The sequence below is a fragment of the Panthera leo genome, chromosome A3, assembly GCF_018350215.1.
Source record: "Panthera leo isolate Ple1 chromosome A3, P.leo_Ple1_pat1.1, whole genome shotgun sequence".
Classification (NCBI taxonomy): Eukaryota; Metazoa; Chordata; class Mammalia; order Carnivora; family Felidae; genus Panthera; species Panthera leo.
Window position 1 is genome coordinate 136,213,629 of NC_056681.1, and position 72,089 is coordinate 136,285,717.

The 72,089-nt window shown below is 49.3% G+C and overlaps 1 long non-coding RNA gene across 1 annotated transcript; it reads right to left on the reverse strand.

Annotated features, from left to right (window-relative positions):
* Window positions 1-29,053: 29,053 nt before the first annotated feature.
* Window positions 29,054-32,081, reverse strand: LOC122215178. Its single transcript, XR_006200290.1, has 2 exons — window positions 31,776-32,081; window positions 29,054-31,369 (listed from the first exon to the last, which is right to left on the reverse strand). It is a non-coding gene; the product is annotated as an uncharacterized LOC122215178 (long non-coding RNA).
* Window positions 32,082-72,089: the final 40,008 nt, after the last annotated feature.

The window sequence follows — 72,089 nt, forward strand, 5'->3', positions numbered from 1 at the left end:
AAGCAGGAACACTCTTGGACCCAATTCTCTGGGTTTATGGGACTGTTGACCCCAAATATTTTGAGGGGCAAGTACTCGTGAAATAAGTCGATCCATGAATCATGAGTGATATTCTATGAGTGTTTTGTTTTCAATACGGTTGGGATCTTCTGAGCAGACAAGATAAGATTTCATGAATGTATTTGGACAGAAAACTGGATGGCAGGGTCTCTAACAAATAAGCAAATAAATAAGAGGTAGAAAAGAAGAAGGATAAATTGAACACAAGATGATAACGGGGCTCCTGGGTGGCTTGGTCGGTTAAGCATCCGACCTCGGCTAGGTCACGATCTCACGGTCCGTGAGTTCGAGCCCCGCGTCGGGCTCTGTGCTGACAGCTCAGAGCCCGGAGCCTGTTTCGGATTCTGTGTCTCCCTCTCTCTCTGCCCCTCCCCCGTTCATGCTCTGTCTCTCTCTGTCTCAAAAATAAACGTTAAAAAAATTAAAAAAAAAAAGATGATATCTCCTTTCTGCACACCACAGAGATGCCATTTAAAAAGTATATATGCACCCCCCTCACGCCGAGAGCTTGAGGAATATTGTTATAAAATATTATTAGAAACTTTCCCTACATTATTGTTTTTGGTCAACGTTCAGCTTTGCTCCAAAGAAATTAACCCCTAGATGCCAGTATTAGAATAATCCTATACTTGCAAAACCATAAGTAATACACCTAAAAAAATAGAGTCTGCAGCTAAGGTCTTTTACTCACTGTGAATATATGCACTGTGTATTCACTAAAATCTCAATTAATTGAAGGCTTCGGTAACACATTTTTTTCTTAAATTCAAAACATTTTTAATGAATTCAGATTTAAGTAAAAAGTCTGTTTTGATATTTACTGAAAACACATTAAAAGCAGAGACCATCTTTTCGTCTTATGAGCAGATAGACTCTTGTTACAGAATTTTGCAGGAGGGGTGCCTGGCCGGCTCAGCCAAAATTGTCCTGAGAAACTGATCACCGTGGGGCATTTGAACTCACATCTTTCCAGTGGTGGGATCCCCGGACAGATACCAGGGTGCAATTCACATAACATCGTAACTGTTGTTTTAAAATTTAACGGAAGTAGGGGCGCCCGGGTGGCCTAGTCAGTTAAGCATCTGACTTCAACTCAGGTCATGATCTCACAGATTGTGGGTTCGAGCCCCGCGTCGGGCCCTGCGCTGACAGCTCGGAGCCTGGAGCCTGCTTCGGATTCTGGGTCTCCCTCTCTCTCTCTCTGTCCCTCCCCCGCTCGCGCTCTGTCTCTCTCTCTCAAAAATACATAAACATTAAAATAAAATTTAACTGAAGTACAGCATACATTCTAGAAAAGTACACAAACCTAACCACGCGCCGCTGAATCTTTTCAAAGGCCGCACACCATACAGGCCAAGAAATAGAAGACTGTGGGCCCCACTGGTGTGCACTCCCCACAGTGACTCCTGTCATTACCAGGAAGCTTGACAGGCCATGGCTAGATGTATTTTCCGCAAGAAATCTGATATAACTTATAGCAGAAGCAGTTTTATGCACATGGTAGGTAGCAAGTTCTAACACTGTAGGAACAATTAATGCAGAGAAAAAATTAAAGATTTTCCTGAGACTTAAGAAAAGCCTGCTATTATATGATGTCATTGGGGATCCACCTGGGCCCGGCTAACGGACGGAAGGACTCCCGCGAGGGTCTTGAATGCCACTGAGCAGGTAGCCCCCGACAGCCCAGGGCACCAGGACACAAAGGCTGATTTCCTTGCACAACCTCCTACATGTCTACACCTCACCTTAAACTCTCCGCCATCCACTCAGGGGCTGAGCGCCTGTCCCCCAGCCCCTACTGCCCATTTGGATGGGTGCCCCGATCCCTGTTGCCGTCCCCAGCATTCTTCCCTTGCACTCGGGAGGGAATTTGAACTCCTTTCCGAGACATTTCCCACCAAGGTTTGGCAAAAGCATGTCTGTCTTTCCCCGAGAAGCACGTTTGTCTAGAAGGGTCTTGTGCTCGGTTGTGTTCGTGCTGTCTCCAGATGCGCACATAAGCATCACACTCTCACGCACATACCGTATTCGGGTTGCTTGAGAAGCTCTGGGCGTGGCTGGCTGGGAAGAATTAGGGGCTCTGGAAGACAGTGCTCCACGGTGGAGAAGCAGGAGAGTTACAGAAGCAGAATGTCATCTCACCGTGTCGATGGCTTGATGGGGCCCTTCACTGATTCCTGCCTGGCCGCCCGTTCCTTCCCGCCACGCTTTGTGTAAATTTGCCTCTGACTTGCCTCACTTTTTCCTTCCAGCTCAGCTTCTCGTTTCTTCCTTGGAAACAGACTTTGTGGCCCAAGGGATACCGCCTTAATCCCTCGTCGGCCCCCGTGCCCCACCCCCACCCCCTGCCATACTCTCTGGTTCCAGATGCAGACAGTCTCTGCGTGACCACATGCTAGGGTCGGGGACAAGTGCTGGGAAAGAGGGGGGCTCTGCAGGACCATCTTGGATGCTGATCCCGGGGAGTCAGGCCTGCCCAGTGGACCTGTTTTCCAAGGTTGTGATTGCTTTCCACCAAGGGGATGATTGCGTTGACTTGAAATCTCATGTAGACGATCCTCTGAGATCCCTAAAATCTCAGTAACAAGAAGATTATTCCAAGTACCACAATGGAATTTACCCCTAAACCTGGTTTTCAATTGGTGGAGTTAGAGAAGCCATCACAGTTACCCCAGTTTTCCTGTAAAAGGTTATTTTCATGGCGAATGACACAAGACAGTTCTCACATTTCCTTTTTCTTTAAATGCTTATTTACTTATTTTTGAGAGAGAGAGAGAGAGAGAGATAGACCATGGGCAGGGGGAGGGAGGCACAGAATCCGAAGCAGGCTGCAGGCTCCAGGCTCCGAGCTGTCAGCACAGAGCCCGACGCGGGGCTCGATCTCACAGACCGCGAGATCATGACCTGACCCGAAGTCGGACGCTTAACGGACTGAGCCACCCAGGTGCCCCGAGAGTTCTCATGTTTCGAAAGTCCATCGTTTTTGCAAAGAGATGTGTGGCTAACTTCGCAAGTGTACTCTGAAGTGCCATAAATAGTTAAAACGAAATTCCACTTGTCGAAGGGCAATAAAGAAATGGCGCTTGGTGATGAAATCTCTATGTGGTTTTGTCTTAATCTCCTCAGTTGACTGGGCAGCAAAATGTGCCAGATGGTTACTTCTTCCTGTTATTAATACAAAGAGTGAATTTCTGCTAGGTGAATATTAGCACCAAATACGATGCTGTCCTGAAAACCAAACACATACACACACACACACACACACACACACACACACACACACATATATATGTATATATCTGGGGCCCCTGGGTGTCTGTCGGTTGAGCATCCGACTCTTGATTTCGGCTCAGGTCATGATCTCATGGCCTTCAGATTGACCCCCTCATCGGGCTCTGCGCCAACAGCGTGGAGCCCGCTTAGGATTCTCTCTCTCTTCCTCTCTCTCTGCTACTGCCCCACTCACGCATCTCTCTCTCTCTCTCTCTCTCTCTCCTCTGCCTTTCTCCCCTGCTTGACTGAGTTCTCTCACTCTAAAATAAAAACATGGTTAATTTAGTGTATATATTCATACATATGCATATGTATGTATGCATATATATCCACGTATATTTACACACACACACACACACACACGAGGAAATGTTAGTTGCCCCACTGCTGAGCCTCCTAGAACAGTGCCGACAGCAAAGCAGGGTTGACGGAGGGATTTGTTCCAACATGCTGAGTATTTCCAGCTGGTGACACTGGCCGTCCTCCACTTCCCTGTGTAGACCCCCCCCTGCTGTTTGCCCTTCTTCTCTCCCCCACTTATTTATTTATTTATTTATTTACGTGCTCATGTATTCCCTTATTTATTACGTATCATTTATCTTACAGAAGGGACATGGGTGATGATTTTTAGGGCACATCCAGTGGGCTCCGTGTGCAGAGGACCGGTCATGTGCGCTGGGCTCCGTGCAGAACTTGTAGGTCCCCCGTCCCCCCGTGATAACACCTCACAGCCAGCACACACGTTCCCGAGCGAACCCTCTTAGAGACGCTGTCGCCCGGTTAGCAGAGGAGGGAGGGGTGGCACTCAAGCTGGAGCTGCAGATTGGTGAGGCTTCAGGGGCGCTGGTGGCTGGGAGCCTGGCGAAAGCTGCCGGTGAACCTGCCCCCCAGAAACCGCTTCCTCCCGTGACTGCCTGGACTGGGGCGCATGCTTCTGGCAGCTTCCCGGGGGGCAGTGCCGTCCTGGTGCTGTGCCGTAAGACGTCCGGGTGCGTTGGTGACTTTTCTAGCACCGCGTTGTGTGGTGACTGCAGTAACTTCCCGCAGATTGGGTCATCGTGCGTAATTCTCTTTGCGGAGGCGTAACCATCATAAGGAGCGAAAGTCACCCTGGAGAAATGGGGGTGTGCACGAGCCCATGTGTGGAAACAGCCCATCTGGTTGGAGCTCACGTAACCCAGGGGCTGCCCTGGCACGTGGGTCTATTTTCGTGCACCGAGGAGTTTCCATCCACGTGTATTAACGCTGGCGTGGGGATCCCCACGGTAAAGCTACAAATGTACGTTTATAAAACTTTGGTCATCGATGATGGAGAGCCAAGGCTTGGCACTGGACCAGCTTCACCGTGTGAGGTATCCAGAGATGAATCAGAGTGGTTTTTGAACGCAATTCATATATATCCGTAAGAGGCTCTGAGTTTGCCTTTTGAAGTTCAATTCAGTACAGGACGAAATGGTGCTTGTCTGAGAGAGGGCCTTATCAGTGTCTTTTTGGTGTTTTTCTCGGTTGTGCTGCTCTCCTATTTCTGTGTGAGCGAAGGTACATTATTTTGAAATTTGAGACAGTTCGAAGATCAACGAAAACCTGCTGATTTCCATAGCTTTCTTGAGGTGTCGTGACCACCGACCGAAAGGGCAAATTTTGTAACGTGGAAAGTAGACATTTAAACATTCTGCCCCTTTTCCAGAAATAGCATTTACTTTGAAAGACCCACCTCTCGTGAAACAAAGGTGGGGCGGTTGCTCACAGAAAACCAGGAAGACTTGCCAACTATTTTGACAGGGACTTAAAATCTGATTTATTGCATAAGGAAAGAGGATTTCGCTTATCTTCCAGGGGGATCATTCAACCCCTCATCTTCACTGATGGGGGCCATCTGACCATCGGCTTGTGGTTTCTTGGGTTCCGTACAGAGGTAAATTAAGGTAAATGATAACAGTTTTTTGCTACCGTGGTGTCAAACTTTTCTAAACGGGGCACATCTAGTTTATTTGCCGTTGAAATACGAGGTTTCGCGGTAAAATCTATCCAATATTGGACCCAATGAGATTTTTGTCATTATTGTTCTTTTTAACTTTTACTTTCTTTCTTGGAGAAAATAGTAGCAGGGTTTTGCCAAACGCCTTAAAAATATACACTATTTGTTGTTGAAATCACAAAGCCTTTAAATTTAATACATTTTCCCTTATTTAACTCAAGTGTATGCCTGTGGGACAAGACAGAAAAGAAGTTAAATTGGAATCAGACTCCTTACACACGCGCACGCGCACACACACACACACACACTTTTCAGTTTGGCAAATTCCATTATTTTATTTTTCATTGCAGACATTATATATTGCCCGGGTTCCAGAATTAAGACCTCACAGGAAAGTCTTTCTGTTTTATAGCCCAGTTTAATTAACTTATAGACAAAATGTGGATGTCAGTTGCCACAATGCCTTAAAGATCTTAAATCACTGAGCTCAATCCATTTTGGCCGGTGACCTCTGGCAGGGATTCAGGGCCATGGTTGAGCATATCGTCCGGATCCAACGTGTGCAGGGGAGACAGGGATTAGCCCCCATACAACAGAACATATATGCAAATGCCAGAAGCCCGCTCTGAATTTAGAAAGATTTTTTTTTCAGTCTCTCTACTTAAAAAAAAAATGTGTACATGTACACACACACACACACACACACACACACACACACACACAGAGCTACATCCCAGAGTGAATAGAAAACCATAGTGGGCCGGTCTGTTGGTCCAAGATAAGGAGTAAAGAGAATCGCACGTGCATTTCCACACTTGCAAATTAATGTTCCAATGTCTTTTCTTTGTTTCACTTTGATTTTAAGGACTGTGCTCCTGCAATATGCACCAGGGCGTGGGAGAGCTGTTTTCAACAATTGCAACAGAACAACGGCGCCATGTTTGAGAAGGCAGTGAGAACCCGCACCCCCGGGTCCCATAATTTGAATTGACCAGGAAGCCCAGGAAATGGAATGTTTCTAAAGCGAGGGTTTCTCGGAGGCTGAGGCCCTGAGGTCCAGAGCGCTGTAGGCTATGACCATCACTGACTTCGCCACTTGCCCTCAGACCAGCAGGTGCGTGGGGGGCATCGGTCTCTGGGTCGCTACCCGGATGGCGCTGCTGGGTCCTCTCCGTTCCAGGGCACCTCCCAGCCCCAGTGTCTTTGGGCCTTTCCCTGGACGAACCTGGAACAAGGACACTTATATATAACTTGCCTTCTCTGCATTTTACACTTTTCTGGAAGTGAAGGGCGTGTGGGGGCAGCATGAGCCCGTGAGGCCTGCAGACAGAGCCACAGCGGGTGTCCTTCCCGTGGTTCGGGCCCCACGTCACCAGGTCTTTCTGAGGTGGCCGCAGATACTCCAGCCCAGGCCCTGGGTGACCCTCGGCAGGCTCATCATCACCTCCCATCTCCTGAGGCTCCTTTCTGAGAAATTGCTTGATATCTGAGAACGGGCTTGCCGATGTCTCTTTCTCCTCCTCCTTCTCCTTTCTCAGAGGCACAGGTGCATTTTCATACTGGGTCGTAGCTGCCCCAGAGTGACTTCCCTTCTGTGAGGGTCTCAGTGCAGCAGAGTCATGGGGAGGAGGTGACCGTGGCCGGGATGTCCCTGTCCCCTCCTGCCGGGCACTGATGGAAAGGGCAGCGTGCACGTCACACAATAGCACAGTGTGATGGACGGGATGGTTTCCCCGAGATCCTGTCTATTTTTACTTTTAATAAGAGCCTGTCTCTGAGATGCTAAAAACTAATAATCTCGGTGAGGTTTTAGAAAAGGATAAACATTATTTGAAAGATAAGGAGTTAGCATATCTGATTGTGTGTGAAAATAAGTCCTACCCAGCAGAATCTCAGTAATTAACAGAGAGGTTTGTAGGGCTCTATCTTTCCATAAGATTCCGGTAGAATATTTTAGCAGCCAATGCCTGACCAGACGTTTGCCTGGACATTGAGCGACACGTTACGACGCGTGCCCTGCTCCCTTACCTCGTCCTTCATGGGGGCACCTGCATTAATCTGCTGAGCGAATGTGCTCTGACTTCACACAGCTGCTGGTGTAATGCTTTTGGTTTTGTTTTTTTTGTTGTTGTTGTTTTAATTTTTTAATGTTTATTTATTTTTTGACAGAGAGAGAGAGAGAGAGAGAGACAGAGCGTGAGCGGGGGAGGGGCAGAGAGAGAGGGAGACGCAGAATCTGAAGCAGGCTCCAGGCTCTGAGTTGTCAGCACAGAGCCCGACGGGGGCTCAAACTCACGGACTGTGAGATCGTGACCTGAGCTGAAGTCGGACGGTCAACTGACAGAGCCACCCAGGAGCCCTGTAACGCTTTTGTTTTGACAGTCTATTCGTTTTACTCTTAACTTTTTTTTCTGGTCACCCCACTTTGCTGGCAGAAACTCAAGTTTCAGCCCTAGCAACTGCCTGAAAAATGGCAATGTTTTATTGTAGAGCCATTCTGGCATAGGAAAAAAAAAAGGATCCATTAACTATAGGGTTGGAAACATACATTTGCAGTCCCCCTGCCCCCCCGGGTGCACATTCTGCCTCCACCAGTCCCGTGAGACATGGGGAAGTTGTGCGATTTTTGAGTCGTCGCCGTTACCATTCTCATCGGGTTCTCCGGGGAATTCTCAGATCCCTCTTCTTCCGCTGGATTTCCCCTTTGACTTTGTGGGATCTTCACACCCTTATTGCGTTGAAGGAGTGGTGTCCACACCAGCGATTCAGTTCAGCTCTCCAAACACCTAGCGGGCCACATTCCGGGCGGGGATCTGAGAACCTGAGATGTGGCCTCTGACAAGGCAAAGGTGGCAAATAGTCCACCTGCGTCTCTGTCTGTGTGTCACTTCTCACTTCCCTGCCCCGTGTGTGTGTGTGTGCGCCCGCACTCCCTGAAGCTCCAGCCAGATGCCACAGTTGTAAGTGAGTTACAGACAGAGTGCTGGGTGGTTCCGTCGGTTACGCGTCCGGCTCTTGGTTTTGGCCCAGGTCACAATCCCGGGATCGTGGGATCGAGTCTCAGGTTGGGCTCTGCCCTGAGTGTGGAGCCTGCTTGGGATTCTCCGCCCTTCTCCCCTACTCTTGCCTGCTCTGTCCCTCTCTTTAAGATAAAATGGAAACAAAATAGGTGAGTTAAAGGCAAATTCTGGGCCGTCTCAGTTTCTGCTTGAAAACCTGCCGTAGCCATGTTTTGCGGCCGGAGGGATTTATCTACCCTGGGCCTCCCGACCTGTCACGTGTATAGATGACTGATTTTGAGTCTCCCTTGTTGCCCCCTAATCTCGCTTATTTATTGAAGTGTCCGTGGTCAGGCAGACGGTCTGGCTAGGTTTGTTCCTGGGGGGTGCTCAGCTGCTGGGCCCAGGCACAAAGCCTTAGGTGAGTGGCCCAGAGCCCTCGGTCCTGACTCTTCGCTTGAGTCGCAAGCGTGAGTGGACAAATAAAAATTTAAAATGCTCTTCTCTTAGGAAAAAAATATTTTTTCTTTAGCACGGGAGCGACCAGAGACCACATGGTCCTTTGCGGAGAGGAAACAGGCAGAGGCACCCAGTGCAGACGGTGCAGGCGGTATTTACTTTGTGGGTTTTTTTTTTTTTTTTAGTTTATTTATTTATTTTAAGAGAGAGAGCGAGAGTGAGCATGCCAGCAGAGAAGAGCAAAAAGACATGGAAAGAGAACCCCCGGCAGGCTCCCCACTGTCAGCACAGAGCCGACGCAGGGTTCGAACACGAGAACTTCGAGATCATGACCTGAGCCAAAATCAAGAGTCGGACACTTACCGACTGAGCCACGCGGGCGCCCTGATAATGTTACTTTTCCATTGGTTGCCAGGAAATTCAGAATCCAATTTTGTAGGCTCCTATGGCCTGAATATATACATTTTCTTTTCCTGTTTATCTCATCATACTGTGTGTATGTATTCATATTTTCTAGTTGATTTTATACATTCTTGAAAGTCAGCTTGAATCTTTATAGAATGAGTTTGGATATTAATACATAACGTGCGAGACTCAAGATCACGTGTCTACTCGTTAAATAAACGTGTGTCGTACCATGAGCACAGCGTGACAGGTGCTCTATCCGATCTACAGAAGGGACAGCTCAGGGGAAAGTGGTTAGGCAGTTTCTCAGAGAGTGGAACACGAAATTATCATATGACCCCAAATTTTGCTCTTAGGCATCTACGTAAAAGAGTGAAAACAGGGACTCATTAGATACTTGTACACAAATGTTCGTAGCCTCTCTATTTACAAGCGCCAAAAGATGGAAAGAAACGAGCCAAGTGTCCATCAGCACACGAGTGAATAAACACTATGTGACATGTCCACACAACAGAATATCATTCAGCCACAAAAAGGAACGAAATTCTGATAGACGCTGCAACATAAGAAACGCATTATACTGAGTGAAATAATCCAGGCACGAAAGGACAAATCTTGTCTGCTTCCACTTGTCTGCAATATCCAGGAGAAACAAATTCATAGCGACAGAAAGTAGATGAGAGGTCACAGGGGCCAGAAGGAGGGGAGGGTGGGGAGATATTGTTCAATGAGTGCAGTTTCTAAACTTTTTTTTTTTAGTTTATTTATTTATTTTGAGGAGGGGAGGAGCAGAGAGAGAGAGAGAGAGAGAGAGAATCCCAAGCCGACTTTGCACTGTCAGTGCAGAGCCCAACATGGGGCTAGAACTCACAAACAGTGAGATCATGACTTGAGCCAAAATCAAGAGTCAGACACTTAACTGGCTGAGCCACCGAGGCACCCCTCGATGCGCGTGGTTTCTGTCTGTGATGATGGAAAGGCCCCGGACGGGGAGAGTAGTTATGGCTGCCCAACAACAGGAGTACGACCAATGCCAACAAATAGAACACTTAAAAATGGCTTGAGGCACCTGGGTGGCTCAGTCGGTTAAGCGTCCGACCTCGGCTCAGGTCATGCTCTCACGGTCCGTGAGTTCGAGCCCCGCGTCGGGCTCTGTGCTGACAGCTCCGAGACTGGAGCCTGCTTCGGATTCTGTCTTCCTCTCTCTCTGCTCCTCCCCCACTCATGCTCTGTCTCTCCAAAATAAATAAACATTGAAACAAATTTTTTAATGGCTAACATCAGGGCACTTGGGAGGCTCAGTCGGCCCAGACCAACTTCGGCTCAGGTCATGGTCTTTCGGTTTGTGAGTCCGACCCTCACATCTGGGCTCGTGGCTGTCAGTGAACAGTCCCTTTGGATCCTCTGTCTCCCTCTCTGTCCTTCCCTCCCCGTCTTGGACTTTCTCAAAAATAAATAAACACATTTAAAAAATGGCTAAAATGGCAAGTTTACAATCTATTGCTGTTTTTCCACCGTGAAGATTAAGTTTTGAAAAAGGGAATGCTTTGGCCATTCGTATTGTGTTCTGGGTTAATTATAATAAGGAGAAATTATTTGGGGGAAAATAGCTGTAACGAATTGAAAGGTAACGTGTGTTCAGAGACCATCTGAATTAGAAGCTGAGTCTGTCAAAATGCTGGTTCCTGGCCACATCTCAGCCTAGAGAGTAAGAGTCTCTACGATGGGATCCAGAGGTGGAAACTGAGGCAGAAGCCCTCCTGCCCCTGAAAGATTCAATACACACTGTAGGTTCTGCTGCCCGGGCAAGGGGGCCTGGGCAGGAATCCTGGAATCGACCTTTCTTCCCGGAATTCTGTGAACGGACACATTTGGAGTAGGTGACGTTTGAGGACTGTATCAGTTTGCAACCACCGTCTTGCAAAGGAACGACACCAATGATGACCTCTTTTCTCATACGCAATTGACTCAAGAGGTTTCTATTGACGCATACAACAGAGCAACTTAAAATAAATAGAAATCCATTGCCGCTTTAGTCACACAACGTGATCTATTCATCAGAGAAGGTCTAGGAAATCCAAGCGGTGTCTGGGTGTAAGGCACAGGATGACAGTCCTAGATCTTACCATGGAGTGAGTGCCAGAAGCCGGGTCTCGGCCTGATCCGACAGGCTTCCGAGGGCGGGCCTCGGCCCCCGGCCCCTGTGCTTGGCTCCCACCGGCGTTGGCGATGCCTTCGGCTGTATCACATTTATGGAGAGAGAAAAAAAAAAAATCCAGGTCAACGTGTGCTTTTCTCTCCTGACTGTAAAGGCTTTGCCTATAATCCCCTGCTTTCCGTGAGTAATGGGTTTCACCCATCACGGATCACATTCCTTTTGTCCAAATAGCTGTAAAGAACGTATTTTAAAGCAAACCAATTAAGAACGGGTTTTCAAAAGGTCTTCGTGGAAGAAGGGAAGAAATCGGGGATGGGAAGTGTTGTCCGGGTAAAGTAAACCCACCTGAGAGCGGGCAGAATGCTGACGGCCAGCCCCTCTCCGTGTCCCCCCCCAGCCTGAGCGCAGGGCTGAGCGCAGACCCTTCCGGACTGCCATCGGCTCTGGCCATTTGCATGTCGAATACGGATAATAACCGCGGTGATTTGCGCTCAAATATTTGGAAAATGCACTTCAGCAATCCTAACAGCAACGAAAAACATTGCACGCGCACGGCCCAAGCTCTGAGCAAGCACTTTTGTAAATGTCATTTGAGAGCCTCGAGCTTTCTTATCTGGCAAGAAATGCATGCCATTTTTGCTGGATATTTTCCATTTGCAATCCACTTTTCTTGGGAGCTTCTGGATTGATTGCTGGGGGGATGGGACTTTTCAAACGGCTGAGGTCATTTCTGGCTGTGACACAGAGTGTGGCCCAGGATTGTATGATTTACCAAGAGGCTGAAATCTGTGTTGCATTTGAGGATTGCCCGGTTTCTAATTAATCACTCAATGAAAAATGATGTCCACTCTGGTTTATTTACAATTTTTTTCCCCACCTTTTATTTCTTCCTCTTCTGGAAGAGTTCCATTAGAATCACAGAGCATTGCACTTACAGAAAAGATGTAATTTTTATTTTGTCATTTGTACTGTTCCTTACATTAAAAGAAAAAAAAAAAAAAAAAAAAAGGAGAAGTCATAAGGAATCTTCCTAATTTCCAGGGAAGCTCCCTGGGGGCCTCAGTGCTCTGTGTGGAGGTGAGGGGATCCAGAGCTCTGAATGATGCACCCACCACCAGACAGGTGACATGGGACAGGTCACGTAGCCCCCAACCTCAGTTTCCTCCACTTGAAAAGAAAATGTATGTTGTGCACGTTGACCAGGAGGCCCTGTGGCGGACGTCTCCACATACAGGCCTGATCTCTCGTACCGGCCTGACATCGGTGTTTCTGGATTCAGTCAGTGAGCGCTGCGGTTCTGAGGCTGATCTCAGCTCTTCGGCCACTTGGAGGAAGGTGTCACGCGTGCCTCCCGTCACCTGAAAACCAAACAGGACCTTCTAGACCTGCAGAAACTCACACGCCACCTTTTCCTTAAACTGGAGCCAATTCCTAAGAGGCGAGCAGGTGATACGATGCCGGTCTCCTGAGGAGAAGATTCTTACTCCTGGTCACATCTGATTTCTCCCATATGCCAAGTTCAGGTTCCCAGATGGTGCTCTGACGGGAGGCGAGGGGGAGGTGGGCTCGGGCCCATCCTGAAATTGGAAGCCTTATTACTCCGTAAAGTACTATGACGTTCCCTGTCCCTTTCAGCGACTGGCGGAAGATGTTCCAGTGTGGATGCCCCTTCCTACGACACGTGGCTGGGAAGCCGGTCTCATTCCCACACATCAGTTGTGGTGGGTCCGCCCCACCAGGCAAGTCCATGGTAGACGACACGATGGGTCTGCTCTGAGCACCTTACGGAGTCACAGGAAAGGTCAACAGAGCTCTATCTGCCATGTCCGTAGGTCTCGGGTGGGCTTCTCCCACTGACCGACTGCCTACGTCTCCCCAGTAAAGTCCATTCTTTAGGCCTTTTCCTCCCCAGGAACGAAGCAAAACCTATGGGAATTAATGATGGGCAAAGCTTATCCTCACTTCGGGGTGGACGTAAGCGGCTGTTTCAAGTGGGGGTTCTGAATGTTGGCGCACAGGGAAACCTCTGGGGAGCCCACGGAATATGTAGGTCCCGAGTCCCTTTCCAAGAAATTCGGACTCTCCCATTTCCGCCTTTTAAAGATCTTCACAAATGATCAAGAAACCGTGTTACAAACCATAAAACACTGGGTGAACGCAGGACGAGGGTATTAGGGGGACAACGTAGCTGGGGTGCCGAGCCGACTCCACAGGCAAGCGGGTGGGACACCTGTGCTTAGGCACAGATAGCTGGAGACACCGGGCAAGGGCTCCAGCACAAGGCAGGGAATGACTCCAGGGCCACAGCAGATGGCCGCAAAGGGTTCTTCCAACTAAGATTTGTCAACGTTCTCTAAGTGGACAGGTTTTATATAAATAAAAACCTTGCAGCCTTCTCTTCAAAATCAGATCAGGCAGCACAGAGCCCACATTCTGTCTGCCCCCTTCATGGAAACAATCCACAGAACGATAGAGCAGCAAGACTTTTGAGACCGAGGGCTGGCTGTCCGATGCACGTCCCTGGGGCTTACACTCGCAGGTGCCCCGGCCAGTTGGGTTGGCAGTTCTTCCTTTATGCTAGGATTTCGAGAACCTGGTTATGTGCTGAGAGAGAAACTTAACACACGATTGAACTTATTTATGTAAATTGGTCTGGGTACTTTAAGGATTTTAAATTGGGATCTAGAGACACAGACTGTTAAGTTCAAAATAACCTTCAAGACGATCTGATCCGGTAGTTTTTCAAGTTAACTTCCTTAAGATCTTCACAGATATTAATACACACAACGGTCCAAAGAAATGGACCAAAGAAACATGGTAAGAGAGTGACAGACCTCTTCACTACAGCTTTCTGGAGGCTTCAGCATGTGGCTTTCAGGAATCCCCAAGTATCAGCGGGGTATCTGTGGGGTATCTCCTTCCTCCCCACCCCACCCCTCCATGTTTTTAGAAGTATCCTTGGCAGGGGCCTCTGGGTGGCTCGATAGGTTAAACAGTCGACTCTTGGTTTCGGCTCAGGTCACGATCTCACGGTTTGTGAGTGCCCGCTTGGGATTCTCTCTCACTCTCTTTCTCTGCCCCTCCTCCACTCTCTCTCTCTCTTTCTCAAAATAGATAAATAAACTTAAAAGAAGTATCCTTTGCAAATGGAGATATATTTCATCCCCTTTCTCTTTTCAATCCTCAAGGACACTGAATCCCAGAGACTTGGTTAAGAATTGAAACTCCATTTTGCTTTTTGCATCCCAGTGCTTTCATCACTGTGTGAAACCAGTCACCTCACCGGCCAGCTTCAGATAAATCACTGGGACGAAATCAGAAGGAGTATTCTGGGATGCACATTTGTCTCTTGCCTACTCAGACGGTGCTAAGTGGGGAAGGAGAGGTGACTTTTCCGCAGGGTTTCATCAAGGTTTTGAGTCATGCCTATGAGCAAGTCTGTGACGAATCGCCATCCAATTTTTATGGTTTGCCTGATTATTAATTTTACTTAAGCATCCATAAATGTAGTTTTCCTTGGTGCATGAAGCCTGGTTACATTCATTTCTTTGATATGGATTTCTTTAATATAATTAGTTTCTCTTGGTGTATAAAGTAGGACAATTAAAACAAATACCCCTCATTATAAATTAAGGGACTGCAAAGTTGTATGGTCAAAATTAAAGCCAATTTTGATTTTTTTTTTTTGCAATCTCTAAACTTGTTCAAAATCTCTCAAATTTTGTAGTCACCTTTACATATCACTTTCAGATGTGCCCCCTTTCTCTCCCTCTACCTCTCCACCCACCCAGTCCATCCCACTCTGTTGAAAACCAAAACATCCCTCCTTCTAGGTTTTGTCCAAATATCGTTTTTTCCTCAAAACCTTCTGGGGTCACGCTGACCAGGAAGACCTCTCTCCTACCTCCGAGCCTTGGTGTTCTGAATTTGGCGGTTTTGTAAAACAGATTCCTTGTAGTTCTTGGAAACATACGTTTCTTGCCAGATTCTAACCTCTTGGAGATGAAGACAACTGTAGCTGACAGGGTGCTCCTCGGGGTCTGACTCAGTGCCAGGTACGTGGTTGTCCTGGTCTCCTCCGGCTTCGTGAAGAAACAGCACGAAGACTGGGCCATCTGGAGGCTGGAAGTTCAGGATCAACGTGCTGGCAGATTCAGTTCCTGGTGAGGACTCTCTTCCTGGTTTGTAGATGGCTGCCTTCTCTCGGTGTGTTCACATGGGGGAGGAGAGAGAAAGAGAGAGAGAGGAAGGGAGGGAGGGAGAGAGAGAGAGGGAGGGAGACAGAAAGATAGGGAGAGGGAGAGAGAGAGAGAGGGAGAGAGACGCAGGGAGGTATAGAGAGGAGGGAGGGAGAGCTCTCTGTGTCTCTTCTTGTAGTGCACTAACCCACATCATGAGGGCCCCACTCTCACGACCTCATCTAAGCCAAACCAGCTCACAAAGAGCTCATCACATTGACAGTTAAGGTGTCAGTGGGGCTTCAACATGTGAGTTTGGGGAGAGGTACGGATATTCAGTCCATCACGACGGCGGGATTCAAATATTTACTGAGCTGATGAGCAGTGAGCCCGTGTTCCACGTTGTATGGTATTAAGGAAAGACCCGGTAGAAGACCTGTAGGTTCCAAGGGCTGCAGAGTTTTGGAGGCTTTGACAACAGCAGCTTTGTCCATCATCTACCCCTGAGTGGGACGGACACATTATAGTGCCCTCCGTGCACCGCTGAGCTTGCTGACATCCGGACGGTTACGTGACTCTCGCAGGGTGACAGCACTGAGACCGGAGCCCAGATCTTGCGCATTCTTACCGTCCAGGGTCCGTCCCTCCGTGCCTTTCTTGCTCCTTGAGGAAAAACCTTCTGGCCGCCCAGCTGCCACAACGGTTCATTGGAAAAGCCACTTTGCCCCTAGATTTTGACACGTCCCGGAGACTTTGGACAAAGAAGTAGAGAACGTATCAGAATTGCTGGCTAGGTCTGTCGTGATCTTGACAAACCAACTGAGTTTGGCAGCAATGAGAGTGTCACGTCCTGATGTTTGGTTCCCAGATTCTCTAACACTGGAGAGAAGCCTGAGAGCCGCTGTATGTCACGGCCGTGTTCTGTGAATGTTCGAGGTCCTTCTCATCCCGACCACCATCCTGGGAGCTCTGGGCGTTTCCCTCGTTGTCTGGAAGGAACGCTTTCCCGAGATCACAGAGCTCATGAACGGGAGAGCCTAGACTGGAACTTGCAAGTTTCCCATGCCAAAGCCCTGCTCCTTTCACAGTTCCAGACCATGGGTGGCGGGTGTCAGGTATGGGGGGAGGGGGCCCCAGCGGGGTCCCCTCGGCCCCCCCTACTTTGGAGACTGAGAAAAACAGGCATGAAGCACGTGGGTGGCCTCCACTCTTTCTTTGGTTACCTGTCGTTTTCCTTCCCTCCCCCTACTTCTCGTCTTTTATTGCCTCTTTTCGCTTGACACCCAAGGATTTTTTTTTTCATTTTTTTTAAAAACACATAACCCTGGGGAAAATACATACACACTAATAGCCAGTTTCTGGTGAGATGGAGACACCACGCATCCCTTCTGTGGACAGAAAGGCAGATGTCCTAACCAGGTGCTCCTCGTCCGTCCTCTTCTGACCCTTGTGAACAATATATTGTGAATAATAAATATGATCATAACCGTCTGCTGGGTTCACATATCCACGCTCTTAGCTCTCGGAGGAAGCCGCCTCCAGACGTCAACCACCCTTTTTAATTTTTACAACGTCTTCATTTATTCTGGATCAGAGCTGGAAGGAGCTGTCACTTCCGGAAAATGAAAAATTAATCAATAAATAAAATCGTTGAGGCTGGGTTTTGTATGCCTGGTGTTTGGCCTTATGGGCTTGGTTTTTATTAGCTCGGGCCCACGGCCTCGGGTTAACTTTGCAGCCCCGGCAGGGTCTGCTGGCCTCTTTATCGCCGTGTGCAGGTAGGGAGCAGCCAGCTCCCCGATCGTGTAGCTGCGGGTGTGTAAAGTGAGACGTGGGTTCAGGGAACTGTCCCCTCGCCAGGCACGAGGACGGATGCTTTGGCTTTGCAGGCATTTCAGCTGACTGGACCACGTTTCATGTAGACGTTTCCGTTTCCTATTTTCTCGGAGTATTGCACACGTGTGTGTTTACAAGGATATGCTCGTGGGGCGCCTGGGTGGCTCGGTCGGTTAAGCGTCCGACTCTTGGCCTCAGCTCAGGTCACGATCTCACAGCTGGTGAGTTCCAGCCCCGCATCGGGCTCCGCACTGACAGCGGGGACCCTGCTTGAGTTTCTGTCTCCGGCTCTCTCTGCCCCTCCCCCACTTGTGCATTTTCTCTCTCTTCGGTTCAAATGAAAACATAAACTTAAAATAAATAAGTAAATAAATAAATAAAGGGATACGCTTGAGTAAACCGTTCTGAGACTTCTCTAAATCACCAGCCTCCCACCTCACCTCTTCTGCTAAAAATATAAACAAAACCCATTACTTTTTTTTTTTTAATTTAAAAATGACAGAGATGCTATAATCTTTTCTATCATGTTTAATTTCCCTGATTTTGACAATGATGCGTTTTCTGGTCTCTGTTTTCCGGAAGTCTGGGAAGCTCCCCGTTCTCTCTCCTTCAGACCCACAGAGCAAGCAGGTTGTGGGGCCCACCGTCCCCACCTCCCAGCCCCTGCCACTAGGAGCGTAAATGTCCTTGCTGTGGGCAGAACAGTAGCCTTTTGTTTTCTTCCTCTTCTTTTTTTAATGTTTATTTATTTTTGAGAGACAGAGAGACAGAGTGCAAGGGGCAGAGAGAGAGGCAGACACAGAATCCGAAGCAGGGTCCACGTTCCGAGCTGTCAGCACAGAGCCCGACGCGGGGCTCGAACTCACGGACTGAGGGATCATAACCTGAGCCAAAGTCGGACGCTTCACCGACTGAGCCCCAGGTGCTCCGAACCGTAGCCTTTCTTGCACATACCAAGGGGGCTGCTTCCCTAGCCAGGGGGCCCCAGCATCTCGTAGGCTGCCTGGCTGATCTTGGGGAACACCGTTCACTTGTCCAAGGGGCTCTGTGAAAACTGCTTTCATAAAGCCCGTCGCCAAAAGCAGAGGCAGCTCCCACCTGTCACCAGCTGAGCCCACGGAGCGTGCTTAACTGATGGCTCCGTCCTGGGCCGGCTGCTTGGTCCACACAGCCTCCTCTGTCTGCGCCCGGCATCAGCAGACGCCCCTGGTCTCTGGTGGAGGCGAACTGACTCCTCTGGAGATTGAAATCCTGACCCCACCTCCATGAGCCCTGGGCTTTAATCACTCGAACCGCCCGGCGCGGGACAAAACCGTGCTCTGCCGAGTTCGAAGGTTGCAGCGCATGAGCCCGGTATACCCGGCAATCACTCCGTCACCCTCTTCTGTTGCCATGTGAGTGACCTTGAGACTTGACCCGAATTTTCACTGTGAGGCCGAGGGTGGCAGAAGAAACGGGCGGGGCTCTGCCTGGACATGGAGAAAGGTGCTCAAAGCAGGAAGCCGGTCCCCTGCTCGCAGTACCGCATGTTGGGCCATAAACCGGCTTCACACGCACACGCAGCCTGTTCCTGGCTCTGAGACACCCGGTTCAGATTGCAGCCTGCAGCCAGTGCCAAGCCCTGAGCTCTGCAGGACGGTCACTGCCACCGACGTGGGGACCTCGTGTGAGTCTGGAAGGACTGTCTGCCGACCCCACTCACCCGTGTCTAATGGAAGGCTGACCACCCTGCGTTTTCTTATGGCAAATTATGTATCAGGAGGCAGGAGATTTAAAAATTAATTCAAGATTAATTGCAGGGTGACTGCACACGGAATTATTTGGCGAACCGATGAAAAATGAAATTTTCACCGCAGAGAGGGAAGACCGTAGAAGTGTCAGATTTGAATCCCATTTCCCATAAAGGATTATCACGTCTCAAGACCTTTCTGGGAACCCCAATCCATCACCCAGGCACCTGTCTTTCCCACACCCTTGGTGAGAGAGCACGCGAAAGCCAGGGTACCCCTGGGGTTTGGTAAAGGACTCGTGTTTAGGGGCAGAATAAACTAACTAGCTCTGTACCAAGCATGAAAGGGGGGGAAAAAAAGCTGGAGTGGATATTGTAACCAGATCTAGGAAAACGTGTCACTTTTTTAAGCAAATGAGAAATAAATAAGTAAGTAAATAAATAAATAAATAAATAACAGAGGGGGGGGAACATCTTTTGTATTTGAAGTTCTGTTAAAATTTTAACGACTATTGGAAACAGCTCAGGCCTCACTGTCCCCCTAAATCAAAAGGGAAGTAGCAAGTCAAGAAAATTCCATCTTGTCAATGTGAAGGCATTTTTGGCGATGGTGGGGTTGTGGATGACTATAAGTAAAACACACACACACACACACACACACACACACATTAATGGAATCTACAAGAATTAGGTCCTAACCTCAACTAATGTTTTGTCTTGAAGAAAAATATACATATTTAAGAAGATGTAATTACCCATCTGAGGCACGCGCTGCACAAATGAAACGCCATGCACGAAAATCATCCCGGAGTGGCCGTCCTCTCTGTTGAAATATTAAAAGCTGAACTTTCTCTGCACATCTCCTAGTTTTAAGAAGCAGAATGCATCTGGACAGCTTTTTTTGGCTTGTGTTTTCTTCCCCTCCAGGTTTCTACATGAATGCACATTTGAGAGAGGATATACGTTAAGCAGTAGACTAACCCTCAATAATGCATTTTGTTTAATGCCCTATTTGGTCCGATCATTTCCTGAAAACTACTCATGTGATACCTTATTTTCAAAGCAGTGGAATGAAAAATCAAGCGAATTACAATGGGGCTTTGGAAGAAATGGAATGGAATGGGATGGAATGGGATAGAATATGCTTTCTGAGCAGTACACTCTGTGTTCAAAGTTGTGTCAAGAAGGGAACCAGCAGTGAGCCCTCACACACGGGCTGTGGGCACCTGAGGTGAACCGTCTTCAGCTACGATGGAAATGTTGCCAGATCAGGAGTTTTCAGCCTGGTGGGAAAAGTCTTCTTCACGTAGACCTCCCCTCCTGGTCCATCTTGCACTTCTCTGTAGCTGATTACTTCATTAAAGAAAACCATTTGAAAGGGACTTCTGGGGTCGATGGTCATCTTCTCCTTCTTCCTCTTTTTTTTTCTGAATCAGCAAGTTAGATGTTAACTCTAGATGTAGATGTTTCTAGAGCTGTAGATGTTTCTAGAGCTGTAGAGACTCTAGACTCTAGATGTAAATGTTTTTACAGCTTCTCCTTTTTTTAGACTTTTTAATGTGTTTTTGTTTTATTTGAGAGAGAGAGAGCAGAAGATAGGGGGAAGAGTGGGAGAGAGGGGGTGGGGCAGAGAGAGAGAGAGAGAGAGAGAGAGAGAGAGAGAATCCCAAGCAGGCTCCACTCTCCTCACGGACCCTGATGTGGGACTGGATATCATGACCCTGGGATCACGGCCTGAGCCGAAAGCAAGAGTCGGACGCTCAACCAACGGAGCCGCCCAGGCGCCCCAACGGCTTCTGCTTTTTGGAGGCAACAAAAAGTAGTCAACAGAACAAGGTCCTTCATTTGCAGAAGATGCGAAGACAAAGGAAAAGCAATAATAGAAATCTTTTTGTGTGTAAGTGATGAGGGTTGAGCTTATATTTTCTAGTTTTATCATTGTTATAATTTTTCTCACGTTTGTATTTTCAAAATAGGGTAGGAGAGTGAAAATCACGTGGCCTAATGGTTTTTATCACTTTTAAAACCACTTTTACTCCCAAGGTAGAAAAGATAAGAGGCAGTGTTTGGGCTGTGATTCCTCCTGAGCATCTGGAATTGGGCAGGAGTGTTCCAAGGCCAGCTTCCTCAGTCGGTGAAGGGAACGTCTCGCCTTCACTGCTCTGCACCTCCAGAGCGGTGGCACGATTCTCCCATGATCAGGTGAGAACACGGCTGCTCGTGCTGTATCTCTTTCTTGAGATGGAAGCACAGAAAGAAGAATAAGGTTCATCATGGGGAAGACAGCATCCTGTTTGGAATGTATGGGATTTAAAGTGTCTTCAAGTTGTCAGTGTGGACCTGCATGGTCCCAGAGTCTGATGATATGAGAGACAAAGGCTGAGAAGAGATTGGGTGGGTGGCCCAAAGCTCATGGATGGTGATTGGAGTCATCGAGTGGACGGCCACCACCTTGGAGAAGGAAGAGTGAAGATGGGAGTCCCAGAATCTACTCCAGAATACAAGATTTTGGCAGAGGGTACAAGAAGAAGAAAGAGAAGGAGAAGGAGAAGGAGAAAGAAGAAGGAGAAAGAAGGAGAAGGAGGAGGAGGAGGAGGAAGCAGAGAAGGAGAAACATCAGCCAAAGGCAGTATTGGAACCAAGGGTGCATGGAATGAAAAAATCCAGGGCAGAACATGTTCAGGAACAAGCCAGTAAGGAGTGAAAAGGTCAGGATGCAAGGGGAGGGAATATCTGTGACAAGAGAAGGCAGACCAGCAGCAGCCAGCGTGCCACCATCATCCAAGTAACAAGGATGCTGTTCGGGAGCCCACCAGACGTGCGCATGGTCTGGTGTTTACCTGGTTCTGAGGAAGTTGGTGGCACACCACGAATCCTCACGCTTCGGAATCTCAGCTACTTCCACATTGAAACAACCCGGCAATCGAGGTCACCTTTATAAGATACAGGCAGTGATAATACGAGATGTTCAGTCACCGAGGGAGGGACCGCATGGAATTTGTGTCTGTTCCCAGCAACATCCTACCACTGAGAACATAGCAGGTATGCAGATCACGTCTGTGAAATGAAGGAATGCCTTCCTTCTTTCTTCTCCAGTAGATGTGCGTCGGCCCTATCGTTGCAAATACGTTGCGCGTTTTTAAAGGCAGAGAGTAACGAAAAGAGTTCTTTTAGGAAGCACATGGAACTGGTTTTCTGGACACAAAACAAAATCCCCCCCAAATCCCCTTTTAATTGGACGTGGGGTTTATTCAGAATTATTGATGATAATGCACCCACCAGGCTGAAACAACCAAGAGTCTCCGAGACAGGATCCGTGATTAGTATCTGATGAGGAAACCTCTCCAAGAGCTCCGACCGTTCCCGCAGCTGGCGGCGAGGGGCCTCCCAGCCAGCACGCATCAGGCATGAAGGGGCAATGGAGGCCAGTTGTCCGATGTTCTGCAACCTGCGACACCTTCACTTCCAGGATTCCACCGCCCCAGACCTGCCAGCCTGTGCAGGTTTCTGGAACACCGGAAGGACCTGAGGCTCCAGCACGATGCTTACTGCACTATTATCAGAACAGGTTAGAGGAGAGCACTCGACCGAGAGTCAGAAGACCCAGGTTTGAATCCCCTCTTTGCCAGGGATGTGAAATCTGGCCACTCCACTCATTTCTTTGAAGTGTCGTTTAGTTTTCTACTAAATGGTGATGATCATACCTATTTCTTGATGTCTTTGTGAAGATCCGCCAATGGCATGGAAATTCTTTGTAAGTGATAAATGTTAACGAGGTCTTCGAATATGGACGAAGAGTTAAAGACCTCACTTTCCCTACCTTTTTCTGTCAAAGGGGGCTCTGTGAGATGTATTTCAGTCCTGGGGACACAGGGTGTTCATGGTGCCAACGACGGAATCTGTAGTGTGAAAGATGTTTCACGTTCCAGATTGCTCTTCTCTCTTGTGAACTATGCTTTCTTTATTCTTGCTTTTCGGGGTTTCTCTTGTTTGGAAGAGGCTCACTACCCTAGAAAAGCAGAGAGGGGCCTGGGGCTGGGCTCAGGAGAGTGAAGGCTGGAAGCAAGACTGCGACACAGATGGCTTATACCCAACATCCACGATCCCTTTCCATCATGGATATGCAGCTAGGAACTACTTTTCCCAGCCTCCCTGACAGCTGGCCCGTGTGGCCAGTGTCCCCCAACAGGATGTAGGAGAAGTGAGAGGAAGCCCCAAGGCTTCCAGAACATCCTCTGGACTTTTTCTCCAGCTAGGTGCAGGTGACAAGGATATCATCAACCTGGAAGACGCCTGGGTCCTGGAGTCCCCGCAAGGGAAAGACCCACTCCACCCAGGAACCAGGAACGTCCACATTGCACAGCTACGTGGGAAGGACAGAAACTTTAATTTTAGCCCTCATATATATATTTGAGTCTCTATGTTAGCCACCCCTAGCTAATTTCTAGTCTTTGTCTTAAGCTAGAAGGAGAAAAATAATATATGTGGGCTCCCGTAGAGTCTAGACCAGATCAAGAGCACAGTGTTTTCCATAGAGGTTCTGGGCCAAAGCCTTTACAAAGTGTGGGGCATCCACTTTCGAGTGCCTTCTCTTTTATCTTTCAGGTATTGGACTCAGTGGCCGAAGCAGTGAACTGAACCAAGATGGCAGCTGGGCCTTGCACCACCCACGCGCTCTGCTCCAAGTTACAAAGAATCACTCAAGAGAGCCCAAGAATATCAAAACGATGGCCCAGGTACCCAAAGACGTAACCACAGTCCCTGGGCTTCTTGGGATTTAGAATTGAAACCTGAACTCTGGGAGGAGCGAGGACTCAACAGCATCTCAGATTCGTTCTGCACATCTGCTCCTTCAGTCTCTTCCCTTCCTCACTCGTGCTTTCTTCTCCATGACTCAAGCAAGCATATGGAAGCCATTTCCAGCCTCGACTTCCCGTGGCCTTTGGTCGCAACACCCAACCAATAACCGATAGCTTTGTTCTTTTCTTTACATCGCGCTCCTGAGAGCTGGTCCCCCTGGTTTTCTTTTTGTGTGTGACTATGGGGCATGGTCAGGTCTCAGGGTCTTTCCTTCCCCACCAGCCTAGTCAGTTGTGATCAGGGTTAAACAGAGATATCGCTTATTTAAAAAAATTACCTTTGGGGACAGCTGCAATTGTGGGCAAAGCAGATGTTACGTAAGGGGAGTGTGGGATGATGGGCTGTGATTAGTGTCTCAGACACGATGACAGCCAGTGTAGTGATAAATGAACGTTGGCTTTTGTTACCTAAGGCAAATACACAAATGCAAACACACAACGCGTTTCATACAAGCTGTGTCTTAGGCACTGTGTTGAAGCATTGAGAAAATAAGTTATAAAATAACCCCACATTTTAGCAGTTACCAGCTTATTCAGGGGAGGGAATACAACCATACAAATAAATGATAGTCAACCAGTAAATAGGCAGATCAATTATCATCGCTCATTAATATCTTTTGAGCACTTTTTTCACGATTATATCATTAATTTTTTGAATCAGTACTTTGAGGAAATTAACACTGTGGATTTACGGAGGAGGACATAATATTCCAGAGCTTGGTGATTGGCTCGAAGCCTAGAGTTCATCAGGGCTTCTTCTGACTCTCACTCAGCTCCTGCGGTTCTAAACCCAGCGATCTTTCCATAGGATCTTGTCACGGGGCGAATGCCGCATACTCCCGAATCTTTTCACTGATCACGTAGAGGGATCGAAGGAGGGCATTTGTCAGGGTTTGGGATCTGTTGATCTTCAGGAGCAGAGCAGACTGGGGGCAGCGGGCAGCCCCGGGATGGAACTGTCCGGCTTCCCAAAGTGCAGGATGTGGTTTGGGTTGACGGTTGCACTGAGCAGGTAGCCAAGAGCAGGGCCTCTACCCGGAATACACCTGGCTAAATCACACCCAGCTAAATCCACAGCACCCAACGCAGTGAACTACACAGAGCGGGCACACGATGTACGTTCGCCCTCTTGTTGTAAGCCCCTTGTCTTTGTCCAACTAGTAATCTCTGTCCAGAGAACATTCCCTTTTGCTCAGATTCTACAGAATTGCCATCTCAGAAGCCACAGTCGGTCCACAAGGTCCTTCCCTCCTCTGGCCGGAGCTCACCAGTGCGTTCCCATTCTGAGCTTTGAAATAAAGTGAATTTTCCTTTTGCTTCCTTCTTATCCACTGAAGGCGTTCTTGCTGAAGTCCATCCTGTAGATTTATCCATTTGTCCCAACGAGTCGCGTCGGGCAATTTGAAGTGCTTGCCATTTGCTGGGCCAGCGTCTCCCAGTACGGTGCCCCGGGTTGCCACAAGCGCTCTCTCCCCACGTGCAGTCCCACGTGGCTGTTGAACACGGGACTGTTAGCCGTGAAGTGCATCGGTGCCACAGAGAAACTACCTTTTCAGTTATTTACGTTTAAATTTAAACACTCCCACGTGGCTGGTGGCTGCTGCAGGGGACGGTGCGGTTTGAGGTGATTCAGACCCCCACTTAATCACGTGTCCCCTATTCTCGTCTTTTCTACTCCAACCGTTTGCAAAGATGGCTAACTGAACAGGTGCCAGGACTAACTCTAGGGGAAACTCCTCAATCTATCCCGCGTACGGTTCCCTTCTCCCGGGTTGACTTGGAAGAAACACCCTCCCCCTAGGATGCGAACCGGCCCCCAACGCAGCGGTGAAATGCAGCGGCCCTTTCCGGATGGCGTGAACCTTGCCCGCTGCGTGAGACACAGACGCAGGCTGTGCCATGTACTTGTTCCGTGTAATGTTTCTTAACGCTGCACGTGAACACTGATTTGCATAGGAGGACAGTCCGTGTGCCCCTGTCTCGCTTCCGGTAGAGGGAACGAGATGAAATGCAGTCCTGTTAGGGACTCAGGCTGTGGCCGATGAGCATGTGGCAGGAGGGGGCCCGGCTGTGGCGTCCGGGAACCTCAGCATCACGTGGTGTCTCGGCCTCCGAGGGCGAATCGCCGTGACCCCAGATGGCTGTGGCATCGCCCGCCATCTGCTAGCAGCTGCGTGGACAGTTTGGCTTGATGAACCTGAGCCAGACAGCTGGTCTCACATATGAGAAAATGTGAAGTCCAAACTCCAGCCTAGCTGTCTCTGAGCCTGGGGTTCCGGGGAAAGGTCTCATTTATAAAGCTGGCCAAGGGCGGGGGGGATCATCTGCATTTATAGGAATAATTTTAACAACCTCGTTACGTGCTCACGAGGGAGCACCTGGCATGTTCATTCTCAAACCCATGTTAGCTTGGGGCCCGGCGTGGGGCGGTCCCACAAAACGTCACTGCATTTTCTTTCCAAAACGATCCGGAAAATTCTTTGCCCAGCAGCACATCTCAAGCGTACTCGTGAGACATCCGAGCAAACAGCCCTAATCGGAGCGGCGGTCGGGTGACGAGGAATCACCAAACGCAAGTCTTGTCAGAAACCATTCCCAGATATCGAGGTGTCGTAGTGACGGCCAGCGAGGACGTACCATGCTCTCTGGCTGGCTGGGACCCTCTGCGACAACGCCATGTCTCTACCGTTGATCAGAGAGGAGCAGAGAGGCCCACACGGCCTGACACCCAGATCCCACTGACCAAATAGGACACAGGAGCCTGGCCAGCCCTGCTGGCGCTCTGAGGCCAGCTTTCAGCACCCAGCGCGAATGATTTTGCAAAATGGGCATCGGTCACTAACCTACAAACACAACACGCTCCGTCAAAGGCTATCGTTCCTGTGCTCTGATGTAAGGAACAGAGCTGCTGTTTTTTTTTTCCCCTTCTTCTGGCCACCACTTGGCCTGCGTTATTAAGCCCTGTCCTGAAAAAAAAAAGCCAAAGGTTCAGGTCACGGCAGTGAACGTCTGAGGCACTGGAAACTTCTCAGCGTGGTACCACACACACACACACACACACACACAGGAAAACCCGTGTCTGCCAGGCCCCACTGCGATGAGAACATTTTTAGGAAGGTAAGTCTGTGCGAGACACTTCATGGTGACCCAGGGACACAGCCGAAAATGAGCTGAGAAGACGTCGCTCCCCCCACCGAAGGCGGTTGCCGCCTGGCCCACGTGGAAAAGGCATTAGCGGGACGACCTGACTGCCAGGAGAGGTCGCGGCAGGAAGTGGGGCCCCGGGAATGTACGAGGTCCAAGGTCGGATGCCTCAGAACTGCAGGCCGGGCTGGGCTTCTGGGCTTCCCCCCCACCCCCCAGCAGGGCCTCTCTGTCTGGGTCCTGGAACAGTTCCAAACCTTTCACTTGATTGGTTTCTCTGATCAAAGCCTTGAAACGTTGACATCCCAGGATCTTTGGGAGCGTGGCTCCAAATCTTAATTGGCTCTTGAATTATATCGATGAGAATTTGCTTCCAAGCTTAGATCCAGAAGGGATTCTAATCTGGGGGCATTTTGCAGCACAGAGTGGGTTTTACTAGGTAAATGTTTCATCAGCAGCCTCCGGGCTCAGTCTACAGAGCTTCATGGGACCCGGGTGTTGTTAGTTTTGGAAAAGCCTAGAGTGACTGGCTATGAGGTGAGGGGGAGGGGGGTGAAGGCATATACTAGAAGCAGGGAGATGAGCTGTTAAATGGACACAAGAATGTTTAAGAGGAAGTAAAACTGCTCAGGAGTCCGTCAGTGAATGCACGTTGGGTTGTATTCCAGAAGCAACGCATTTTGTAAGTGACTCGGGGCAAGCTTCCCTCTGACCGTCCAAGCGCCTACTCTTGCCCGCCCCTCGCCCTCCTTCCAGCAGGTGCTCCCGCTGTCCCCTTTGCTCATTCCCCCCCTCCTGCAGACAGCTTCCAGCCCGGGAGGGGCAGGCGAGCGGCTTCCCGCCCCCCTGTCCTTCAGTGATGGGGTGCAAACGTGTGCCCGTGGATATGGGTGCTGGGCTCCAGTGAACAATTTCAGCAACATCGGGCCCGTCCAGCAGCCCGTGCCGTCCCGGGGAGTGGACAGTCTGTCATGTTTAAGGTCTCTCTTCTCTCACCTGCCTCCGGAGAGGACGGCAAGGTGCATTGCCCTCCTGGCAAGGGTGCCTTTCCAGGCGGTTAGACGCCACGTCTGGAAAAAGGATGATAAGCCATTAGGGGCAATCTTGGCAAAACCCAGACCAGGAGAAGCCAGTAGTGTTAGGATATTCAAGAGCCCATTTCCTGTTGTTCTGGAATCTCAGCTGAGGACCTTATGTCGAAGGCCCCAGATAACTGCCCGTACACAGAAGAGGTGGACACACGCTCAGAGCCTGAGGACGCATGTTCAAACTGCCTGTCCCCTCAGTGTTCACCTCTGGCCTATATAAGAGAACCTTAAAATTGATCAGAGATATAATATTTAAAAGGAATTTGTACGAGTAGAGATTACTGTTCTGTATCTGGTCCCTTCTCCTCATGAGAGGTGAGGGAGCTCAGACATCCACCGATGAAGACTGTGGTTGTCAGGGGCGCCTGGGTGGCTCAGTTGGTTGAGTGTTCGGCTCAGGTCCTGATCACATAGGTCCTGGGATCTAGCCCCACGTCGGGCTCTGCGCTGACAGTGCGGAGCCTGCTTGGGATTCTCTCTCTCCCTCTCTCTCTGCTCCTCCTTCACTGATGCTCTCTCTCTCTCTCTCTCAACAAGTAAATAAAATTTAACAAAATAGTGGCGTTGTCAGCCAGAAGGTGAAACTCTTCCCCACCTCGGTGGTTGCTAAGGTGCAGGAACTCACCGACCACCCAGAGCTGAGCACGAGAGAGTTGGGGGCCTGAGTCCAGGCAGGAGAAAGGTGCAGGTAGACATCCGTTGGGGCTCCCCTGGGGGACAGTGGAGCCAGGGTGGCAAGAACGGGGGCTTGCACTCCTAGAGTTCAGCCTAGTAAGGACGCGTAACATTTCCCATGGGCCAAGCGACATCAGAGCAAAGAAATCCTCTGGAGCCTGAGAGCACGAACAGTCTTAGGAAGAAACATGAGAATTCGAGGAACACCGGGATTTTCAGCACAGATGTTTAATATGCTTCTCACCAAAACAGATTAAACTAAAAAACAAACAAAGCAAACCAACAAACTCAGAGTAAAAACGGCTAACGATGATTCCTGATGCAAAGCTGGGGATCACACTGGTATCATAACACGCGTCTTGAGGAATATTCGCCAAAAGCAATACAATGAAGAAGGCGTGAGGACTTTCTACGGAATTCTGCTTCCTAAGAGGGTGGTGGTGTGAAATAGGAAATCAGCGAAGGCGGTTCTGTGAAGCTCACTTTGGTTGGGGGGGACGGGGTGGGGGGAGGCCGGGGGCCCCGGGGGCCAGTGAGGAGCCTGGACAGCCTCCGGTTGGAGGTCTTTTCTCCACCACATCCAACAGCACCTTCAGAGGCAGAAGTGGCAGAACTGGAAAGTCAAGTACAAGTCAGGGTGAAAGTAGAAAGACATCGCATATGCTGACCAGACTTAGTGAAAATTTAATAGGAGGGGATTTGGGGGGCCTGGAACGGTGATGTTGAGGGGCTAGACAGGGGAAAACATGAGATAGTTTCTGAAGAACTATTTTCAGAACTAAAAACCGAGAGAAAACTGATGCTGCCTACTAGACAACGAGCCCTCAAGATAGAGGACTTGGGTTTGTCCAATGGCCTCTAAGCCTGAATGGAAGAAATCGGTGACAGCCTAATTGAACATACATAAAAGATTAGGTTACGTTCTTATAGTTCAGGGATTGTGGCCTGAATTAGGAGGGCCCCAGCGCCTCCTGCACCTTCCAGAAGGCCTGAGTTACCGAACGGAGGATGTGAACCCCGTCACTCAGCCCTCTGTCCCCCTGGCAGAGGGCTAGTGCAAATGGTGGCAGGTGGCCGGGCAGGAGAGAGGGACAAACATTGACCCATGTGATTTTGGACCCAGGTGGGGGCCGACAAAGAGTTGCCTCCTTCTGAAGACAGATAAACAGCCCGGCACAGAAGTAGAGGAGAGTAAATGTAACGCGCAGAATGCATTAACGGTAGATTTTGGAAGATTTGCATCAGGAAATAAATGCTTTATCAGGAAAATTAAAAAAAAAAAATTCCCTGAAATAAAGGATTATTTGATGACAACATCCTAAGACATACAGGGGTTTTCGTAATGAAAGAAATGAACTCGGGAGATGGGCCGTATTATTACAACATTCAGTGAAAATTAAAAACAACCCAACTTGTTGTCTGCAACTGGGGTCGGTGAAAACAAATCCCCAAACCTGCACTGTTGGGTGGTGTTTACTCTCACTCCGTTCCTTCTCTGGATGCCTGTATGAAAGCATAATAGGAATCAATAATCCACGAATGGGAAACTTTGATAGAAAGATCTGGCAAAGAGGTTGAGACCATTTATATATGAAATTAAGTCCAAATAATTAGGGATTATGGTTTTCTTAATATGTCAGTGTCATCCTTCATGAAGAAAGCCATATAATATGAATATTGCAACAGGGGTACACTAACTGATGCAGCCGTATGTGCTTGAGCACCCTCCCCTCCAAAAAAAAAAAAAAGGAATAGGGACCTTAACGTAGTGGCATTAATTTTGCCCATCAGAGATCTCAGGGTGTGTGCCCGGGAGAGGCGTGACGGAAGGCATTTCTGAGGTCACATGATTCCCAGACCGTGAGCATCCTCCTGCTCTGGAGTTCAGGGTTGAAGAGAGCTACTTGGTACCCTGGGGTCCCTGAGAGCAAGCCACTCTGTCTCGTTCTTAACAAAAAAACAAAAACAAAAACAAAAAAACAAAACAACAACAACAACAAAAAAAAAAAACAGAAAAAAACCTTTTGTTTTCAACATTTTGAAGGAAAGCCTGAATTTGTTCAGCTTATTGAAAGGCTTTATCAGCTTCAGGAATTTTCAAGGGTAACTTTGAGAACACATGATTTTTGTCTCATCTGTGAGCTTTGGAATAGCTGAGACCATGCACGACCAGTTATTTACTGGACAGATCATGGAAGATATTCAGTTGTCCACAAAATGATCAACATTGGTTAAGATTGGTTAACAGTGAGGACAATTTTGGACGGTGTTGACTGTACTATTTAAACGTTTCTGTTTGACAATTAAAAGAAAAAAAAAAAGAACATGGATTCTTTTCATGGTTAAACCCAACAATAAAGTCATCTCATCGGAAAAGAAAGAAGAGGAAAAAGAAACAAAAAGGTAGGAACAATATTTTTATGGCATTGTTTAGCTCCTATCCCTTCCACGGTGAAATAGCCAGTCCTGGATGATAATAACTTCTGGGCGTCAGAACAAGAGACTTGAGGGTCTGAACAGTCTTCAGCCTTTGGAGAAAGACGCGGTGATGTTCAGAATGTAACCTTCTCTTAGTTAAGATGTGAGGTGCACTTTACCAGTGAACTTTTAGCGAGAGATTTTACACCAATAGAGCTCTGATTCGTCTTCGGATCACACAGAGCATTAAATTAATCAGTCTCACCCACACACGTTCCGATTAATTAATGCCCGGAAGCCTTCAAGTCCCTTCTGGAAGAGACGCTGCTCACTACCGCGAATGAGAAGGTCTGTCTCCTGCTCTCCCCCTTCAGCTCCCGCTTCTCCTCTCTGTCTCACCTGATTTACAAATTTATAACTGTGTCTCTGGAGAGATTAGTGGCACCTCCGGATTTTCGGAGGCAGAAGCCTTGCCGTTTAGTGAAAACGGTGGAAACCGTGTAATTCGCAGTGTACCTGTTCCGTCATACTCCACGTGTGTTCTTCGAAGCTCTGGACTCTGGTGTCGCCTTGGCTCTACTCAGGCGGATCAGGCTTTGTTTCACTTTTCACCAGATAAACCGAGCAAAAAGTGGCCTGCTTCATGTTTCTTTCCCAGGAAATAAAAGAAATTCTTCCCTCTGGAATAAATGTAAGAAATGGCTTTGGTTCAAGCTGGGGGAGATACAGCAAGAATCTGTTTCATGAGCTCTCTGTGTCCACGGGGACGGAATGCGCTCTGGATTCTAGAACTTCCAGGCACCCACGTCGGTCTTGTCGATACCGTACCTCACGCATGGGAACGCCCATGCTCTAAATCAAATTTACTCTTTGGCATTGTAAGGAGGGCGGGGGAGATATTTCCATAGAATTAGGATATTGGCAACTTTCTTGCCAAAAGTCAGAGGATAAGATAGTTGGCTTGCATACTGTAAAAAGCACTAATTTGGGCGATGTAGTTTGTGTATTTTAACAACAGTCATACATGCGACTTAGCGGATTTTATCAGAGCCTTATATGCAGGATTCCTGGCCAGAGGTTAAGATGGGTGAGTATTTAAGACCTTCATCAGCTCCAGCTTCTACCCCGGTTGTTTCAAAGGGTATCAGTGAAGACAAATTAGCCTTTACTATGAATGACTTTTAAGGACATGCTGATGACGTAAAAATAAAGATAATAAATTTGGACCCACTTTGTAGCCTTTTTCTTCTGCCTTGCTGACATCTCAGCCTGATTCCTTATGCTATTTTATGTGTAAGTAACGAGTTTGGCTCCCAAATAATTTATTTTTGGGAAAGGATGACACAAATCAATAAAACGGTGTGAAGCTGGGGACCCAGGGAGCCGCTCTGGCCATAAAATAACAGATTTGGGGCCTTCACCCTCTCTGGTTAGTTAGGAAGCAATAATGAAACAAGCCTGTCTGGGAGGCAACGGATTTTCAATTAGACTCTGTGTCGCTGAGCCCATGGGTCACCTCTAACATTCAAGAACATCTGCCATGTCCCCTTGATGCCCGAGTGGGCCAGCAGCTGCTCTGAGTGGGCAGTAACGAGCTGGCTCCCGGAGAGAAGTCAGATGGACCCAAGTTGTCACCGTCTCACCATGATGGTGGCTCACGAAACCTCAGTGACAGAAATCCCTGTGCCTTCCTCACCCAATTCCCTTGGTTTTCTTCTTTTCCTGGCAAGACAAAGGTGGTTTCCATTAATACACAACATTACAATGACCACGATCTCCAAAGTCATGGGTTATTTTTAGTGCAAACGAACCCACTACACTTAAAGGAAAAAAAAAATAGACATCACTATGGTGTAATCTATTTGAGTATTATCAGACGTCGTACGCATCTAAAAATAAAACGGGAAAACCAAGCCAGTCGGAAAAATCATTACAGAGAGAAAGTTGTGCTAAGAAGGGTTGTGCTATAATTGCCTGCAACAATTATTCTAGGACGGTCAGGATCCAAAACGCTTATCTCTTGGCTACTCTTTCTTTTTGCAACACTATGAAATAGAAATACGGCTGGAGTCGTTGCAGAATTCCAAATTTTACAATTCGGGCTCACGCACACATGAGAAAATAATTAAGGAAATTGCTTTGAAAATTCTGCCGACTTTTAGCATGAAGGATGTTAGAGAGTGCTTAATGATCTATAATAGATCATCTTCTTACAAGCTGCCTTTCCAGCACATAAAGCATCTTTTAGTTTAAATGCACGCTGTAGCCACTCACTCTCGGGTCGGTGGCCCTCAGCCTCGAACATCGGTTCTCCAGGGGGTTGGGCCGGTGTGCTGGAAACAATCATGGCGAAAGCCTGATTTCAAGACTAGTCACTGCTTGACTTCTCCTCTGAGACCCCCAGAAATTGTACCAACGGGGGCTCACAGTGACAGCGGTTTGAAGAGGCCAACGTGTTCCTCTGGTAGGCGCTGGGTGGAGAGAATTCACGGCAGCCTACAAACCCTGAAGCAAGAGGAGGGACGTGCTTTGGAGAGGTCCCTAATTACTCACACAGCCACTCACCAACAATTCAGAGAGCTCTACTCCGTGCTGAGCCCCGTTCTCTACGGGGACAGGGCCCTGTCCTCTGCGCGTGTCACTACCTAAGGTACGCGGGGCAAATTCTTGAAGGAAGGGACACAGACAGCTAGCGATGGTGCAGACACAGCAGGGAGAGCTGCTGACAGCTGGGAAGGAGACAGAGGGAGGGACGAGCAAGGACCAAAGCCCTATTGTGCGTGAGCCGTGAGAGAGTTCAAGGCAGGGCAGGGCTGAGCCGTTTCCCCTGGAATGGCATACCTGGGCTGGAGGGGGGAAAGGGGGGAGTCTGAGTCCCTTGTCCGCCCTCATGAAGATTTTGGTCTTCATTCTTAAGGGCTCTAGGAAGCGATGACGTTTTTGAGAAGAGCAGTGATGCAATCTGGCAAGTTTCCATTGGACAGTTTTGGTGCCACGTAAGGAACATGCTAGAAGGGTGAGCAGGGGACAGGTGGAGTGGGTAAGAGGCCAGTGCCCCCCCACCGGGACTGGGTCCAGGGTGGAGCGGTGGAGGGGGGAAGGAGAGAGTATTGAGTGTGGGCGTGCGAGGGGAAGAGTCGAGGGTGGGTCGGCTTTGGGCGTAGGGCAACCAGAAGCATGGCGGAACCGTGTGAACCGGTCCGCTAAGGCGGCTGCCTCAGAGCCCCACACACTGAGGGCCCAACACACACACACATCACCACAGCTCCGGAGGCCGGGAGTCTCGGACCCAGGCATCCGCAGGGCTGCTCCTTCTGAAGACCTGGAGGGAGATGCTGTCCCCCCCTCCCACCTGGCTTCCGGGGGTCTCTCTGGCTTCCGCGGCATCACCCCCAACCCTGTCTTCGTCTTCACCTGCCATTCTCCCTATGTGTGCCCCTGTGGCCAGATGGCCCTCTTCTCATCAGGACACCGGTCCACCATCCTCCAGGGTGGCCCCATCTCACCTTACTGATTATGCCTGCAGGCACCGCGTTTCCAAATTAGGTCACATTCTGAGGAACCAGGGGTTGGTACGGTAACACATGGAGGGGAGGGGGCACGATTCAACCCGCAGCATGTATAGATGCTGGAAGAAGACTCAGGAGTAGCGGGGTTTGACGCAATTCTGACCGGAGTCCCAGGTGGAGAACAAATCTGGAGCTCAGGGGACAGGTGGGATTTCAAGGCAGGTGTATTTAAAACCACGCTCCCTGTCATGTGGCCGATGGAGGGACTATACACGGAAAAAGAAAGCGATCAGAGAACTGAGCTTTGGGGTGTCCCAACATTTAGGAATTAAGGAGGGGAGGAGGGACCACCGAAGAGTGCCCGGTGAGGAAAGAGACGACCCAGAAGAGTGTGACCTTCGGAACAAGTGACGGCTGTGCTCTAAGGCCCAATGACACTGGGCGTGCCAGTCACTGCTGCCAGCTCCTGACAGCTACGGTGACATCAGCAGCAGGTGTCTCTGTGACTGGCGTGTGGTTCCGGGGGGGGGGGGGCAGTCCGGGGGTGAAAGGTTAATAAGCGAAGCCAGATAGAATGGGACGAGAGGGCTGGGGACAGGGAGTACAAACACTTTTGGTAAAGTTTTGCCGTGAAGGGAAAGAGAGGAATGGAGGAGTGATGGCTGGAGGGGAATGTGATGTGCAGATTTTTTTTTTACAATGGGGAGAGTCTGGCATGTTTCTACTCTGATGGGGAAGGGCAGATACAGAGAGAGCTGTCCCCCATGGTGGAGGAGAGACAGAGGGGCAAACTGCTGGAGAGGGCCTTTGCGTTAAAAAAAAAAAAAAAAGACAGGTGAAGCACGCCTCAAAGAAGTTGCTGGTTGTACAGAGAAGCAGGGACCATCCGTTCCATCATGAAGGAATGTCAGGATGTGTGCTGACCAAGGCTCGCTGCCGTGGGGTGGCGGTGTGTGTGTGCAGGGGTCCCTTTCGACCGGAAGATATGGGAACTAGACCATCCTCCCAAGTCGGATGGTTGAAATCCTTACCTCTGAAGTTGATCACAGGAGGTGGGGCCTCTGGGGGGAGCTCAGGTCCCCAGGATCAAAGGAGCAGCTGCACTGACCCCTCTGCCCAGTCCCTTGCCTTCTTCCTGCTCTGGTTTACTTCCCATGGGCCGTCTACACAAGCCGTCTATGCAAGCTGTCTACCCAAGCCCGCCCTTGCTGCTCTCTCTGTCTGACTTGCTCATGAAAGCCCTGGTAAAATCGAATTCTTTGCCTATTCCATGCTTACCCAGGAGGCCGAACACGGATGAGGGAACGTCCTTACCCTCAAGGACAGATCTCTCTTCAGAGTCATGACCATCCTCTTGACTGGGATCTCCATGGCGCCCAATGACCCGTGCCTGCTCCTGACTCCTTGTCGGTGCTTCTCCGAGATGGGTGACTCACTCCTCCTTCCCGTCACACCTGCAGTGCTCACCCCACCCCTGGTCGCCAGCTGAGGGCTTTGCCTCCCGCGTCCTGGGGCCGATGGCAGCAACCAGGAGAGCTTCTGGGTTCTCAGAGCGCGCATCTGGGAAACACATACTTGCCTTTTCTCCGTCTAATGAGTGGCCTCTCCACGCCCCTCCCGTTTCGGGCAACCCCGATGGGAATTAGATCCCATATTCCTTTGTCTGCTTGTGACCATTATTGTATTTTGAGTAACTCATCAGGTTTTTCTCTCCCCGTGCCATCCCATCCGTAGGCAAACGTGCTGTCATTTCTCTCTTCTTAACACCAAAAGGTCTTTTTTGATTCCACGTCCGTCCCAGCTCCCACTGTGTTCCTGCCTTCCCTCTTTACCTGCCAAACCCTGTGATGTCGTCTACACCCTTTGCGTCCAGTGTCCCTCATTCATTCCCTCTCTGGTCACTGAAAGCAGGCTCTTGCCTAGAGGACTGGAAGGAAACTGCCCTTCCTGAAGCCGTACGTGTTGTCTTTATTGTTAAATTCAGTGACCAACCCTCTGTATTCACCTTATTTGATCTCGGAGCGTTTTGGGATCTCTGAGCGGCTTTTCACGTGGTCCCCTGTTAACCCCCCACGTGAAACACTTTCTCCACGTGTGTGTGCACTCATGGCGCCCACGCGTGCTTGTGGTCGTTAGCCATCGTTGCTGTGACCAGCTGACCACAAGAAGCCACCCTGTCGTGCCCTCGGGGAGCGGGCGGCTCAGGCAGTGGCAGTTAAGTGCTCACACTCACGGCCGGTCCGGGGACCGGAGAAGGTCCCACGGGCTGGAGGGCAGGGACGCCTGCAGAGAACAGGACGAACAGCGGTGATCCTGCTGAGCTGGGCTGGGGGGACCAGTCTGGAGGGTGGCATGAGGTCGAGGAGCGGGATACAGGGAGATTGAACGGGGGGTGTTTTAAGGGCTTCCTTTTCCCTGCCCGGCCGGGGTGGAAACTACCATTGGGAAGCAGTAAAAGTTAACCCTCAAAACATGCTGTATTTGGAACATTTTGAAAGGACTTAAGTTGCTGGGTGAAGTTTTGACTCCATTCTGTGGAAAGCAACCGCCAGGGAACTTTCTCGGTCCCTGCACACACACTGCATCCCACGCACACAACCACACGCGCGCACACACTGCATCCCACCCACATGTAACGGTGTCCTGTTCCTAAAGACATAAATACAAGATACGGTTAAAAAACGCGAAAGTACCAGCACGTCTGGATCGGTTAGTGTGGAAATTAGATTTCCCCTTCAAACTGGAAACACTCCTGGGGGATTTAACAGCAGATAGGGTCACAAAGTTGGAAAAGAAACACTGATTTATTTAAGTATGCACAGTTAATATTTTTAAATGTCCTTTCTCCCCCCCCCCCCCCACCCCACGGAAGTCAAGGTTAAAATTAGCAAAGCTAAAGGAACAAAATGAAAAAGAAACACAGAAACAATAATGAAAACTTGCTCACGGGTCTCCTTTCAAAGTAGGTCTTTGTTAAACTAATTTATGGTGTTTTGGATATTCTAATGGTTTTATGATGTTTTCTGCATTACAATATTGAATGTTACTAGAGATTTTTTAAAAATATATCTTAACTTTGTAACACGGGCGTCAATGAAAATTAGCATCAACCAACACAAAACTGTTGCATGTCTAAGGAAACAAAAACCGCTGTGTTGATGTTTTTGCTTTTCAACCACACACCTTAGAGATGCCGGAGATCAGTAAACACTGACGGTGCTCCTAATTTTAGAAGGAAAAACGTGGCCCCGATTGAAGGTAATGATGCTCCATGAGCTGTGTGCCTGTGCGTTAAACATGCTCGAGTCCCTACACGTGTCTACACAGAATTCTGGATGCTGCTCCGAACGGACAGTGGCAGTGACCACACAGCTGTCACAGAGCAGGGGTGCGGAGGCTTGTCCTCCAAGCTGTTGGGACACCATCTCGGCTCAGTCCGAGGGGCTGTGCTCCGAGCCCTCAGTCTCCTTCCAGCCCCCCAGGATTCCTGCAGAGGGAGGGCGTCTCTCCCAGAATGGCAGAGACACGCGATTTCCCTGGAGCACTTAGCTGAGAAGTGTTCTGTGCGTCCTTCCCCGGATGGAGACCCCAGAGAAGCCAGCCCAGAGGCCCATCCCCATCAGACCAGCAGCGCCTGTGGCCTCAAGGGGTCAGATTTCAGGGCAGCCCAGGAAAACCACACACCCACAGCACCTTAAGCATTAGGGGAGATCGGCGGGCTGCAAACTTCCTCACCAGGGGCCTCTGGAACCATTTTGAAACAAAGCTTATGTGACTGAGCAAACTCTTGCTAGGAAGTTCTGAATATCCGCCCCCACCCCCCCAAAAAAAAAAGTCTGGTGGGATTTAGGGGCAGAGCAAACCCTCCTGAGATATTAAAATGATTACCTTCCTCAGCCTTGGGCTATTTCACAGCCCTCCCACCGTGGGGAAGCAGGTGCGAGTGCCCTGGGGTTTGCAAGGTTGGCCCAGAGTTTAACAACCGCCTCTCCAAAGCCCCCATGCTTCAGGAGGCAGCTGGAAGGCAGGGGGCAGAAAACGACAGCCCCGACCCATGATGGCAGCTTAGCCCTTGTGTTCCTGGACCACCCACCTCTTAGAAGCTTCTGGTACCCTTAAGTGAAAGAAGGCAAGCGACAAAATTCTGCATACAGCATGACTTCATTTTGCCTCACGCTTTACGAGAGAACCGTGGGCAAGAGCCATGCACCAGCGCACGATGGCCGTGGACACGCACGGAGACTGTCGCCGGGTGCTGGCCGGACGGCGGGGCGGCCGGGGATGTTCGTTTCCTTCCCTCTGCTAAATGCTGCTTCTGAATATTCGCCGATGTTGAAGTCTTTCTTTTGTTGGTTTATTGGTCCGCAAGTAGGACATGATACTGTATTTCTACAAAGAAGTGGAAGGTAGGGGTAAACAGAAATACAGTAAGATGTCGGCGGTGACTTTCTGGGGGGCAACTCCTCCTTACACACGGAGTTTTTTCTTGAGTCGTCAGTGCAATGCAGTTCTATATGCTTCCGTTACAGGGGACACGCAGAAGACGTACTCATGTTCGCTTTTTGTTCTGAACCTCCAGGAGAAAAAGACATCTGGGGAAACGGCCTCTGGACCTTAAGCAGAAGATTCCGTCTAGAGCTTAAGATGCCGCTCCGAATTAGGAGTGGGGTGACCACGAGAAACTCCAGGTGGAGAAACCTTCACTTCGGTTTCCAGGTGAGCTTTTCCATTAGAAAGACAATGAGGCCTTCCAGGGAGGGGGACAAGAAGGTGTCCCGAGCCCAAGGTCCGAACCTGAATGGCAGTGCAGAGCACCCACCCCCACCTGCTGGAAAAAGTAAGGAGGGGAAGAAAGTCGTGAGAAGGAATGCCAGTTAACCTGCATGAGCGTCATAAACGGACATAAAAATACTCTAAACCCTTAGATCGGATTAGCGGTTTCTCCCTGGATTGAAAAAGCCTCTTGTATCCATTTGGGGGCACACTTCACTCTCCGACCTCCTTCCCTGTGGAAAATCTCGGTGGAACTGTAAAGAAAGCGAAGGAGTGAGCTGCCCCTGCAAGGCGGTGTGTGCGCGAGAGTGCACAAGCCTAGGAAGCACACACTTTCAGGGAGGTACACACTCTTTCAGGTGCCAGTTCAAGCTGTAGGCTCCCCCTGGAGGGGCCCACAGCGACCAATACAGGAAATTCTCTTTCACATCACGTGTATTTTTATTCCAGTGAGTCACATGTATCTGATTACCTATGCTACATAATTATTTAATGTATTAAAAGTTATAGGAATAATTGCATAAGTGTATGAATAGAAGCAACCTGATATATGCTAATATTTATTACGTCTATATAATATAGTTAATAATATATAATATACACTTCATAGCCATGTAATACACAGGTATACATAATATACAAATTGTATATATCCCTCTCCTGAGAAAAACTCATTCCTTGATCGGCGTTCGTCCCTTTAACTTGAGGCTTTATTCAAAGTTACAGCCCTGACCCTAAAAAGTACATTTCAATTTAAAAAACAAAATCGGTTCCTAAAGAAGGTGGTAGCTTTGTTTCCGTAAACTGGGGCCGTGAGTACAAACTACGATCCTTATCTCGCCTGGACAGCGGCACAGCGGCTCCAGTAAAATATTGAGAAATATGTGGTAGCCAAGGTCTCCCAGGACATTTATTTCAATCTCCGTGCGAAGCCTTTCAAAATCAGTCCTGAAAAGGGAAGAAATGAATATCCCTCACTCAGGGTGAAATTAGCATTTGCAGTTCCAGGGAAAACCCAAATATTTTAAAAATAAGTCTTCCTCAGCTTCGCTCAGACTTTGGGCATCATCTTCTGAGCGGCTCCTGGAGAGACCTCTCTGTTGGCTCTGATGGAAGCAAACGTTCCCATCTTCCCGTCGGGGCTGCTCCCCAGGCTGGGCAAGAAAGAGGCCCCGGGTCAGCGCAGAAGAATGGAAGGAAAACTCTTTAGAAAGCTCTGCCTTGGAGCTCAGTGTTCCTTCACCTTTTGCTTTTAAACTTTAAACTCAGTAGAACACCTCCTTGGGTCTGAAACTTACCCAACTTACGCCTGTTTGCGTTGCTTTCAGATTGGACCTCTCTCCTCAGGCCCCAGCTTCTGCCCCAGGACGAGGTCTTGTGTCAGGGAGACCCGCCGACCGGGAGCCTTACGAGAAAACCTGGCGTCTAAAAGCAGGAGAAATAACACTCTTCATAGCGAAAACAGGGATAAATTTGTGTTGGGGGTTCATCCTCGTGTAGGCTAATATTCGGGGGATTTTAATAGATTCTTAGGTTTGAAAGGCAACTTGGAAATCTTTCTCGCTCTGTTTTTTTTTTTTTCCTGTAGAAATGGGGACGCAGCTTGGTGATGTGAGTGGTCAATGATACCAGGACAGATCAAAACCCCCTAAACTGTAACACAGCTGCCATTAAGCTGCCTCTTGCAAACGAATCCCTTTTAATAGAATATGGCTTCGGATCAGGTCTGTGTTTCATTAGCTTGCAGTGTTAACAGTCATAACTGCGGACCCTGCTTCTCTAATTATTCTAGGGCCGTGGACTCGGGTCCTGACGCCTGAGGCCTCTGGTTGGTCTTCAACATTTGTTTCTATCCAGTATAAGCCTTTCTTTATTACATGGTCTAGAAAAAAAAATTGGCTCTAATAAAAACAAGTTTCTTTCAGTTAAAGTCTAAAAGATCTGGGATAAGAAAGTGGATGTTAGCTATTTGGAGACAGATATAAGGTTTGGGGGCAAGTCGTAGCTTCAGGAGCCCGGCCACATCTCTATAGCAGGCATGAAAATGCCTTCATGAAGAAGGGGTCGGATAAGGGTATCTGTCACGTCCAAAACTGGATGTGCGGTCTGGGCAGATGTTGTTAGAGTAAGGTGGCATCATACTAATTAAAAAAAAAAAAAAGAGAGAGAGAGAGAGAGAGAGAGAAGGATTTCTGACATCAGGAAAACTAGATAAGTGATATAAGCTCATGTCAGTGGCCATAATAGGGTTTTGTAATCAATGAAGGAAAAGAGAGGATTCCGACTTAGAAGAAACTTTTAAAATCTGCATTGTTTGTATACTTAACTGATCAGGGCTACCTTTTCTTGCCCTCCGTATGGGGCCAATGGAGATGATGTATACGAAACACTACAGGTCTGCTTGATATGTGACACCCATTCCTGTTATTATCACCCATACTGTTATTAACAATTACAACACAGGGCTTAGCAACCCACCTCTGCCAGGGGTCTTGGGAGGTGGCTTATCTCAGTGTACCTTAAAGGAGAGCCTGGGGGTGGGAAAATCAAACCAGTCACATACTGTCTTTTTGTCTTTAGTAGAGATTTCGTGTCCAACACGAACCGAGGCAGCTACACCCTACATGCGACGAATCCAGAACTGAACCCAACAGGGAAAAGGGGACCTCTGGCTAAAGCTACACACACATGCGATTGGGATCTGCTTGGAACATTGCAAAAATGATCTACATTTCAGCCACAGAGAGTTTTGATTATGAAAAAAAAAAAAAAACCCTTTCATATGTTTTTGTAAAGATAGTCTGTTTCACTTAATATAAATCAAATGTTCCGGGGGTGCAGGAGGAAAATGGCCCTCAGTGTTCACCGATGAGTGAGTCCCCTGCCTGCCCGGAGAGAAGACCTTCCTCTTGTTTATGAAGAAGTATTTCCTTTAAGATGTTAGCCTGCAGGCAGGGCTAGAAGTTCTGAGACCCAAGAGAGGAAAGACGTAGGAGAACCCTACCATGTTGCCTGCGAGCTGATGAGAAGGAAGGGCTGCTGGGAGGGAGAGGGGGGCAGGTTCCAGACATGCCTTCCTTTCTGGAGATGGGGACTCAGAAGGAGTCCGGGGGGCAGGCAGATCACAGCTGTAACTGTGTCTCCGGGCGGCTGGAGAATGTTCCAAGAAGGCAAAGCCTCCAAAGTGAGGCCTCAGACCTCTTCCCCTCAGGAACACAGCACTTAAACCCCCAAAGAATATTTTGTAAGCCTCGCTCTAGCATATGCATGATTGGGTTTTACAAAAATGTTTGGACCTAAATATGGGTCATCGGTTCATTTTAAGATATAGCCTTAAAAGACAGACACACAGATCATTAGGCTTCCTGTCCTTCACTCAACGAATATTTGGGGGCCTTCAGTGTCTGTGATGCGATCTAGTCAACAGTAGGAGGTGACCAGGGCCTGGGCAAACACATGGCATAAGTAAGATGAGGTCCCAGTGCCAAGGGCAGAAAATGTCAAGCAACACTCGTAACTCCCTGCAGCCCCGACCACTTCTGGAAGGCTCTTTGTCTGCTTCTTGGCAACCAGCAGGTCATTGAGTGATATTTCCCTGTGAACTACAATGACTCGGCCCCAGCTTGCCCAATAATCCTGTCTTTTAGGTCAGGAACTGACTCTGTGGTCTGTTTATTGCTTCCTCGTTTATCACTTGGGACGGCTGAGAATACGCAGGGACAGAGAACGTCGGTGGGGGCCCAGGGGCCAGGGACAAACGTGAGAATGGGTGGCAGAAGACGGAACAGGCTGCACCCAGGGCCCTTGATCTCAGGATGCTCATAATCTAGGGGAAAGACAAAACCGCGACATGTACAACAATTAAACGGCAATAAATATCCACATATACCATCGGGTGGTGAGTGGGTGGGGAAAAGCCTGTAGTGGTGCCGAGCTGAAGAGGGCGGGTCACGGCTAAGAAAAGCCACAGGAAGGAAACCAGCATGAGAGCAGTGTCGATTACATGTTTCTGCATCTCATTTAAACCTCGCAAGAAAACCTCTGAGGCAACAGTTGCTACATTTATTTTTTATGGAGGCCTCTCCTCTTTCTCCCTCCCTGTCCCCTGCCTTCCCCACCCCTTTCCTTTATGCACACAGAGAAAATGTAATCTCAACTTTACAGATGAGGATGAAGAGGCCAGGCAAGGCCACAGACCTGTGCCCTCTAGAGTCTGAGTTCAAGGTCAGGCATCTGGCTTATAACGGCCATCCTATACTCTCTCCCGGTGAAGGTTAGACAAAAGAAATATCAGCAGCGGAATGAATTAATAATTCTTTGAATTATACAAACATTCCTCAATGTACTTTTCTTGATGTCCGTCTCTGGCTTTAGTTATAACATACTATGGATCGGTCACTCGATCTTATGGACACGGAATCCCATGCGGAAACATCTGTGAATCAGGGGGCAGCAGTAGCAGCAACAAACGGAGTCGTGTTCCTCCCCAGACAAGGTTCCGCCGCTTACTTAGAAAAGAGGAAGAATGAAAAGAAGCAAAATTCGACATTTGCAGACACTTAAAACATTTTTTTAATGTTTATTTTTGTGAGAGAGAGAGAGAGAGAGAGAGAGAGAGAGAGAGAGAGCACAAGTGGGGGAGGGGCAGAGAGAGAGGGAGACACAGCATCCCAGGCAGGCTCCAGGCCCTGAGCTGTCAGCACGGAGCTCAACGCGGGGCTCAAACCCACGAACCGTGAGATCATGACCTGAGCCGAAGTCAGATGCTTAACTGACTTGCCAACCAGGTGCCGCTGCAGAAACTTACTTTGAAATGAAAATGGCCTCCCAGTAAAATCAGACTCTAGAAATCTATTCCTTCCTGGGGAGAGAAAAATACCCTTTGGTGTTTGCATCCGTTTGTAAAAAAAAAAAAATAGTTTTAAATAAAATTGATTCGCTTTCTTAAAATATATTGTGGCCTGTGGGTCCATGGCGGTCTATGCTAGAGAAATATGGGTGATAGAAACCTGTTGAAGTCCTACTTCATGGCAGCCACCTCTCTTGACAACTTTCAACACTCTGGATTCAAGAGTCAAAACAAGTCAGAAGGTAAAGAAATTTACACGATCGAGCTGTCAAGCTAAAGTTGGAAGATGTAAAAATTGCACCATCATTTCTATACTCAGACCAGGGACATCTTAACCAGTGATGCCGAACCCAAACACTTGCACACCGATAAGCCCACTAGAGGAATGGACAATTAAAGAGGGGAGATGGTCCTGTATTCAAGCAGTGCAATGACTATTCTGGAAACTAGGGATGTCAGGGAGAGAGCCATCTGAGCTGCCTTCAAAGGGATTTGTGTCGGGGCGCCTGGGTGGCTCAGTCGGTTGAGCGTCCGACTTCGGCTCAGGTCACGATCTCACGGTTTGTGGGTCCGAGCCCCGCGCCGGGCTCTGCGCTGACAGCTTCCGATTCTGTGTCTCCCTCTCTGTCTGTCCCTCCCCTGCTCACGCTCTGTCTCTCTCTGTCTCTCAAAAATAAATAAATGTAAAAAATGAAAATTAAAAAAAAAAGGGATTTGTGTCACCCAGGGAGTGGCAGGTGGAGAGGAATGGTGGCCTCTGGGACGTGATGCTGGAGGCGGTGCCTGGAAGAAGAGACGCCCTCCCCAGATGGCCGGCTGCTGGGGTTAGAGGGAGCAGAGTGAGGACTGTGGGGTCCAATGCAGGTGGACAAGATGCAGGGGCGGGGCGGGGGGGGAGGTTGTCCAGAGCACTGGAAAAGCAGGTGGAGCAGGGGACACCTGCCGTGGGATAATAGCAGCCAGTGGTCTGGACGCAAGAGGAGGCAGAGAGGGAGTCATGGACATTCCTGCTGAGGAATTTGGACTTTGGCCTGTAGGCGGGGGGCGGGGGGTTGGGACTGAAGGCACAAAGAGCTACAGATCTTGGGTGAGTCCTACCTTTGTCAAGGCTTCGTGCTGTGGCTCATAAGCAGCTGGGACACAGGCCACGTGCACATCCCAGGAATCAACCACAGCCAATCAATCAATCAATCAATCAGATAAGGGTCCGGAGGTGGTAAAGTGGGAAATGATCATCTGATGCCTTGTGACCAGGAGGTGTCCTTCGCTCTTGGACTCATATCTTAGTTCCATTCCGAAGTCAACGATGTCCGTCTGATTCTAGTTCCTTTCCTTGAGCGCTGACCGAGGCTACCGTGGTATGTTGCAATCCTGAGTATTGTTTCTTTCTGGAGGGAGAGATTCTCAAGGACTCCTTTGCTAACTGAAATGAATTTCCTAGAATGAGCTTTATAGAGTAACAAACCTACGATCATCTACGTAGCTCCATGGCTATACCATTACCGAACCACAGAGCAGGTACATGTTCAATACAAAAACGCAGTAAAACCAATAGAGTTCCAATCAGCAAACCTGATTAAGAGTGACGTTTTGCTGAAATAAAATTGCCAAGCTGGGGTTTAGCAGAAATAGCACGTTTTGATAGTTGACTTGTTGTTCGATGCTTTTGATTTCTGGTGTGGTGGGGTCTATTTAAATCATTGTCAAATTCACACAACCGTAAGATTGTCGTGAAATACACGAATCAAGACGGGTCAAGCTTTTGTAAGGCCTGAAGCTAATTCAGTTTGGAGGAGGGGGCTTATTTCAGGAAACGGATACAACGCTGTGAATACAGAACTGGTAGCCTCCCTCCTGGGGTCATGCAGAGGTTTTCCCCATTTCCAGGGGAGGACCTGACCCTCGGGCTCTGTGCCTTCACAGTAAACCCAGTTTTGTGTAAAGGACCTAGCATCCTTTCCAGAACATACTAAGTGCTCAGTAAGGATTGGTTTCTGTTGGGGTGCTTGCGGGGCTCAGTTAGTTAAGCGTCAGACTGGCTCTCAGTTTCGGCTCAGGTCATTATCTCACGGTCGTGGGTTCGAGCCCCACATGGGTCTCCGCACGGACAGCGCGGAGCCTGCTTGGGATTCTCTCTCTCTCTCTCTCTCTCTCCCTCTCTCTCTCTGCCCCTTCCTCCTCTGGCACTATCTCCATCTCTGAAATAAATAAATACACTTTGGAGAAAAAAAGAACTCGTTTCTGTTGACTTGCCTTGAAATCAAGCAAACTCTGTGCTCCAGCGATATCCAAGGGGCGAGAACTTGTTCAGGGCTCTCTGCCCTTCGCGGTACCCGCTGAATCGGTGGTTGTTCAGCCAGAGTTGTTAAAGTCTCACGTACAAAACAGTTTAACCATTCAGAGTGAAACGGCCTAAGAAACCACAGCGGCCGACACAACCTAAACAGCCGTCCGTGGTTCGCCGAGAGCAACCCATCCTAATCCCAATGAGTGAGCCGGGTTTGCGGATAAGCACTACCTGACTTAGTAAATGTGTCCTCCTTGCCCTCATCTGTTTCCTCTGGCTGCGGCGACCTTGACTGCCATCAGACATCTGCAGACAGATTTGCTCTAAGAGCTGCGGATGAGGTGTCAGGACTCCACGTTGCCACTGACATCCACTTGTGACGGGCATGTGTCTGAGCCGCCCTGGGATCCTCGGGTAATTTTAACGGCGCTGCTTTGGTTATAAATAAAATAAGGATTTGCACATTTTAATGCCATCAGAAAGGAGTCAATAGAAGCTGAAGCATAATGCCACTCCTGTATCACTCCCGATTAAAAATAGAATCAATAAAAAACAAACTGACATATCTCTTAAGCCACGTCTGAGCGGCTGTAGGACTCCCCAGTAATAAGCTATGCAAACATGTACTTACGACTCAACATTCCAGACGCAGGACTCAGCCCTCAGCAAACCCTGCCTGGCCCTGGTCTTCAGCAGACAAGGCAGAGAGATGCTGCCGTAGGGGGCCCTTGGGGACACCGGGGAAAAGGGTATTTCTCTTTGTTTGGATTCTACCCCCAAACGCCCTCCACAGCCAACCGTATCACAAGTTCCCAGAGAAGGTGCGCGTTTTCTAAGTCTCTCTCTTTCTTTGAAGTATCCTTTTCACATCGAGGCTACGTAAAAGGAGAAACCTCTCCAGTTGAAGGTTCAGCGTGCAAAAGTACAGAATGCCGGAGGTCCGGCCGGTGCCAGGAGAATCCGCTGGCATCCAGAAGCATAATAAATAGAGCAGGAGACGGCCAGTTCTGCACCAGGAAAGGGGAAACGGTGTGCCCATGGGTGTCGTTGACACAGAAAGCCAAGAACAGCAGACAGGGGCTGAAGCGCTCAGGAAACAGGGAAAATGAAGACGGAAACAAGAAGCTGGTAGGTGAGAGGAGAAAAGAAGGGAAAGGAGTAAAACGAAAGGAAGCCCTCAAACAGGCTGCCAAGACAGAAGATGAGGGGCAGAGGGGACGGAATCAACTATGAAAAAAGCATTTATGAGATGTCATCCCAGAACACGGGTGCAAAGGATTCCAAATTAGATCAGTTTTGATAATTGCTTCGGTTATAAACGATGGGCTCTGGTATTAGCGACGGGAATGTTCTCTAAAACCAAGTTGTCTGTTTTGCCAGATCCCTGGACCATCTTTTCTTTTTCCGAGGGCCTCCTGGTGTTTGGGAGATACTTGCTTGCTTTTGGACGGACATGAGAGAAGAAAGGAGAATGTTGACGGGATTTAATTTAACGGCCTGGGTAGATTATTGTGTTTTCAATTTTTTTTTCCCCTTTGCAACTATTTAAAGATAATAATTATAAAAAAAAATCAAAGAGATTCCGCTCTTTCCCATTGCCACTCTGAAAGATTAAATCGTGTCTCTCAGAGATGAATACATTCAATTTCACCCCGGGAAGGAAAAAAAAAAGGAAATCTGCTTTTGCATGAACAATAACGAAACAATTTTATAAAGTACTGAGCTGTTTAATATTGAATAAATATTTAAAGCAATCATCTCTCTGTATTGCATATGTAAGCACATATAAAACATTTATACCCTGGTCCGTTTATATCCCACATAATCTATCTCATAAATGCGATTTACGGAGGGCAGGGAGTTATCTACCTGCCTGTGACCTCTCTTATGCTTGAAAAGGTGTCTGGCCTCCTCACAGGCTTCTGATAATGAACTGCATAAAACACGGATTAACTCATTGTTCACTGCTTTATCTCAAACTAAACAGACTGCAGAATCATTTACATTTCAAAACAGGGATTTACTCAAAATATTCAGATAAGCTTGAGAACACCTGCTTTTTAGCCTTTGCAAATAATCTCCGTGCGTTTTTCCTAGATGGCAGTCCCAGCCTATCTCATCATCAAGTAAATGATGCGTGTGTCTAGAGAGGTGGAGGAGAGAATTCGTGGGGGCAGCGGGTGTGGAGGGGAAAACGGCAAGATGGAAATGGGACCCCAGTACAGGGAAAATGGTTTCGCGACTTATCAGAGCGTTGGACTTTGGATCCTGCCCGGGCCACACTCGCGTTAGCTGGTTTAACTCTGGCGACGTCTGCAGAGGACGCAGAGGGAAGAGGTCGGTGTCGTGTGCGGGCAGAGCTTGGCCCAGGCTCCTTTGTGACCGCATCGTTCCCGCCCGGCCACCTGGCTCCGGGTGAGTGGGGGCTGCACACGCTTGCACACGCTTGCACACGCTTGCACACGTTTGCACACGCTCAGCCAGCAGGTCCCACCCAAGCCTGTGGGATTCCAGCCTGTATCCCTGTCCCATCGCTAAGCCAAGAGTCCTTTCCAAAAGAGCTGGCCTTTTGACATAGGCTTGACCTTGAATCGCAATTTAAACCTGAGAACTTCACCTTCTGTGGGCCTAGCTCACCAGGGTCTCACTTTTCTCAGCGGTAAGTTGGGCTGATGATGCTTCCCCTCAAAGCTGCAGCGAAGACAAAATAAATGAGCGATGCCCTTGAAAACCAAGGGTGCGTTGGGCGCGGAGGCGTTGTCTCCCTCCCTAAGGGGGGTTCTAACCTGGGGCGTGGTGGGCGGATCTGGCAGCTGCCCGTGAAATAAAGTGGGTCATTGTCTCCCAACACGGCCGTGCAGGGGCAGGGGCAGCGCACAGGGCAGAGGGAGGAGGGGGGTGGCCGGGTGTGGGTCCAATGGTGAGGGAAGAAGGGTGTGGGATGTGGGGCGCCAGGCGCAGGGCACAGGGCACAGGGCCGAAGGCTCAGGATGGAGAGCACAGGGAGCAGGGGCACAGAGCCGAGGGCACAGGGAGCAGGGTGGGGGGCGAAGGGCACAGGGAGCTGGGGCACAGAGCTGAGGGTGCAGGGATTAGGGTTGGGGGGTGGAGGGCACAGGGAGCACGGTGGGGGGCGGAGGGCACTGGGAGCTGGGGCACAGAGCCGAGGGCAGAGGGCACCCCGGCTGGCTCTCATGAGGAGCAAGAGGGAACCGAAGTTGGGAACAGACCAGAAGCGCGCAGGGGCCCCGGGGCCTGGCAGGAAGGAAGGGCTGCTGGGCAGGGTCACTGGACGCCTCAGGCTGTTTCTTACCCAGGAACCACCAAGCAGATTCTGTCCGGATCTGCGGCTGCTGTGCTCCCCAGACGTTGCCAATGACTCTGCTAAGCCGGGGCATCAGGGCGAGCCTGGGCCCCATCAGCTTGCTGGAACCTCACTCAGGGCAGGCTTCTGAGAGCTCTGCTCAGGGCTCCGGACTCCCGGAAAGTTCTGGATGCCTCCCTTGGGAGTCCCTTGGGCCCCGTTTTGTTTTCTGTCTGGAGCCTGCCGGCCCCCGTTGGGGTCGCTCCCTTCAAGGTTTAAATGCTGGTCTAATCTGAGCGAAGCCATCACGGAGGTGGGCTCTGAGGAGACCAGGAGAGGAAGTTATTTTCGAAGGAGGACAAAGGCGAGGAGAGGCAGGGAGCTGGGCCGGCAGTGCGGCCCTGGGGTTTATCTGGGCTTCTGCTTCTGCCCAGAGTTGCCCGGCACACGTCTGTCCTGTACTAGGCCTTGCACCACATTCGTCCAGCTTCAGTACATCTCTGAGCTGCATCTTAATCCTACTGGATGGAAGAAAATCATTGGAAATGAGAGAGATTTTTAATGTTTATTTACTTTTGAGAGAGAGAGAGAGAACAAGCAGGGGAGGGGCAGAGAGAGAGGGAGACACAGAATCTGTAGCAGGCTCCAGGCTCCGAGCTGCCAGCACAGAGCCCGACGCGGGGCTCGAACCCACGAACCTTGAGATCAGGACCTGAGCCCAAGTCGGACGCTTAACCTCCTGAACCACCCAAGTGCCCCAGAAATTGCTACTTTTTAAGCATTTATCTAATGTAGGGAACCTCGCCCACCTTTGTCCCTCAGCAAGGCTGACAGACAGCCGTGTGACGGGAAGACTGTGGTCCAGGCCACCAGCCAGTGTGATGGGGGCAGACACAGGCCAGCCCTGCCACTCTGGGGTGGGGGAGGAACCCAGACAGGGCCGCCAAGGGATGCCTTAGGAAGTGCTCCGATGGCCGTGTAAGATCTGCCCCGCACACCTGAGTGGTGAGAAGAGGTGTTTTCAGCAAGCAAGGGCAGAATAAATGAAGGGTGGCAGGAAATATTTGGAGAACAGAGGCCCTGGTAAGTTGAATGCACCCTTCCCCGCCCAGTGGGTGAAAAACAATCTTTTTAAAGAATGTTTACAATTTCTTTTTTAATTTAAATCCTTCATCCTCATGGAGTCATAGAGTTTGAACTTGAAAAGTTTTGCACCCGTGCCCGCCAGCCCCACGAACTGTCATTAGCATAGACTCTCATCCACCTGCTGTGGAAATGGCACACACACACACACACACACACACACACACTCGGATACACTCAGATACACACACGCTCAGCAAATAAACACATCCCAGGGGGCGGCTTAATTTGAAGAGAGGCAACTTGGTTTTGTAGCAGTTTATACAATTATCAAAGCAAATTAATTTAGCTTTTTCAGAGCCCCTCGAAACACAGACCAAGGGACTTAAGACACGTGTGTAGGAGGAGTAGGGGAGCCGGGGGGGACGTGGCCTCTGCGGGCTGCTGTTTGTCGCGTGACTCTTGCCCGCAACCCCCCCCCCCCACCCCGCCAAGGAACCGAGTCTGCCCTCACCGACCTCCACTGTGCCCCCGGCCCCCTGGACGGGCTTGCCCACCCTCCTCTCCTCCAGGGACCGAATGAGCTGTTGTGCAATCACTCAGTCGAGGTAAACCGTTAAAAGGTCGAACAGTAGGTCTCATCATTCAATGTGCCAAGTACAACACACTTGGGGTGCCCTCCGTCGGTTGGGTCTGAAGTTCGACACCTTCTGTAGATCGCTTTCATTTCTCGTGGTAACTGCGTTCTTACGAAGAAGAGCAGTCGTTCAGAGGTACACAGCACGTGGTCGCTCTGGGCCTGGACCCCAGCTCGGCCTCACTCGGGAGCGTGTGTGGAGCCACGCGATGCCTCATCCAACAGCATCGGCAGGCGTTGAGCGGCAGAACTTATTTTGAACGGCGATAAGAAGCCAAGGATGTGCATGACCTTTTGTACTGAAAGGAGAGAGGAAAATCATTCCGCTCTCGGAGGAAACGGCACACTCGGAATATAGAGCTGGGTCCGGTCACGGCTCCCGGCCGCGTTCACACTGCCGTAGAGAAGGAGCAGAGGGGAGGGAGGGTCGAAATGCCAACTTCTTGAGGAGGAGACTCAGAGGACTCCCAGGGCTCCCTGTGCGCCGGGCTCTGCGCCGAGTGCTCTCCGTGCACAACCGTTCCATGCACAAAAGACCGCCAGTAGCTACCTACTCTTTTACCCCTAAGGCTGGCCACAAAATAAGGGGCTTTAGGCGCAGAGGCTGAACCGTTTGTTCTCTGTTAGAGACCCGCTGTGAGGCAGGTCAGGCGACGCTTGAGCTCGGCTCTTCTGGTCCCAGACACCTGTACCTGGGGGCTAGTTTCCTGGGGCCGCGCACAGCGTCACCACTGGGCGGCTTCAAACAACAAAACTGATTCTCTTACGGTCTGGAGGCCAGAAGCTTAGCGTTAAGGAGTCAGCAGGACCATCCCCCCTCTGAAAGCTGTAGGGAGGATCTCCCCTTGTCTCTTCCTAGGTTCTGGTGGTTCTCCAGCAGCCCTGGGCTTTCGTTGGCCCGTAGCTGCAACTGTCCAATCTGGGCCGCTGTCCTCACACGGGCTTCTCCCTGTGCCTCTGACTTCACGAGGCCTTTTTCTCGTGAGGACACAGGTCAGGTGGGATTGGGGCCCACCCTACCCCAGCACAATATGATCAGAACTGCTTATACCGGCAACCACCCTATTTCAAAATAAGCTCACATTCTCAGGTAGTGGAGGTTTGGGCTACCACATGTCACTTTTCGGAGGACACAATTCAGTCCCGAACAACAGGTTGTGCTTATTGGTAATTATGGGACTCAGACCCACAGAGCTGAACCCGGCTGAACTCCAATATCGATGAACTTCAAGAATGACTGTTTTCATTGTGTATATAAACCACAATTTCTTTATCCATTCATACACAATGGAGTACTACGTGGCGATGAGAAAGAATGAAATATGGCCTTCTGTAGCAACGTGGACAGAACTGGAGTGTGTGATGCTAAGTGAAATAAGCCATACAGAGAAAGACAGATACCATATGTTTTCACTCTTATGTGGATCCTGAGAAACTTAACAGGAACCCATGGGGGAGGGGAAGGGAAAAAAAAAAAAGAGGTTAGAGAGGGAGAGAGCCAAAGCATAAGAGACTCTTAAAAACTGAGAACAAACTGAGGGTTGATGGGAGGTGGGAGGGAGGAGAGGGTAGGTGATGGGTATTGAGGAGGGCACGTTTTGGGATGAGCCCTGGGTGTTGTATGGAAACCAATTTGACAATAAATTTCATATATTGAAAAAAAATAAAAAATAAATAAATCTAATTGGAAGAATGACTGTTTTCACAGCAGAGGGAAACTGAGCTATACGGAGTCTCACTTACATTCGGTACCAGGCAGACAACAATATGCACGATAAAAATTGGGATCCTCTTGAACATGGGACCAGTGGGCTAGACTCTCTTTCCTAATCCCTTCTTCCTCTTCTCATGCACTTGTCTGGCCCTCTCTCTCACCTCCTGAAGGGGGGAATTGATCTTCCCTTGGTTCTGCACATCAGCACTTCCTAGCAAACCTGCTATGTGCTGCAGGGCTCAATAAACACGGAGCTTAGAACTGGCGGCTTTCATGGTGCCAAACACAAGCATGGAGCCCAAGGCTGATGTCCTTAGAAAGAACTTTATCTTTTTTTTTTAATTGAAAGACACTGCCACTCAATTCCCCCGATTATAATGCCTCACTGCAGACATTTTGATGAGACGGGAAATTTTCCTAAGCTGCTCGCAGTCCCCTAAATACTTGCACCTTTACTTGGGGGCGGGGGTGAGGCTGGCTCACACACACCTAACCTTACCTTGGCATCACTAGGCTTAAAAGAGAGAAGTGAAGAACTTTACGATATTCTGGGCATTTGTGCAAGTCGGGGCTATTAGCACAGACGTCATTCTGGATATTAAGTGGGCGCCTTTCATTTCCTCAGGAGCCCTTGGATCTTGGGGGTCACCCTAGAGCTTTGTCTTTTCAACCCACCTACGAAATCTTAAGGTGGAGTTAGGACAACAGAATCGTTACCTACCACAGGGTTTGGAACCTATTTTAAAATGGTGCTGTCAGTTAGGGACCTTCACTTTTGCAATGTCAGGGATTAGAAACCTGGACAATGACTTTGACGAACATCTTAGCAGGGACTTACGGGCAGCAACTTTCACAACATTTCCTTGACTTTGGGAGATGTCCTCACTTCCCTTCACTGGGCATAAAGGACACGTCTATTTTCATCTTATGCGACGAGTGCCATACGGCCCGTGCTAGGTGGGCCCTGTTCTAAGTACTTCTTTTGCCAGGTGAGGAAATCTTGCCAGGTCTACCTTCTGCCTGGAGGAAGTCACAGAGACCCACGGGCTCCGGTTTAACTTAGTTTTGACTTGACAGTCAAACACGGGTTTGGCTCAAGAGGTGAAAACCTCTCCTCCTCTCTAGGTTTCGGGCATCAGTCCCCGGTCCCCATCCCCATGGTTTTGTGACAAGCCTCCCCGACCGTTCACAGCTTCACTTTGCTGAGTATGACTCCGCAGAGTGGGTATAGCCCTGGTGGGACAGCTCATCGTGGGGTCAGTAGAGGGAGGTCACAGGCTGCAGTCCTCCGCAGACCCCTCGTTCACATGCCAGGGGTGATGCTGACTGTGGGTGACACATTAGCAGGGCCATAGGCCGGACACCTCCATGCGACCTCTCTGTGTGGTCCCAGCTTCCTCCCAACATGGCGGCCAGGTTCCCAGGGTGAGTGTGTTGGGAGAGGGTACCCAGCAGAGGGCGCCTTGCCTTCTCTGAGCTGGCTACAGTCCTCAAGAAACGGAGCATCGTATTTATTTCTATGAATAATTGGCATGTCCCGGAGCCCTGCCAATGTCAGCGGGAGAAGTTGTGGACTTCAGCTCTTGATGGGGCACCTCAAGCCTCCGGAAGAACATGAGACTAGAAACACCTTCTTAGCTCTTTTAGGGAAATGCAATCTCTTGGACACCTGAAGTTCAAGTCAACATACACCAGCTTTGCAACCTCGCTTTTAGCCTCATTCACACTTAGACACAAGTCAAACAAATATGTTCATTTTTTTTTTGGTGATTTCCATATTATTTATATTTTTCTTCGGCATGACAAGATGCTTCTTCTTTACATTTAGTCAACCTTTGCTATCCTATTCCAGCCTTCCACGCTGCCTTGCCTTGCAAATCTAATATGCATTAATGGAAACACTGCCCATCCGTTTCCCTAAATTCCTCTTTTCTCTCCTTTCCTCTATTCTCTCAATTTTTTTTCAATATTCTCTCTAAATTCCTCTATTCTCTCAATAATTTCAGAATCACAAGAGAACTTGAGGGAGGGAAAGTTTAGTGGCCACGCAATCTGCCGCTGTTACTTACAGATGGAAAATCAAGTTTCTAAGAGAAGGATACAGGCAGCCAAGGGGGAATATAATCCAGGTAAAGTTTCTATTTCCCAACACTGACACTGGAGTATCTGATAGACCCCTAGTCTCCAACTTCCTTGTTGTAAACCAACGGTGACACCAGAATTTCTAAAGCTCCTTTGCCTATGTATGTGTGTATGTGTGTATGTATCTAGCCAGCTGTCAATCAGCTATCATTCAATGCTCTATCTCAACCAAGAGTTTTATTGCAGTTTTTAGAACATGGCATGCAGACATATATTGGGAAGCAATATGCTTTGGTGACTCAGGAAGCACTTTTCAAATACTTCAAAAACCTAACCACGGTGTGCGTGCACACACACACACACACACACACACACACACGCACCCCTCTATATTGCCAGGCAGGAAGTGAGAATGATTTCCCCAGATACATCCTCCTCTAGCACTCTGAACACTGTTGAATGCCACATTCAGGTTTCGAAGCTGTGATTTTCGTGCTGCGGTCACATGACTCCACTTCCTGCTGGGTGACTTGGGTCCCCTGCGCTGACCGATGCAGTGATTTGCGGGGCGGGGTGACCAACGGGGGGCGCGGAGCTGAAGAGCGTCCCTAAGTCGATTCCTTTCATCTCTGAGGAAGCGGGAACAAACGGTTTTCTCATCTCCTGGCTCCCTGCCTCTCCGTCAGCCTCCCGGGAAACGCACGGTGACTTTGACCGCACGTTGCAAGCGCTTTGTTTCCCGGGACTTACCGCAGACTCCCGTCTGGCCAGTGGGACGGAGCCTACAGCGTGCGGGAATCGAGCGATTGAAAGATGGTTGTCTAGCACAGGGCGAGCGTGGCAAAGCTTCCGAATAAAGCGACTTTGCATATACCCACACCCCACGCTTCCCCTCGGGCTCAGGTTTCACACTCGCAAATTGAAACGTCAGCCTGAGAGTCTGCGCTGTTCAGCGGCACAGTCTCCTCCTTGGCCGGGCGAGTCTGAGCTCGGGGCTTCCGCGGAGGTGCCGCCCACGGTGGTGACGCACCAGCCCCGTCTCTGCCGCCAGGATGTGCTGTGGCTCCCGCAGGACACGGGGACGGTGTGGCACCGCTGTCCCACGTGCAGCAGTGCGGGGAGGGCCGCTCCGGTCACACACCTACTGGGCGTCCACCAGCCTCGTCAGCCGTTGGCATTTCTACTCGCCTGCACCACGCGGAGTCCTTCGAACTTTGTCGTCGAGCCTGCGCCAGCGTCTTAGGACATGTGTGTACCATCTGGCTCACACGGCTGCTTTCGAGACCTGAGACAGCGGGACCTGGGAGGTCCGTCTTGAGCCCCGACGTGTCAACGCAACTGGAGGCCAAGGGACCAAAACGACTGTGCTAAGTACCACCCCCCCCAGAGACAGCTTCGAGGCACAGATTCTAGAACCGCCCACCGCCACACATCAGTCTTCCCCAGATGTGCGTGCCTTCCCCACTGAGGCACAGGCTGCTTTGTCCTCAGAGAGCCGACGCTGGAGGTCACAAGGCCCTTCTTTTGTCGGGCTGGGGCGCACAAAGCCAATGGTGCTGGGGACAAGGCGGCCTCACAGAGAAAGAGGGTGAAGGAGAAGGGAAAAGGGGAAAATGGGGGGCAGACCAGTCTTATAACGACACACCCTGGAAAAAAAGCTTGCCGTCCTGCCAGGAAAAAAAAAAAAAAGAATGCTTTTGCTAATGCGAAAACATCTTTAGAAATGTCTAAAATCATCCCGTCAAAACATGCAGGTGTTTCAAACTGGTCGAGCCAGAATCTTCAGGAAGACCCCTCGTGTTCTCCCTTGGCTGAAACCGTCAACCTTGACCCGTGGGACCGCGGGCAGCGTCCAGACCCTTCCCGAAGCCCCGCACTTTCCAGGGCGATGCTTTATGTTTCCACCGTGTTTTCACGTCCCCTTCTGTCTGCGGAACATCACCTCACTCTGCCTGTTCGGCTCCGGACTCCTGCAGGGATTGTGTCACCGCCGAAAAGCGGGGCCCACGTGTTCGGTGACCTTGCCTTCGCTGCTCTTCCCCAGCTCGAGTGCTGCAGACAGACCGTGTGCACGGAAAGGGGGTCCTCGGCTGCAGTGCTGTTGGCCTTCCCAGCAGGGGGTCGAGACGCACTCTGGCATCAGGGACCGGGAGCTCAAGCCCACGGCGAGCGAGCGGCTGTCCAGGCAAGGCCGTCGGAAGGGGGCCCGGCTCTGGGCCCTGAGGCCCGCACGCAGTCCCCGTGCTCTGCCCCGCGGTCCAGTGGTGATGCGCGTCTAGCTTCGCCTTCCCCTGCCGCCCCCCGAAGGCCGAGCGCCCCTTCGGGCCCTCCCCGGCTCCGCCGACCCCTCGGGTCCCGCAGCAAGAAGAAACGGTTGGCGACTGTCCCCAGCTCTCCGCCTGGGTGTTGGCCTGAGGGAGACAGGTGCTGCCGGCCTGGCTCCAGACACGGGCACACACCCCAGAGAGCCCCCGGGGGGCCGGGCCCGCGCGTGTGTTTTCCCTGTATGTGTTATTCCTTTCGCCCAAGAGCACCCGCGTTAATTAGGGCCCAATTAAGCCACAAGGAACATCTAGCTCTTGTTCATTCCCGATTCGTGAACAAACTAACTGGTGATCAGGGATCCTGATCTCGAAGGCGCGGAGGAAGGAGCAGTTTGCGGGGGCCGCCGGGCCTGGTAAACTCAACAGATGCTTTAGAAAGCCCCTGGGGCCCGGGGACCTGTCTGTCTGTCATTTTTCCTGTGTCCGGTGCTTACTTGATAGCATTTTAAGTAACAACCCCTGTAAACTGTTGATCCGAGGACTCGGCGTTCGAGGACAGGGCTGGAAGGGGCTTGCTGAGGGGCAGTCCGGCCCCTCTTTCTGTGGATTGGCCTGCGAGAACGACGGGCCTCCTGTCGGTCAAGTACTGGCCTGTCCTGCAAGTTCTGGCACGCTGCAGGCTGGGCGAGGCTCACCGACCCGGCCTCCAGGGCAGGGCCCATTGGCCCCGTCAGTGTCTACACAAGGTGCCTCTGAATGAGAGCTTGGGAACCTCTTTTCTACCAAAATCACATTTACACACACCTATGCATGCCTACATATTTATATAATATATAATATATAATATTATATAAATTATAATTATTATATATAAATATATAATATATAAATTATATAAGGTATATAACATTATTTATAAATTATATATAAATTCATTTATAATTTATTTATTAATTTATATAATATATAAAAATTCTATATAGCATTATATATAAATGATCTACAATTATATATAAATTATATACCATTACATAATAAATACATAACATATAATGTACAATGTGTGTTATATGTTCTATATTCTATGTATATACACACACCTACATACACACACAGATATGTATATATATATATATATATATATATATGAGATATTTAAGTACACTTTATCTATTATATATTCAGTATATAGGGGAGCCTGAGGGGCTCAGTCAGTTAAGTGACTGACTTGCTTTCAGTTCAGCTCACGATCTCGCGGCTCATGAGTTCAAGCCCCACATCGGGCTCCATGCTGATGGCGCAGAGCCTGCTCGGGATTCTCTCTCTCTCTGCCCCACCCTTGCTGGCGATTTCTCTCTCTCTCTTTAAATAAATAAACTTAAAAAAAATATATATATATATATATATATATACATATACATTTAAATTATATTTAAAATGCAATACCGTTGGAATTACATGGCATAGAAAAAATAAAGATCTGGTTATTTTCTGTTAACTATATATGGTCTATCATATATAAATACAGATCTACACAGTATCTTGCGAGAAATGCATCTCTCCTTCTCTGAGGAATTTTGATGTCGATTTTTAAGGAAATATAGTACAAGCTGTGCATTTCGACGGCATTTGGAGAGAGTATTCGTGCATTTTGGAACCCCATATACGTCTGCCTCATGCAGCATTTATACACGCAGTGATTTATGCCAGGCAGGGATCACACAGCAGTGACAAGGAGAAGCTAGCGACCAGCGTTTCAATTTTCGGGGAGAAAATGAGAGCTCAGAAGCATAACGTCGACTGATCTTCCGAATCCCAATCCTTGATTAGATAGGAGACCGTCTCCTAGGAAATATGCAAATAGAGAGGAAAGGAAAAAATCAGTCTACAGACTCCGGCCTCAAAAAAAAATCACACTCAATCTAATTCCACTAAAGAAAAAAACAGGTAGAGGGAATCCCACGAAACACATCCATGAGGACGTCTCCGCTTTGATTTACTTATTTACGAAGGTGCGGGAGTCGCTCAAACCCCCCCCCCCCTCCGTGAGCGCCAGGCTCACGTAATCTGGACCCGATCCACCTCTCCAGACAATTGCGGCTGCAACTTTACGCCTCCCCCAACGGCAGGTATAAAATTCGGCCCACCCCGGCGACACACCGCTAATTAAGCTGAGCTGCTGGTGTGGAGAGAACAATGATGTCGACAGCCAGGCCTCGGGGGAGGGAGTTTCAAATCTCAGTCAACACCCGGGGCCCCCAACTCCGGTCTTAAAGGGAAACGCGCCCACAAGCTTCTGCAGGTGGCGCCCCGTCCAGGCAGGTCTTGCTGCGATGTCTGTTAACTGCGCTCCGCTGTCTGCGCCACCCGGGGCGGGGGGAAACGGTCTCACGCACTATGCGTGGGCCGATCTTCCTTCCTCTTGGAGGTGCAAGAGCCCAGAAGGATCCCTGGGACTTTGTGGTTTGGGACCCGGGGGGCATAGAAGACAGCACTGCCTACCTCTCCGGCTCCTGGTGCCCGGACTGTCCTGGACGCACAGTGTCGTCGCCCCACCAGACACGTGGAGAACATGGGGCGGGACCCCGGCTCCTGGTCCGACTACTGGCCCCCGGGCTGTTGGGAACGACCTCGCTCTAGGATTTATGAAACACACGAAACCGTCTCAGGAAGATGCATTTGCTGAACAAGGGAACAAGACGCGACCTGGAGAAAGCTCAGAGGACGTCCAGGTCCTCGGTCCTGAGGAAGTTGGGCCACGATCGCGTCGCTCGGGCAAGACCGAGGCACAGCTACCCCTTCCTCCAAGATCCCGGCCCACAGCAACCCGCTACAATCCCACCCTCTGCGACAGCAAGGTGTCTGACCACCGGCTCCGTGAGGAGTCAGGACCTGGGAAAAGAACACCTTCCATTTTCACTGGAAGGTTGTAATCCGTGAATTTGCCTCTTTCTTTCTTTCTTTCTTTCTTTCTTTCTTTCTTTCTTTCTTTCTTTCTTTCTTTCTTTCTTTCCTTCTGTCTATAAGAAAAGTGCCAGTTTCTCAAAACAGAAACAAATAAACAAACAAGAACAACACAAAACAAAACAAAACATGCAAGGAATGTTGATGGCTACCCTGGGTTTGTCTGCGTACGTCCCGTCGGGAGGGTTTCTTCTGCAGACCAAGAGCGGCCGGCAGCTGCGAGATATTAAAAAGCGGATTAAATAGTGATGTAAAAACACATGAATAAGAGTGTGTATATTACAAGGGCTTAGGGCTGTGACGTTTAGTTTTTATTTAAAAATGTTGACGTGAAGACAGTATCCCAAACCAGCACCTTCATGGATAAACTAAGAATTTAACTGGCAGAATACAAGCGTATGTAGACGATAAGCCCACAGATGTCGCCATGTACGTGTGTAAGGCTCAAGTGTGTGCACACAGGTGCTTCCTAATGTGCATAAGTCTGGGAGGTAAATAGGTTATGCCCTAAGTTACTGCCCTATCCAATCTGATATAATACTGAGGTTCCTTCTTTCCACTCCCCCCCTCTCCCTTCTTCCCCCTCTTCCCTCCTCCCTCCAACACTAATTATCTAATACATGACAGATGTGGATTCAGGTATATTAGGAGATCCAAACACCACTACTCTGGGGCACCTGGGCGACTCTGTCGGTTGAGCGTCTGACTCTTGATTTCATCTCGGGTCATGATCTCATGGTTTGTGGGATCGAGCCCCACGTTGAGCTCTGTGTTGACAGCATGGAGGCTGCTTGGGATTCTCTCTCTCTCTCTCTCTCTCCCTCTCTCTCTCTCTCTTTGTCCCTTTATCCCTCCCCCACTCAGGCTCTCTGTCTCTCTCAAAATAAATAAATAAACTTAAAAAAAAACCCAACTAGTCTCATGGAGTCTATAGTGTAACAACTGAGAATAATACAAAGAACATGACACGCACACTGTGTAGATGCACATTTTAATTCGATGGCATAAGACAAATGGTAGTCACACATAGGATTTGGAATCGGAAGTTCTAGGCTCAAATCTCATCTCTGTTGCCAGCTGCCTGTGTGACCTTAGTGAGCTGAATTTTCTTCTAGGAAATAAAATTATATTTATACTATCCTTCACAGGAATAATATAAAGTTCGAGGGACTAAGGCTGTCAAAACATCGTGTAAAAATCCACAACCTCCAGTAATGCATATACACCCACACAGGCCTAGAGAAGTCGACCTTTAGCCCAGCACTGAAGGAGAATCAAGATTTCTAGAGGAGGGGCGCCTGGGTGGCGCAGTCGGTTAAGCGTCCGACTTCAGCCAGGTCACGATCTCGCGGTCCGTGGGTTCGAGCCCCGCGTCAGGCTCTGGGCTGATGGCTCGGAGCCTGGAGCCTGTTTCCGATTCTGTGTCTCCCTCTCTCTCTGCCCCTCCCCCGTTCATGCTCTGTCTCTCTCTGTCCCAAAAATAAATAAAAAACGTTGAAAAAAAAAAAAAAATTTTAAAAAAGATTTCTAGAGGACCAGGAAACAGACCATCGAGGCCGCATGACCAGTCTCAGTGCAGCTAAAGTTTGGACGGTTGTGTGTGGAGAGGTTGGCCGGCTCCCAGACGGTAAACAAGTGTTTGGATGTCAAGGGCTGAGAGTAAACACACACACACACACACACACACACACACACAATGCGACTGTATCACAGAGATCCTCTGATGCTTTGCTAAGGGACTCAGCTCATTTCTGATCAAGGCAATGACACTACCGATCTGTATTCCAAATGGCTCATGCCTGCAGGAGTGGGAAGGGCCTGGAAAAGTATAAGGCAGGGAACAGTCCACCTGGAGATCAGGTGCAGGTCAGTAGGCTTCCAAGTGGGGCCCTAGAGGGCACGAGCATCACCAAGTGATCGGCGTCCGAGAGCTACCATCGAGTGCCACAACCTGGGTGGCTTAAAACAACAGAAATTCATTCTCTCACAGCCCCGGAGACTATGTCCAAAATCGAGGGGTCTCGAGGTCAGTTCCTTCTGAGGCTCTGAGGGAAAATCTGCAACTTGTTCTTCCCGGCTTCTGGTGCTTTGCCGGCCATCTCTGGGTGTCCATTGGCTGGTAGACACATTGCTTCAGTCTAGCATCACGTGGAACTCTCCCCGAGCGTCTCTGCATTCAAGTTTCCCTCTTCGTAGCATAAGGACATCGGTCATTAGATTAGGACGCACTCTAGTCCAGTGTGACCTCATCTGAGCTTGATTATATCTGCAAAGACCCTATTTCTAACAGGGCTTCGTCCACAGGCTCGAGGGTTTAGGAGGCCAATGCATCTTTTGTGGGGCACCATCCACCCCAGAACACTAGGATCTTGTTTGAAGTGAAAGTTGGTTTCCTCCACCCCTGACCTGCTGAATCAGCTCCCAGCGTCCGGCCCCGTAACCTGTCTTTCCCCAAGACCCCAGGGATCCTGGTGCTCACTCACATGGGAAGACCCCCTTCCTGGGGCACGGAGAGAGATTGAAAGGGATGGACATAGCGTATGTGGGGAAGAATAAATGGCCCGCTGCTGGGACGGGTGAGGAAGAGAGGGAGAGAGCAAGGAGAAGGGTGGGTATTTATTCAGAATTATTTGGGTTCACTGAAACTTGGAGAAGCAATTGAAAAAAATATTTGATTATAGAGTTTATAGGGCAAATCCAGAGAAGCGAGGGTAGGTTATAAAAGCCACCATGAACCGAGCGAACTATGGCCTTCCCACCTTTCTCTCCTTCTCTCTCTCTTTCTCTCTCCATCTTTCTCTTTCCCTGTGTCTCTTCCTCCCTCTCTATCTCCCTCTCTCTCCCCCCCTCCCTTTCCGCCCCTCACCTGCTTTCCCTCTTGGTGTGTTCACCACCTCTCCACGCTGCCTGTGTGTAAGCAAACAGCAGGGACCACGGACATCTGTGAGTCCCCATTCTGGAGATGACTTCCCAGGGGATGGGATCTATCTGGCATGACTTGGGTGCAGGCTCCAACTCTAAGAGCCCTCATCTGTGCAGAAGGATGGGGTCACTAGGGTCAGCGTGACTGCCGAGACCAGGCATGTGGGTGTGGGTGATGCTCCCCGAGAAGGAAGTTTCACAGGCCAGGTAGACACCCCAAGACAACTCACACCGGCCAGACCTCTGAGCCCCTGCTCCTTCCACTGGCCTCTGATGACCTCTCAAGTGAAAGAAGTCTCACCGTAGTCTAGGGAGTTTGAGTAGATTTTAGAAATTGGAGGACTAGGTAGAATTTGTGGTTGGGTCTCGAGTAAGAGAGAAGACTACAGATTGGAACTGATTAGGATGAAAGATAAAAAAGCCAGAGATGAAACAAGCAGACAGCAGAGGTATTTCAGGAGCCAAGACCAAAATAAATAAGCACAGAGACAGCTCAGCTTAAGGACGCGGTCGGTCTCCCATGTCTGGGTCACAAGAGGCTGCACCAAAGGGCTCATACTGCACGATTGGGGGTTGGCACCACACGGAGAAAGAAAACTAAACTAGGATGTAAGCTGGCCATTTGGTAGTGATTCTCTCCCGAGACAAAACACGGGAAGGAAAATCTAACGCGTGTATCTGTCTCTAATGCCAGAGCGGTATCCGAAATACTTTCCCAAAAGAACGGAGGGTGGGTGGACATCAGAAGAGCTGGCCACAGACGGCGTCGCTACCTGCTGGCTCTGTGATCTGAGAAAAGACTGCTTCTTCCAACTCAGTCTTTTGTGGGGAAACGGCGAGGTTGTACCACGTGACCCCCGGGGTCCCCTCTGCCACTTAGGTCCCGCTTTCTCACGAGCGCTTAAAAGAATCTCTAGTTTAGTGTCGCTTTGAGCTACCTTGTTCCAAGAAAGAAAATTTAGAAAGAAAACAGGAATCCAGGTAAAAACAACGGGGAAAGTTGCCGTGAGGGTTGAGCCGACTGCAGGAAGTTCCCAATCCTTACTCTGTATGGACAAGAAGAGAGGAATTCTCTGCTTTTTCACACATCCAAAAAATCCTTCTGAATGTGTAGTCAATCAGGCACATAGTCACCCGGTCCTCGACGCACGCTGTGAGGAAATGACTTGATTTATTTACTTGATGTACTTAAAGCATTCCGCTGGTCTGAGAGTTAGCGGATGCATGGAGAAAATACAAATCCAGCACTTAGAGGAAATGCTGCTGGTAACAGCCCCTGCGAAGCAGAAATACACATCAGCAGCGATTGGACACAGCGAGTGAGGAAATCGTTGATATGAACCACATGGGGCTTCTTGGACGAGTAAACCGAAAGTCAATTATAGTCACCCATCCTTGACTGTAATTTCATTAATTCAAAAGCTGACGGTTCTACCCCAAAAGGGCCTCCCGTGCCACATGCTTCAACCTTTCTCTAGACAGACGACGCCGCGACCAGACAAAGACCAGAAAGGAAGCTGACCTTTGTGAGTTTTTACCGGGTGGTTCATGACATTGCACGCTTTTTGATACATTTTTTTCAGTTTATTTCTTTATTTTGAGAGAGAGAGAGAGAAAGAAAGAGCACGAGCAGGTGGAGGGGCGGAGAGAGAGGGAAAGAGAGAGAATCCCAAGCAGTCAGTGTGGAGCCTGACGCGGGGCTTGAACCCATGAAACTGTGAGACCAGGACCTGGGCCAAAAGCGAGAGACAGACACTCCACTGACTGAGCCACCCAGGCAACCCCAACTGCATGCTTTTCAACATGGGTAGGTGAAATCATCCCGATCTGAATTTAGAGAAGTCAAATGGACTTACGACGCAAGGTAACACAGTCTATAAGGTGTGAGCCTGGAGTCCAAGATGTGATTTCCAGGCTGGAAATCCATTTTAACGATGGTGGTCAGGAATGAGGATAACTTTACTCTTTGGAAATAATAATAATAATACTAATAATAGTAATAAATGAGAATAAAATTCACTTTAGACATAGTAAAAACCCTCCCTTCATTTGTACAGATCTTATACCCCATCTCATTCAATTATTACAGCCGTTCTGGCCGACGGCGCGAACACACTTTGCAGGCGTGATCGCTCAGAGAACCTTAGCGACTCGTGGATGGTCAAATAGTCCGTGTCTGGGCCAGGATCTGAATCAATGCCCTCCTGACACCCAGTCCAGTGATCTTTCCCAGAACCTGCAGTACCTAGCGTATCAGCAGGAAATAAGGTTTCGACCTAAAGTGAGCATGACTGTATTTCTGGTGAACTTGAAGTATATCGGATTTGAACACCAGACAGGAGAATCGAACAATAGGGCCTTGCAAAATGCTGCAACTCCAGGGGAGAGTCGGGGCCGGCCCTCGCTCATCCGCAGCTCCTTTCAAAGTGAAGTCCACTTTCAAATGACTGGATGCTAAACAGAAGTCCGAATGCATCTCCGTAGCTTGGCGTTCCCCACGACGGCAACAGCTGAGATGCCCTCCGAGGCGCTGCTGTTATTCTTGCGACAGCCTGACGCAGCCCGTGTGATTAATTGCCGTGAGGAAATAGAGCCCGGGCCGTGGGGGTCAGAATGGAGCTCTGCCTCGTTTCCCAGTCTGTATTTTCCCCCAATAAACTCAACCGATTGCCCTGCTGGATGCGGCAGACGTTCCCCTTTATGAACTGCTTATTCTCACTTTTAATGAGACTCTAACGTACATATATGTTTAGTGCATCTTTGCTCCCCGAAAGGGGCCTCCCAAGCCATTTGGTCACAGAAGAGGCTCAATCCAGGACCCGTGAACCCACGGACAAGCTAAATCTGCCACCTGGACCCAGGCAAACCCAGATTCCCGCGCCAGCTTGGATTTGCATTCTGTGTCTTCATTGCACACACACGTACGATGCACTTACACGTATGCCACACGCACGCACACGTGTACGTACGTGCGCACAGACACACGGGCATAACCCCCACACCCAAACATATATGCACACACATAATACATACACCACACACCCACACCCGCATTTTCATCGCAAGATGTAAAACTAAAACGTAACAGATCGCTGTCTGCTGCAGGTGGAAAGATTTCTCGGCGTCTCCTTCTGCGTCTGTGTCCTGTCGCTGCTCCGAACGCCCCTCCCATTGTGGCGCTCTGTATCTGTCTGTCCTCTGCTGGCAGGTCTGTTTTTAGGAGCCACCCCGGGGCAGCCCCACATTCTGATATGGTGGGGCAAGCCGATCTATTTTAGGCGGAACGTCTCTGTCCTGGGTCCCGGGGTTCATTACCTGAATGCTGGCCCGTGACTTTCTTCTAAGGTTCTGCGTTTTGGGTGCTTTCCTGCTGCACACTTTGTCCCCAGTCTCAAGATTCAACACACTTCTGGGAGGAAGACAAAATCAGGGTAATTTTTTAAAACAAAATTGTAGATGAGGGGCGCCTAGGTGGCTCAGGTGGGTAAGCATCTGACTTTGACTCCGGTAACGATCTCACGGTTCGTGAGTTCGGGCCCCATGTCGGGCTCTATGCTGATAGCGTGGAACCTGCTTTGCATTCTTGGTCTCCCTCTCTCTCTGCCCCTCCCCCGCTGTCTCTCTGTCTCTCAAAAATAAATGAAATAAAACATTAAAAAATTGTAAATGAATACTCCCTCCTTCTGGTCCTCTAAAATAGCTGGTCCAGGAGTCTTTGGAAGACAGATAAAACCTTTCTCACATGTTAGTTTGAAAACAGTGCAGTTACCTGTGTGTCTTCTCTGAGAATCTTTTAAATGGCCAAGGACATTACATTTATCAGTTAGACTCGAGCTTAAGTAACGCCAGGTCCTCAGGATGCAAAGACGAAAAAGACAACTTCAGGAAACGTGGACAATAACATGTCGAGTTAGGTACAAAACCTTTCGATCTACCTCGAGCGTGTATACGCGTAAGACCTCGCGGATGTGTGGATGCACGGCCATGACCAGGCGACGGACAGAGTGGCCGTGTTAGTACTTCCAATTCCTTCCAACTAAGGCCTTGTGCAACCCTCGCGCGGCACGTACAAGGGAAACATTCGTGTCCTGTTCTCGTTCAAATGATTTTCCTTTTCCATCTGGTCCGGTGCCCGATCCCTGCGGCAGCACTTGGCACACTCTTTGCGTAAACGGTCACTTAGTAAATAGATCAGGCTTTTAGGGCCGCACGGTCTCCGTTGTAACTTCTCAGCTCCGCTGGGCACCAGGCAGAGCGCCAACAAGTGAGCGTGGCTTCTTCCAGGAAGACTCTGTTCACAAAAACCAGGTGGCAGGGCAAATCGGTGGTCAGCGTGCCGATCCCTGCTCTGCGGGATCGCGGGCCATTCGAGGACCACCCTGGCCTGAGTGGGAACGATCGTTTCTGTGCCCTGGACCGTTCGTATCAATGGCAGGTACTTCTCTCCCTGTGATTTGCTGATTCTCACAGTGCAGTTCCAGAACTCTGTTTAGCTTTTATAACTCAGATTCTTCCTGTTTCCCTCTGTTTCAGAGCACATCTGTCTAATCCTAGAACAACCGCAGGACATCAAGCTTGAGGATAAAGGGGGCGAGACCGGGAAGGAGAAAGTTAGACGGAGGCCCATCCGGCGATGCTGGCCGGTACTTGAAAAACCACCTGCTGTTCTCAAGGAGCCATCTTCAGACAAGCCACGTCGACCACTGACTCCCTGGGAGCACCATCGGTGGAGGAGCAGAGGACAAAGTTTCCACCAGGTCCTCTTTCCCACGGGCCAACGCTCACTCTAGGGGGCAGCAAGTCCCTGTCCCTCCAGACTGCACACACATGGGCCCTGAGTGGATCCCACTGTTTGTTTGTTTTTTTGCTCAACTGTTGTAGGGAACCCCTCATCTGATGTGACAGATACGTAGATGGGCACGGAGCAAGGGACGGTGGGGTTGTGCCCCATGCCAATTGATGTCACCGCATTGAGGAAGTAAAGGGCCAAGGGCTAGGAGGTGCCTCCGAAGGAACCCAAACCTTCACTACTCTGCTCAGTGTCTCCCACTGTCACGAGATCCCATGAGATTTTTGGCATGAAGAATGCCCTCATTTCTTCCCTGAGGGAGAAGGCAAAAGTCCAATAGTTATGGAATTTCCTTCAAGATGGCGGCTCGCCATATTTCTGATAAGACTAGATCAAGAAGAAGAGAGCCCTCCACTGTGGCAGCTGATCTCAAGACCACAGCTGATAAAGATACAATCTTCTTCACCACTTATCGGATCTTAGACCTGATCAGAATTCCCTTGCAGCTTTAGATTTATCTGGACGAATAAGGCTTAGTTTGCTTGAGGGGTTTGGTTTGCTTCCTTGGTGGGATGGAAGGAAGGATACAAGCCCTTAGCTGTCCTGCTTTTTATAGACATCATCCCAGCTTGCGTATTTTTCACTGGGCGTGGAAGCACCTGGATAGTTATCTTAGCCACTCATTCAGGCTCAGTTACATTAATACTGCTTTCTGGTCTCCTGTTGCAATGGCCTGAGGAGAACAAGGTGGAGAGAAGGCAGACAGAACTTCAAGTTCAGCGGGATCTTTATTAGTTCTTGTTAAAAATGTTCCCCATTTGGAGGTTAAGACTGCTGACCAAACTAAAGATGGCAGAAACCGGAAGCACACATCCCATCAGTGAGCCAATGAGATGATGGTGAGAAATGCCAGCATACCTCCATCTTTCGGACCCATGCTCACGTATGCCAGCTCGGGAGGACCCATTACCTCTACGTCAGCTCTTTGTTCGGCACTATGTTGACTCACCAGTGCCATCTAAATCTACCACCAAACCCAGGCTCTAACCAGCCACTGTACTGTTCTATCAGACTAGGTCCTTCTTCAGTGTGATAGGTAGGGCTCATGGTAAAACCTGTGGTCACGTACGTGCAGACTCACATTGCTTGCCCATAAAATCACTTCTGCTGGTCTGGGGCAAAGTCAGATGTAATCAACCTGCTAACCAAATGGCTCTCCGGTCCCAAGGAATGGTAATACACGATTTAGCATCACCTCCTGATGTCGGCCAGTAGGGTATTCAGTCATGGAGATAGCTAGTCCGGCCATGGGAAGAGGAAGCCCACGGAAACAAATTGAGCTAATGATGACATTATCGGTCCGTGAAAGCAACTCTTTCTGAACCCTCCTTGTAAGGTGTCATCTTACATGAGTAAATATATTTCCTTATTTTTTTTAATTTTTAAGTTTCTTTTTTTTTCTAAGTTTATTTATTTTGAGAGAGACAGAGACAGCAGTGAGGTAGAGGGAGAGAGAATCCAAAGTTGACAGCGTGAAGCCTGATGTGGGGCTCGAACTGGTGAAACTGTGAGATCATGGCCAAAGTTGACACCAAGAGTCAGACACTTAACTGACCGAGCTACCCAGGCGCCCCCATCATATTTCTTTATTTTTTAAAGCCGGCTTTGGGTAAGAGATTGGGCTGGCGAATGTCAGTGAACAAAATAGAAAAATAACCATAATATCTGACCACGTTAATTCTGCCATAGCGTGTTGTAAAGGGGCCATTAGCATTTTTTGGTGCAGGACTTTTTCCCACTTCTCTTGATAGATTTTGAGTGGCAGTAGCTGAATGAAGGGGAAAACTTTATCCTGATGTTTCCAGGCAAGTTCACAGATATGCTACCTATTTCAAAGTTTGTAAAGCCATATTTTAAATACCCAAAACTCTGTGTACCAGTTACATCAGAATAACCAAAGTGCTTATAGAAAAGACAGATCCCCTCGCCCGCCTTCCGATCAAATAATTAATACTCTCCGAGAGGAAAGCTTAGGGGTCTGCATTTTCAGCAAGCTCTCTGGGTAATTTTCCTTCACTGCCAAGGCTGAGAACAAATGTCTAGAGAACACTGACTCAGATCAAAGCCAGGGTAGGAGCATGCCAATTGAGCTGCTCGGGATGAAAAAGTCCTCATTAATCCAGGCTCAGAATTTCATATGTCTGTTTGCACTTTCAGGGTTGAACTACAAAGGGCAATAGCTTCCTGGTCAGGAGAACCATTACGCTCTTACTCTGCCCACCTCCAGCACTGCATAACCTTGGAGGAGTCACCTTTAGGGGGGTCTCAGTTTTCTCGTCTGGCAAGAAAGAAGGAAAGGATTACATAAGATTACATATAAGAACCTTTCCTCACAAGAAATTCCAAAGCACTCAATGACATCAACCTTGGTGAAGGACTACACAACTTTTATATTCTTAGGCAGATTTGTGTAATTTTATTTTAATTCACTGATTTTGACTTTTCTATTCCCACCACGCCATTTTTATGGGTAAGCAAGAGGGCAATGGGAAGGGTGTGTTTAGCAGTAAATGGTCCCCCAGAGATACTAATCAGTAGGAAACCATCCATGAGTTAAGAGTCCTGTTCCTGAAATTGAACTTCCACAGCTTGAAAAGAAATTACATGACCTTATGGTATACGACTCTATGACATAGCCGAAAAGTAGTTCACCAGGTGAAATTTTGTCTGACTTAGATTTTCCACTTTCAGAACTCACATAATTTGGAGGCAGCTTCTATGAAAATCTAGAAGACGGCACACATGCGTACTCAAATTATCGCATACGTGCTCCGTGTTCTTTTAGCCAAGAAGTTATTACCACGTGGGCTGCTGTCTTCTCTGTGGCCCGGTAGGAATCTCCCATCCAGTTCCTAACGCGTGATTTGGAAAGACTACCTCGGACTGGCAGCGTTTGCTTCCAACCCTATAAACCCGATACGGAAACTCATCACATTTTCCCGCTTCAGACAAATCCTCGGTGTCAAAGCTCTACAACCCCGGTGCCTGTAAAAACAACCCAACTAAAGTGTTGTGATTGCTCTTCTGGAAATCCCCCTTCCCTCCCCCAGGCCCTGTAGTAAGTGATGAAGTCTTCAAAGTCCTCAAAGGAAGCTTTGTGAAGAGCTCGATCCCGGGGTGGGCCTAGCACTACAGCCTCGCTGTGTCTACGGACCAAACCACCTGTGGCACACAGCAGCCTAACTTGGCACACTTCCTGTCTTCTGGTCCCTTCCATCCTTCCATTTGGACGTTTCCACGAAGAGATCAAGCTACAGGGTCAGTTGCCTGTCACCCCGAGGAGCTTTTAAAGCCTTAATTTAACAGCACTCAGAGGCGACGTGCGTCCTGTGTGCCCGGGTCTGGAGGACGGCAAACTGCACGAGGCGGGGAGAGACCCGCCACACAGTTTGCCGGGGAACAGCCCAGGGGCGTAGCCGTGCACACTCTCCCCGGGCCAAAGCTCCCATCCTCCACCACGCAATTTCCACTCGCAATCTCAGTCCTGTAACGCCTGCGCTCCCTGCGGAAAATATGCTCCCTAATCCCCAGAACCGCCGAACTCACTCCATTCAAACCCGGTCTCCTCTTCACACGTCTTAAGGACCTCAAAT